This window comes from Geotrypetes seraphini, chromosome 12, assembly GCF_902459505.1.
Source record: "Geotrypetes seraphini chromosome 12, aGeoSer1.1, whole genome shotgun sequence".
Taxonomy (NCBI): domain Eukaryota; kingdom Metazoa; phylum Chordata; class Amphibia; order Gymnophiona; family Dermophiidae; genus Geotrypetes; species Geotrypetes seraphini.
Genome location: NC_047095.1, coordinates 104,741,599 through 104,805,421, shown reverse-complemented (window position 1 = coordinate 104,805,421; position 63,823 = coordinate 104,741,599). Strand labels below are relative to the sequence as shown.

Here is a 63,823-nt window from a genome sequence, read left to right as displayed (position 1 = left end):
TCAGTGAAGCCACCAGAACTTCCATAAGTTTCTTTAGTACCCTTGGATATACACCATCCAGCCCTATTATTTTGTTCACCTTTATTTTAGCTTGCTCCTCACAAACACAACCCTCTGAAAATTGATCAGGGTCTACCACAGTACTGCTTGTTATTGGAGCCAATTAAACCAATTAAAAAATTAAGTTGGGTAGAGGAGTAGCCTAGTGGATAGAGCAACTGCCTCAGCACCCTAAGGTTGCGAGTTAAATTCCCACTGCAGAGCCTTTGACTCTGTATAAATCACGTAACATTTCATTGCCCCAGGTACAAAATAAGCACCTATCTAAAATATACAGTATAAACCACTTTGATTGTAACCACATAAAGTCCATATATCAAGTCATTTACCCTTTACAATCAAGCTCCTGTGACATCACTGATGAGGTTGGCTCTTATTGGTGGAATGTGGCATTATGACATCACAATATCATCTCTAGTTATTGGAAAGTTATCAGTATGGGCTACCTTAAGATGGGCTATTTGACCACTAACTACTGCAGTAATACCTAGGTATGAATAACTGATGTTATTAGTAAAACTAATCTTAATGGGAACCCACATTGATAATTCCCCCTCTTTAAGAAAAGAGAAATGACTCTAGAAATTGAAATCACTCATCTATGTAATAAAAGTGAGCCAAGCATAGGTCAATCAAGCTATGGCCTAGTGGTTAGAGCATCTGTGAGTTTGATTCCTAATATAACTGGGTAAGTCATTGCCCCAGGCACAAAATAAGTACCTGTCTAAAATATGCAAATTGCTTTGATTGTAGCCACACAAAGAATAAAAGCAGTATATCAAGCCCTCTTCCCTTTACCTAGATCAGCTGGGTGCCTAAAAATGCATCTTTTAGGGAATCTGGCCCTTTGTTCAGTTAACATGGGGATACTTAGGAGAAAATTCTATAAATAGTAACCAAACGTAGGCACCAGGAAGATCTGTGCTAAGCACCAGTTCTCTAAAAGGTCACATAGCATTAAGAAAGCCTGCTGAAACCTGGTAAAAATACTGGCACATAGCCAACTATATCCCCAAAACATTACTATGGAGTGTTGTGTAGTTTCAGAATTTTTCTTTTGAAGAAGTAGACCTGGAAACATTGATGTTTCTGAACCTGCAGTTGGACTGCCACAGTCTTCATTGTAAGGTCACGACACGAGGAAGAACTTTGTGTGTTTCATGATGGCAGATGGGGAAGTTGTGTTCAAGAGAGTACACAGCATGGCTAATTGTTTCACCACTGTATACTTGCTGTAACATTTCAAGAGTTTCATTACTGCTTTTTCCAAGTTTAACACAAAATTCAATCACTCATCTCTGGCATACTCTCACAGGCACAAATAAAGTTAGACATTTTGATGGCCAAGATGTCCAAGTACATATAATGGGGAGCAAAAGTTTGTGAACACCCATTCAGAAGTTATAGATCTAGCAAGTGTGCTAAGAAACTAAGGCTATAATGGTCTATTTTGCTTCCCAGTGTTCTTCAGTAAATGTGTGTTTACTTGAAAGCATGTTTCACTATAAACATTGTGATGTTCAGTGTTTTGTTTTGTTTTTATTCGGACTAAACCCATCAGAACACAGGTGAGTGAATTTAAATCTTACATATAATATGTGTGTTGATGCTAGAATTTCTGAAAAATTCATACTACAAAAATTACTGTTTACATTTGTAGGTGTTTGCCTCTATTGCTTATATATGTAACTACTAATATTTTGTGGTATTTACTAATAATTTCTCTAATACTTTTATTTCTAATAATTAATTATTAAATAACTGTGAACTGTAACCAAACACACAGTAATTGTATTTCCTGTCAATCTTATTTGAGATTTCTGATGTTTTTGGATACAAATGTGTTTTATTTTTAAATTTATTATATTATAGTTTGTTTTATTTGCAGAAATAGGAGCAGAACTCAGTCCTGAAACCTGGGCACAGGTTACTGCATTATGATAATGAAGGTCTCTCATATCGCAAATTTGCATTGTCTTGGAAAATTTCACTTGGAATGGTACATGTTACACTTGAACGTGTGAAAGATACTGTATCCTTTGGTTCCAGGCAATGGAGTGGTCATCCTCATGCATCAACTAGCCAGGAAATTGTAAAGACTGCAAAGTTATCACCTCGTAACAAAGCCACCTGACTCCATTCTCACTTACCATCTCACCTTCAGAACCTGAGCAGATGGAGAATTCATCACAGATTGTTTGAAGGTGGTCTGAAATCATGTCATCCAGCAAAAAAACCTTCTTTGTCTGCCAAGAACATTGATGATCGTCTTCAGTTTTGCAACAAATGCAGAAGTTGGAAGCCTGCAGATTGGGAGAAATTGATGTTTAGTGATGAAGCCACCTTCGCTCAGTTTAAGAATTACAGTGGGAGGGTTTGGAGACCTGCAAAACAAAGGTACAATGCAAAATATGTGGTGCCTACAGTAAAGCAGTGTGGAAAAGAGATGGTTTGTGGTGCAATTTTGGCACATGGATGAGCTGGAATCTGGATGATGCCTAGAAACATGACCATGACAGGACCAGTTTACTTGCAGGTTCTGAAAGACAAGTTACCAGTATTCATGCCCATACATGATACCATGGCAAAATATCAGCTGGAGAGTCTAAAATAACTTCAGTTTGTATTGTTTTCTTACAGACCTCAGTGGTACAATCTGTATGCCACTAAACTTTGAGATCATACAGAACACTGGTACCCCTAATCGTCATCGGTCTCTTATAGATTAGTTTTTCTTATACTCATGATTTTAAATACTTTAAATAAATCAATAAATATACTCATCTTATGCTACGCGGGTGGGGGTAAGCACTCCGACGTAGACCTACTGTAACCCGCAGGCTCCGGGCAATGTGTCCAGGACTGCAGGAACAAGGATTTTCCCTTTTGTGAGCCGCGAAAGGCCACACAAGGAAGGAAAAAGCAAACCAGTTTAGAATAAGGATTTTTCCCACAAGTCAGGTAAGTTGTTCATGAAAACCAGGACTGGATTTATTTTGTTGCATAGCAGTAAAACCAAAATGAAAAACAAACTTTTGTCAGGATTTTCAATCAAACAATCCAGTCTTCAAAACCTCGAGCTTCAATATCAAACACAATAAAGTTTCAAATTCAAATAAAAAAAGGGCTCTGTATTTATCAACGAGCCTCAGCTTCCTCTGGAGGATAAGGGGATAGAGGGGTACAGATAGAACTTGAGGTAGGTTATAGAAGTGGTCAGAAACCACTTCACAGGTCGCGGACCTGATGGGCTGCCACGGGAGCGGAAGGCTGGGCGAGATGGACCTCTGTTCTGACCCAGTGGAGGCAACTTCTTATGTTCTTATGTTCAAAGTTCTTTCAAAAAGAAAAACTAACAAAAAGAAAACAGTCTCTTCCCTTTGATAGTACTGTTAGTGACACAGCACTGCACTCCTTCAGCAATATAAATTATGCTGACCAGGTGGTGTGCTCCACGTGTTGTAATACTGCTACAAAATAGAGCCCTCTATCCCACCTGAAAACGTGGGGCTAAATCCCCCACCACACTGGCTGGATAAAGTGTAAAACAAAGGATTAACAAATGTCAGTTTTACAGTCTCACACTTCTGTGCTGCTCTGCTTCAGTTTCAGCAGGGCAAAAACACATCCTCAAAAGAAAAATAAACCAAAACAGTTCACTGTCCAAAGCATAAGTAATTGAGATACTCTTTAGGCAGATTTTGTACTTGCCTTGGAGAGACACACTTCCATGGGTTGATAATCTGATTGAACCTCTGTGCCTGGTTCTAATCCCAATTCCATAGCTTGTGAAACTTCAGAGAGGTCAGGAGTCATCTCAGTCCCAGCTTCAACAATCTCCATGCATTCTGGGGTTTGTTGGTCCTGCAGAGCTCTTAGTCCTGAGCTAGGCTGCCAGTACTTTTCTTGTGACTGTTCTCCACCTCTCCAATTCTCCCTCTGCCTTTCCAACTGCTCAGACCTGAGATTAAGGAACTTGTAACCCCGCCCAACCTTCCCAGGTGCAAAGCATTTCCGGTCACAAGACCTGAGAAGTTGAGGGGGAGGGGAAGTCTGTAGCTCAACCCCCAAGCTCCCTCTGCTGGCCTTAGTGAAAATAGCAGGCGAAAAGGGAAACTGTTCTTTAGCTTGAGCAGAATGGTCACTAACTGCTCTAGGCATAGGCCTTATACTAGGGCCAGTCCTAGCAGGCCTACCTCACATACCACATACCCCCCCCCCCTAAAACCACTGCTAGGGGTGGGCCTATGCTTATCCGGGTCCTTTTCTCCCACCCGGGATAAAGCATCAGCATTAGTGTTTCCTATTTTTACCCCCCTTTCTAGCAGGAGGGTTAATGGGACCAGCAGTATAGAAATCTCCGTCCCAATGTAACTCCTGTGACTGAGATAATTCTGCTGGTGCCGTTATTACTGGAAGATAATCTACCTCTAAGGATCCTAGGCGGGCATCAAACCCAGCGATTAATTCGCACATTTCCTTAAGATCTTTTTTCCCCATTAGTTTTACTTGGATCTGCACCTTTTTCACTTCCTCCCGTACCTCACTAACAGCGCATGCAATGTTTTTTACTTCATCTATGTGGTCCGGTTGTTCCTCAACATGGCATTCAATATGCCCTATCTGTTCTTTGAGGCCCTGGGTACTAGACTTCAGTTCTTGCAAGTCTCTCTGACATTGTTGCAGATTTTCCTACAGGGTAGTTCTGAGCAACTGATCAGTCTGGGAAATTGTTTCATTCAATCTGTTGCCTAAGCTACCCTGTATTTCTTGTACCGCCCTTTCCCACTGTTGCTGCTGACCTTCCTGCCTTTGAGCCAGTTCTTGATGTAATTTACTGAACTGTTGCTCTACGGCTTTCTCTATCTCAGCCAGTTGGTCAGAGCTAGACTGTGGTATAACATTAGTCGGAGGACTTGTCTCCCCCTCTAGCGGAACCACAGAGGATCCAAATCCCTTGAGTCTTCTACAAGTGGGTAACAATTGCTTCCACTGCTCTAGCTTAGGGTGCCAGATTCACTCGCATATCAGCGGTCACCCTTCTTCACTTGGAACTCCTCCCCAGCATTATTTATCATTAAGATGAGCACGTTACCCTGATAGTCAGGGTCAATCACGCCCGCCCCTATATCAATAGCGTTTGCTGGCTCCATGGTCTGGAAACATTCCCAATCTCAATCCATGGGTAATAATGCATAGGTAATTATGAAGATAGCTGTGGCTGGCATGCATCCACCATCACTAGAAGATCTAGAGAACAAAATAAAACAGGTGTGGACAACTCAGATCACACCAGAATACTGCCAGTAATTGCCATTTGATGCCTGACTAAATCCAAGCTGTACTTGACATCAAAGGAGGACACTCAAGATAATGAAAAAGGCTTTAACAACCACAAACCTTCCTTATTTGTATTAATTTTGAACTAGTCAACAACTGCAGCATTTTTGTGGATGTACTTCATTAAAATTTGCACAAAATAGTGGCACTGAAATTTGCACAAAATAGTGGCATTCATAAACTTTTGCTCCTCACTGTATATATTAGGACGTCTCATTTGAAAATGGACATTTCTGTGCTTCCAAATTTGGACATTTAGAAAACATCTGTTGGACTTAGACATCCTTTCAAAAACGGCCCTCCACACTGAATTGGCTTGCCTCTTTTTTGACCAGAAACCCATGCTCGGTTTTAACTATTAACTCAACTTCCCACTCTTACCTGTTGGTGTATCACTCTATACTCTGATGTCCACCACTTCACCTTGTCTGCAAACCCAAAATTTTAAATATGTGAGCTGGTGGGGATCTCCAAACCCCACCAACTGAAGATTTCCTCCTCCTTGGGCAGCCAGCACTCTTCTAAACAGCAGCCAGCTAGTACAGGTGGGAAAGCTAAGAGTGTCACCTTGAGGCAAGTACTGCCAGCTGCTATTGGAAGAGAGCTGGCTGCATGAGAGGGAAAAAGTCTTCAGATGTTTAGGGACCCCCCAGAAAGAGTGCCAACATTTTAGGTGGGCTTCAGTTCAAATTGGGTGGATCCTGGCTCACTGAGAAATGCCACAGTCTTCAGGAAGATGCTGTAATGATGTCCACTTCTGCTGGCCTCTGCAGCACCATCTTCAAAAACTGTAATTCCTGAACCCATGCAGTGCATATTAGGATGCACTGTAAGTGGTCAGTTTCCCAAAGAAGGGAACTGTTTCCTTGTTAGGTCTTTCATCTGTTGTCTGCTCCTACATGTGACTCTTTCTTCCTCCTATCACTGGAATACTATTGAATGTTTATTTTGGTGCCATCGGTATTAAATCAGTGTACCTCAGTTTCAGGCACAGTCCATGTTAGTCCTGATGATTGCCCCATGGCCTTCTGGATTATCCTCTTCCCTCCTTCCTGTGACTCGTTGAATAAACTCTGAGGTTTGTCTCAAATGCTTTGTATCTAGACTTTGTTCTTATAACTCATGCTAAAATTGTCAAGGCACACACCCACACATGGTCCAGCATTTTACCTTCTTCCCCCAACCCTCCCAAATAATCCAGCATTTTGCTTCACTTTCCCCCAGCTCCTCCCTCACAAATTATCCAACACCTCTTCCTCCTGTCCCCTATCCAGCCAGTGACCAGACATATCTTAGTCTCTCTACTGGACCCAACTCCTGTAATTTTTTTAAAAAAAGTTTAATTGCCTCTATCAGTCATTGGCAGCAAACAACCTTCTCTCTGATGCTTCCCAACTATTCAGAAGCTGGACGTCATGTCAGAGAGAAGGCTCTGGGACAACTTTTGAAAGGTAAATGACCCTGAAATCCAGATGCACACCTGTAGACTAACTGCAACACAAATACTGGATGAAAAATGCTGATCTCTAGCAAGTGAAATGAAAATAGTGATTCTATTGAAAAGGGAAGTGAGTTTAGCTAACGGGGCATGTTGTGACTGAGACCATATTGTGACCCTTACTTTAGAAGTGGGTAAAACCTGATTTCAGAATACCTGTATTTATATGTATAAATTCTCACCAGTGGTATAGTAAGGAGGGCGAGGGGGTGGCCCACACCAGGCATCATGTTGTTAGGGCAGCAGCATCCCTTCTCCTCTCTGCCCTTCCACCTCCTCTGCCTTTTGCATATGCTGCAATTCTTCTAAGAATAAACTTTTCCGGCTTTCATAGTTGTATGACACAGGTTCATGTTTATTTCTATTGCGGTTCTCCTTGACACCTTTACAAATTAGGGACCCTTGGTGAAGGTGTGTTAACTAAAACACAGACTGTGTTGGGTCCTCTGCTTTGTATAAAGGTTGTGACACTAACTGCAACAAATAATTGTTTTGATAAACCTAGACAAAAAAACAAAGGAATTGTGGAGAGTTGATGTCCAAGATGAAGGCTTTATTATAACAAATAGATAATGCACATAAAAATGTCATATGGACTCAACATGGTCCATGTTTTGACACTATAACCTTCTTCAGGGGACCCTATTGGTCCTAAATGCAGGCTTGTGGACCCCTGAAGAAGACTTTGCTTTTTGGTCATATCTCCTTTGTGGAAGAATCAGGGTCAACTTTCTTGTTGTTTTGATAAACCTAGCCCACATCTTGTACTGCTGTTTGCAGTTTTTCTTTGTTTGTTTTGATTGTGCTTCACTGCAGACCAGTTGGATTGTACTTTTGTTTTTGGTCAATCGATGATCTGAAATAATGTCAAAAACAGAGAATTTTGTTTCTGCAAATTAGAACGTTACAAAATAAGATAACCCTCTTTTCAGCTCAGAATTAGGAAGCTGGTTGTTTGGGATAAGAACTCTTTAGCACCTGCTCAGCATATATTTAACACCACTTATAGACAGTTATCTTTATCTTTATTTTTATTGGAAGCTTCTACACTGCAACTAATGACTGAGGAGTCAATTCAGAGCAGTTTTCACAGACATCTATAATGGATTCTAAATACAGATTCAGATGGATTTCACTGTGTTGCCAGCCTCTTAGCTGCTCAAAATTGCAATTTTATCAAAAGTTTATTAAACTTGAAACTTGCCTAGGGTATCATGTTTAAATTTGCATTATTACACTATTATATAATGTATGCAATGTTTACACAAGATTACAGTTAAACATAATAACTAAGTATGCTATATTTATACCCTTAAGCATTACAACTAAGTCATGCATCCAAAAAAGCTCCAGCAATGTATACTATGGGCTAGATTCACTAAGCAAACCATCGTGTACTGATCGGTTTGTGAGCCCTCTACGACCAGATTTCCCTCCTTCACTGTTCACTAACGCCTGTAGCGATCCGATCCCAATCCTCCCATGCAAATTAGTAAAGCCCCATGCAAAATAGCCAAGCGACTAATTCACTAACAATTGCTTGGCTATTTTGAATTGGGATTTACTACTGATAAACCTGACTGCTGCAGACCTGTCGGTAACTGTATTACAGACAGGTCTCTAGGTTTTTTTGACAGGCCTGCCTGTCTTTTTTATTTATTTTTTTCCATAGCACAGATATTTTGCGTGTGTTACACATGCAAAATATCTGCCCTATAAAAAAATAAATAAAAGACAGGCAGGCCTGTCCAAAGAATGTGTGCCCCCCCAAACGTGGCTTCCCTGCTGATGCTGCTTCCCATCCCACCCAAATCAGGCACAATCCAAACACGCCCCCAACCTGTACATACCACCTATGTCACGGCTCAGCCCACCTCAACACAGCACGGACCGACACCCTGCCTGTTAGGAGGAAGTTTATAAATGAGCTGATGCATACGCTAGAAGCGCTTAAATCTTTGAGCCTCTCTCGCCCATACATTGAGAAATTACACATTCCGTTGGTTCCCTGAGGCAGGAACAAAACATGTCACGTCGGAACCTGCAAACTATAAGTTTGCTGTTCTGTTTTATAATATAAAGCTTCTAAGAGCAAAAGTGTAGCCTTGGAGCACAAATGAAAATATTTTAAATAGTTGCACAACTGACAACAAGTTTTTCAACGTGCGATGATTGGGTGATGAGGTGGTAATGTTGGTTTTTTTCCCCTGTTATCACCTCATTAACATTTGTAAACAGTTAAAACCAAGCTATTTGAGCGTTTGTGAGTGATTACTTTATTGCACACTGGATGTTCTTTTAATCACTCTATTCTCAGCAGTTTAGAGTCTTTTTGCCCTATTTTTGTCCTGTTAAAAGTTGGCAGCAGAAGGGGTGCTCAGTCCCTCCTGCTCCACACCTCCTCCGCCAATGAGTGTGGCCTTAGGCCATGCCCCGATGCATCATCTGTTGTGTGGGGAGGGGCCTAAGGCCCTGATTGGCTGAGGTACCCAGGGCCTGGGGCGCTTTAGCGGGCTCAGGAGAGAGGTAGGAATCGTTGAAGAAACTCCAATCATTGGATCTATAGTTAAAGTTCCACTTCCCAAGTCACCCTGAATTCCAAGTCCCCCTGTCGCTGGCAATTGATGTTGAAAATCCAGTGAGACTGGAACTGCCTCTGGGGTCAAGGGTGAGCTGAACAGTGCAAGCGGGGTTGTAATCATCCCTGTCACTTCCTGCAATGCTGTCGGCATCCCCAATATCCTTCCTGGGCATGGGGGAGCTCCTGGACCAACTGGGCTCAGTGAAACTTCGCTGTCCAAGATCGAGGTCATTCCCCCACAGTAAGCCAGAACGCCCTGAGCAACCGACACAGCATACGTTGTGATTGCTCTCTGGTGCGTTAGTGATGTGGCAGAGGAGGCAGGAAGACCACCCTCTGTTTCCCTCTATGCTTAGGCATGTTTAGAAGAACAGCAAAAAAGGTAATGAGTTTAAATTTTGCCAGTGTAGGGAGAGCCTCCAGTTAAACGACTAGATTTGTCGCCATCTTGAATCTCTCTCCCCAACAATTATTGTTTCTAAAGACCAATTGAATCTAATTAACACCACTTATAGTCAATTATTGGTTAAGACCAATTGATGCTTAATTAAGACTACTTAAAGACAATTATTGGTTCCTAGGACTAATTAACATCTATTTAATACCAATTATAGCCAATTATTGGATGTTAAGACCAACTGATATCTAATTAAGGCCCAAATATTCACTAAGCAAACCAATCGTGTACCGATCGGTTTGTGAGCCCTTTGCAACCAAATTTCCCTCCAACCCAATTCACTAAAGGCAGTAGCGATCCGATCCTGATCCTCTCATGCAAATTAGCAAAATCACATGCAAAATAGCCAAGCGATTGATTCACTAACACTTGCTTGGCTATTTTGAGTCGGGTTTTACTACTGACAAACCCGACTGCTTAGACCTGTCAGTAACTGAGTTACTGTCAGATCTGAAGGTTTTTAACAGGCCTGCCTGTCTTTTTTATTCATTTTTTCCATGGCACAGATATTTTGCGTGTGTGAATAAATGGCTTCATAGGTATATTGGTTAGATAACATAGATTCTTTTAGTCCTCATTGCATCTATGATTTGAATGTAACATTCTAATTGTACATTCTCCTTGCTTTTAATTTATTTATGCACATTTCTTATATTAAAATCTCAATAAAAATGCTTTAAGACCTGTAAATATATTAATTTTGGATACCCTAGAAACCTGACTTGAGAAGTACTGATCAAGCTGGACTGCACAATACAACGCAGTGCTGAAAATTTCTCAGTCCAACTAAGAAGAGAATGATGTGGATATGGTTCATTCGATGATCTGAAACAAAGTCAAAACATAGGGCTCCTTTAACTAAGATGTGCTAGGCATTTTAATGCGCGCTAAAGGCTCCGTACACTTATAATGGGTGTGTTAATGTTTAGCACATGTGTATATTTAGCGTACACTAAAACTTGTAGCGTACCTTAATAAAAGGAGCTCATATAATTTTGTTTCTGGAAATTGTCACATAATAAACTAAGATAACATTCTTTTTAGCTACGGTGGCAAAATAATGCTTAGAATTTAAGAAATTGGTTGGCTGCGCTGAGAACCTTTCAGCACCTCCTCATAATAGGATTATATTTTCAGCACCCCCTTGTAAAAAAGAGAATTCAAAACATCTCTTCTCCTTTTCTTTCTGCCTTTATCCTGCTTCTAAATTTATCTTCCTTTCTCTGTTTATTTTTAATTTCTAAAACATTTTTTCCCACTTGAAAGGTGCTATATAAAGCCCAATTAACTTTAAAAAGGAATATCAGAAACAAAGATTATGGTAATAATTTATTCATTTATCCTTATGCAGTAGCATGGATTTAAATATTTCCTCCAGTATTTTTTGTTAGGTACTTCTTGCTGTTCCTTTCAGGCTTCAGCAGAATAATATAGCATTTAGGGAAAAAGATACAACCCAACAGTCCAGCGCTGGAAGCCAGAATAGCAAATATTTCTACTGCAACCATGTACTTGCCCTTGGTGCTGAGATATGTTGGGATGAAGGAGATCCAGACACTACAGAAGACCAGCATGCTGAAGGTGATGTACTTGGCCTCATTGAAACTGTCAGGTAGATTTCTTGCTAGGAAAGCTATGATGAAGCTGATAACTGCCAGAAATCCCAGGTAACCCAGAACACAGTAAAATGCAATTACTGACCCTTCATTACATTCAATTAGTATTGTTCCAATTTCTGATCTCATATTAAGATATGCAAATGGGGGAGCAGTGAACAACCAGGCAAGACACAGAACTGTCTGAATAAGGGAAAAGGAAAGGACTATAGAAACTGAGACCCTGGAACCCATCCATTTCTGGAGCTTGCTTCCAGGTTTGGTGGCATGAAAGACCATGACTACAGTAATGGTTTTGGCTAGTATAGATGAGACAGCGATGGAGAAAATGATCCCAAAGACTGTCTGTCTGAGAATGCAAGTCACCTTGTTTGGACGTCCGATGAATACCAAGGAGCACAGGAAGCAGAACAGGAGGGAGATGATGAGAATGTAGCTGAGGTCCTGGTTGTTGGCTCTCACTATGGGAGTGTCTCGGTAATTAAAAAAGATGCCCAAGATGGCAGCAGTGGTGAGAAAGAAGAAAATGCTCATGGAAGTCAGCACTATCCCCAAAGGCTCTTCATAGGAGAGGAAGGTTATCACTTTTGGAATGCAGGCATCTCTTTTGTGATTGGGCCACTGGTCTTCTGGGCACTTCCAACAGGTGTCAGCATCTACGAATGAAGAATATTGTCTATGTATCATATAAACAGTATTAGTTTCAGGACAGTAGAAATTGTTCTTTTATATTATGTAGCATCAGACTATAGCAGAGTGTCTCAATATTTTATGTCCTTTGGGTTATTGTGTGCTTTGCCTGGTTAAATCACTCTGAGCACCTTTGCAGATGCTATTATGTGGCTTTTAGCAGGGAATTGACAGAAGCCCTGTGTATCAGGGATGGGCTGCCATTTGGAAAAAAAAGAGGAAATGTTGCATATTATCAAACACAAATGAACAGAAAAATCATGACTTTTTTTGTTTTCTGATAAGAGTGTGCAGAATTTGCAGATCATGTGTATTATTTAAAAAATACTGCACTTAGCACCTTTTTTTGTTTGAAGTCCACTGCAGTGACCCCTGAGGTGCCTCACTGCTCTTCTGGGATGTCTGTGTGGCCTGTCATCTAGTGAGGAAAGGGACCATGGCTGATAATGTCCCTCTTCTCCACCCCCCTCTCCTTCTTTTTCCCTCCCCCATGCCATGCCACCTTCCTCCCCTGTACCACTTTAACTTCCCCAGCATGAGCAGCATTTCCAACTTGCTGTCCATGCCAGCCATGGCTCTCACCTCTGATATCACTTCCTAGTCACAGGACCCGGAAGTGACATCAAAGGAAGAGCTGAGGCCATCATGAATTGTATCCTTGTTGTCTTTCCAATTTTGGTGGGTTTCAGTGTGTTTAGTTGGGAAATATGAGGCAGTCTTAATGGAGAAGAGAGGTAAAAGGACCAAATTTAGATCATTATGGGCACCCATACAAGATTTTGTAGATAGTAATTGAATTATAGTGAAAGAATGGAGATCTATGCATGTAAATGTGGATGGATGTTGGTTTTTCACCCTCTGAAAATGAGATGGGTGAGGGGGTGGGGATGGAGTTTCATTTCAAGGATTTCATCTTTTAATATCCTAAGTTTTGTGTTAATAGTGTTATGATCAATTTGTATAATATGTTTCTCCTGCTTTATTGTATGTTACTATATAAAATTTCAATAGAATTTTGGAACTAGAAGGTTACAACATAACAAAAATTAGTAGCAGGTTGGAGTTATTGCTCTTACTTGCAAAGAGCTAGAGGTACAGTGGGAGGACTGAAGGCACATGTGAGTGGGAAGGAGCAGGGGCAAAGAGGAGGAGAGGTGCCGGCACTCCCATCAAGATTTGGGCAGTCTACCCCCTACCCCCTACATCATGGTTTCCTATTATTTTCCAAAGCAAAACAATGCCAACCAAGCTGTGGATTAGACATGGAGGGACATTCTCAATAGTGCATCTAAGTCTGAGTTTGGACATTCTGAGAAGGACACCCAAAATCCTAATGTTGAAAACATCCATTTTCAAAACCACTAGATGCCCTTTTTCTATAAAAATTGCCTATTTTTACATCTTGGCCATGAGGACATCCAACCTTAGGATGCCTAACGTTTTGGCCATTTTTGACCACAAAAGCATCCAAGTTCAAAATGTTCAAATTTAGACCATTTGGAAATGGGAGGGGACAGCATTGCAATGGACAGGCCACACAAACATATCAACCTAGCAGTGGAATATTTTAGAGGGCTCTGCTGTGAACATCACATAAAGGATGCCATAACCATAATCTCTTTATAATAAGAACATAAGAACATAAGCCGTGCCTCTACTGGGTCAGACCTGAGGTTCATCATGCCCAGCAGTCCAGTCACGTGGCGGCCCATCAGGTCCAGGACCTGTATAGTAGCCCTCTATCTATACCCTTTTATCCCCTTTTCCTTCAGAAAATTGTCCAATCCCTTTTTGAACTCCAATACCGTACCCTGTCCTATTACTCCCTCTGGAAGCACGTTCCAGGTGTCCACCACCAATTGGGTGAAGAAGAACTCCCCTTTCAATTTTTTCGAATGCCCTCTCGTTCTTGTAGTTGTCGAAAGTTTGAAGAATCTGTCCCTCTCCACTTTCTCTATGCCCTTCGTGATCTTGTAAGTCTCTATCATATCCCCTGTTCAAAACTTCCCCAAAACCTACTATATCTACCTGTCTACCACTCCAATAGCCACTTATATGACAGTATAATAGAAATTTGGTGGCCTCACACTTTCTACCATAAAAGTAATAGTAAGAGTGACTTATAGTCCTGGGTCCTCCTCTCTCTGTGGTTCACTAGCCCACCCTTCTACCTGTGTGATGTTCTATTAGTATTTACCATACCAGATGTTGCTGTTCTAGACACAGGTATGTACTGTTTCATTCAAAATATTTTTGGGGTGGAAAGCGGTCATTGACCACTGGGTTAGTATGTGGGGGTTCATTACCTAATCCCTCCAGTGGTCATCTGATTAATTTGGGTTCCTTAAAACACCACATCAAGAGCAACCTGAGCCTACTGAATGACAACTATTGAATATTACTGAGATTTGGGAGAAATCAGATAAGGAAGTAGTAACACCTGCAACATTAGTAGCTACTTTGGCTCTTTCTATTGATAAATCTTGGTTATTGAGACTATTTCTAAAGAATAAACAAAAGAAAATTCTTGGTTGTAAAATTCAAATGTTCCTTGATGTTACAAGGGAAACGCAAAAACGTAGACTTGATTTCCTTCTTTTGAAACCGGGGGTCATCTCATTAGGGGCTACATTTTATTTGAGACACCCCCGTAAGTGCATTTTCCATTACCATTCAATTAAATATGTATTCTTTGAACCCCAACATCTGACCAATTTTCTGGCAATGTTCCGTCTGGACAAGGAAAATATCTAAGATTGAGCTCTAAAGAAAATAGTAACTTCCTTCCCGATCTATAGGAACAGCATTACTTCTTTGATTGTTTTCTTTATGTTTTCTCACAATTAATTCTTGGATCCAATGAGGACTTGAACTAATTTTACCATAATAGTTTCTTTTGTATTTGCTTAACATTGTTAAGTATGGATTTATATGATTGTAATATGCTGTGGTTAAATTTGCTTTCTGTACAAGTTTACTTGATATAATATTGAAATCAATAAAAATACTTAAATATAGTTTGGGTTCCTTTTTGGCACTTAGATGCTTAAAAAACTGGCCTAGTTCCGGACACCTAAGTTCCATCCTGCATATCATGGGAAAGGTTTGATTATTGCCACAAGACATCTAAGACTAAGCACACAAAATTTCTGTCCATAACATACCTCCAACACAACTCCTTTGGATTTCTGTTGCATATCAACTAGGATTCCTAGCAATATGTCTAGAATGTTAGTTTCAAAAATCAGTATTTAGACATTTTGGTGGTTAAAATGTCCAAGTGCCAGTTTATGCCATTTTTTTGGGTGTCAATAAATGTCACTAAAGCACCAACTTCTGAAAATCCATCTTAGAATGAGAGCATTCAATATAATGTATTTGTAGAACAATCACTTTTTGTTCCACCTCCAGTTCTCATCCAAACAATTTCTTATATGAATGTTAGTTTTATGACCCTCAGAAACACCACCTTACATTCTTGTAATTCATTGTTTTAGGCTTTGAGTGTTGCTTCCTCACCAGATCTTATTTGTATTAACAATACTGTTTAAATATATAAATAAGTGGTTTAGCATTACTTCTTAATAAAGTGACTTCTCTTATGTGTGGTCTTCCTTTCAGGGATAACTTTACTAACATGTTTCACTAGGAACTTTTTTCAAGGCCTTTCATCCCTACAAACATACAGAACAACCATTCATGCTATTTACATATACTATTATAATAACTGTACTAAAACCCTCCTCTGATAATCCAAGGTACAAGTTCGCCCCGTTACCAGAGTGTAATATTATTTACCTTAAGAAAGCACCACTGGCAAAGTTACACTAGAAAATGGAGTAGAGTCTGTGCCATTTACGGAGGAGAGTGTTTATGAGCAACTTGAAAAACTGAAGGTGGACAAAATGATGGGACAAGATGGGATCCATCCCAGGATACTAAGGGAGCTCAGAGAGGTTCTGGTGAGTCCTATTAAAGACTTGTTCAACAAATCTCTGGAGACAGGAGTGGCTCCTGGGGATTGGAGGAGAGCGGATGTGGTCCCTATTCACAAAAGTGGTCACAGGGATAAAGCATGAAACTACAGGCCGGTGAGCTTCACTTCGGTTGTTGGAAAAATAATGGAAGTGTTGCTGAAAGAAAGGATAGTGTGCTTCCTTGAATCTAATGGGTTATAGGATCCAAGGCAACATGGCTTTACAAAAGGTAAATCGTGCTAAACGAACCTGATTGAATTTTTTGATTGGGTGACCAGAGAACTGGATAGAGGATATATGCTAGATGTTTTATACTTAGATTTCAGCAAAACCTTTGATACGTTTCCTCATAGGAGGCTGTTTAACAAACTTGAAGGGCTGAAGTTAGGACCCAAAGTGGTGATCTAGGTTAGAAACTGGCTGTCGGACAGACACCAGAGGGTGGTGGTTAATGGAAGTCGCTCGGAGGAAGGAAAGGTGAGTAGTGGAGTCCCTCAGGGTTCGGTGCTGGGGCTGATCCTGTTCAATATGTTTGTGAGTGACATTGCTGAAGGGTTAGAAGCAAAAGTGTGCCTTTTTGCAGATGACACCAAGATTTGTAACAGAGTAGACACCGAAGAGGGAGTGGAAAATATGAAAAAGGATCTGCAAAAGTTAGAGGAATGGTCTAATGCCTGGCAACTAAAATTCAATGCAAAGAAATGCAGAGTAATGCATTTGGGTATTAATAATCGGAAGGAACTGTATATGCTGGGCGGTGAGAAGCTGATATGTACGGACGGGGAGAGGGACCTTGGAGTGATAGTGTCCGAAGATCTAAAGGTGAAAAAACAGTGTGACAAGGTGGTGGCTGCTCACAGAAGGATGCTGGGCTGTATAAAGAGAGGCATAGCCTGTAGAAGGAAGAAGGTGTTGATGCCCTGTACAGGTCATTGGTAAAGCCCCACTTGGAGTATTGTGTTCAGTTTTGGAGACCGTATTTGGCGAAGGACGTAAGAAAACTTGAAGCAGTCCAGAGGAGGGCGACGAAAATGATAGGAGGCTTGCACCAGAAGACGGATGAGGAGAGACTGGAAGCCCTGAATATGTATACCCTACAGGAAAGGATGGACAGGGGAGATATGATTCAGACATTCAAATACTTGAAGGGTATTAACGTAGAACAAAATCTTTTCTAGAGAAAGGAAAATGGTAAAACCAGAGGACATAATTTGAGGCTAAGGGGTGGTAGATTCAAGAGCAATGTTAGGAAATTCTACTTTACGGAGAGGGTGGTGGATGCCTGGAATGCGCTCCCGAGAGAAGTGGTGGAGAGGAAAACAGTGACTGAGTTCAAAGAAGTGTGGGATGAACACAGAGGATCTATAATCAGAAAATAGTATTAAATATTGAACTAAGGCCAGTACTATGCAGACTTGCATGGTCTGTGTCTGTATATGGCCGTTTGGGGGAGGATGGGCTGGAGAGGGCTTAAATGGCTGGGAGGGTTTAGATGGGCTGGAGTAGGTTTTAATGGAGATTTTGGCAGTTGAAACCCAAGCACAGTACCGGGTAGAGCTTTGGATTCTTGCCTAGAAATAGCTAAGAAGAAAAAATTTTAAAAATTTAAATTGAATCAGATTGGGCAGACTGGATGGACCATTCGGGTCTTTATCTGCCATCATCTACTATGTTACTATGTTACTCCAACCAACCGCAGCATATAATAACATGGCTGCCACATCTTTGTACTCCCTTTAAAAAACTCTTTGATGGAGCGTCCCTACCAATGACATCATTTAGTTTTAATTATAGCTTGCACTAAAGGATTATTTCTAACATAAGGAGGTGGCTCATCCACATGTCCTTTAAATCAATGAGGCCCATTCTAATTCAAGGTTTAACCCTTTAGGGATGACTGTATTTAAGCAGTATATCCACCTCGGTTCCAGAAAATTTAATCTCTTCTCCCAATTACCTCCCTCCCTCTCCCTCCCTCCAAAGCTTCTAATACTCTTCACCTAATTTGTTCAATAGTATGTTGGTTTTGAGCCAATGCTGTGCTAATGGGGCTTGGAGAGTGACAGTAGTTATATGGGACTTGTGTTTGTTTAGCCATATTTGGATTGGCCTTTTGGTACGACCCACATATACTAGATTGCAAAGACATGTTATTATACATATTAATTTACTAGATTTACAATTTGTATTGCAATGACTTGTTACAATGACTTGTAATCATGTGTCCAGTCTATGGGTCATGCTATAAACGTCCCTCCAAAGAGTTCTAGCATCATTGGAAGTGCCCGCATCTCACATGTGCTCTATGTACCTCTGTGATACATCTATTATTTTGCTATCCCAAAGCCTGACTGATGGTTCTCCCTTTATTAAAGGCAAACATGGGCATAGTTTCAAAACCTTTCAAGATTTGTAAAATAGGCCAGTGTTCTTTAATGAGAGCTATTGTTTTGGCAGTGGCATCTGAATAAAGTAGAACACAGATTACTCTGCCTGCTTCCTCTGTTTCCCAAGTAAGCCCTATGGATAGCTCTCTCAGGGTATCTTCTCCTTTGAAAATGCTCTTGAAGTTCACTGGCTACTCTCTTGAATTCTTGAATGGTCAAACAGATTCTCCTCACTCTCAGGAACTGGCTTACTGGAAGACTGTATTTAAGTCGGTAGAGGTAGAAGCTAGTAAAATGCAGAAAAGTGTTACGAGATACCGCCTTTCTGAATAAGGTGGTATTGATGTTATTTCCTTCTTTACCAATTAGAATGTCCAAAAATTCTATGACTGTATGATGCTGTAAACTGTAGGTTTTCATTCCTAGTGTTGATCCACTGGATAAAACTTTCTAATTCTTGTCTAGTATCATTCCATAAGAAAAATATGACATCAAGAAAGCATTTCCATAATAATACATGGATCTTGTACTCCTTACACGGGAAGATTTCCTGATCTTCAAATGGTCCCACGTATAAGGTGGCTACTGAGGGGTGCCAAAGAGGTCCCCATGGCTACTCCCTGTACTTGTTGAAAAAATGTTCCTTCATATTCAAAATAGTTACGGGTGATCACCCATTCCCTCAACTGTAATAAGAATTCTGTAGAAATTCTTTGTTGTCCCTCTCTGGCTCTCAAAGCATCCTCAATTATTTGTAGAGCCCCTCTCTGGGGGATACGAGTGTAGAGAGATACTATATCCAATGTAACAAACCATGTGTTCTCTTGGAGCTGAATGTCATCCAGTAACAGCTGGAACAGATGGGAGGAGTCCTTTAAAAAAGAAGATACAGTGGTACCTTGGATTAAGAGCATAATTCGTTCCAGAAGCATGCTCTTAAACCAAAACACTCATATATCAAAGCAACTTTCCCCATAGAAGATAATGGAAACTTGAACAATTTGTTCCACCAACCCCCCCGAGGCTACCGGAGCTGCTCCATCACCCCCTCCCCCAGCTCTAACTGGCATCGCACCCCCCCAAACCGGCATCGCACCCCCCCCCTCGTGAACGCCCCCCCCCCCGCGATAACCGCAAAGCACCCCCGTGCTGAAAGTGACATCCACCTGCCCTTCCTCCCAAGCACGGTCCCTTCTGCTCATTGTAAGAGTGAATGCGAGCTCCCGCCTCTTGCTTGGGCTGGGCCTTGAGCATCTGCGCATGCTCAAGGCCTTCTGGCTCTTGTTCTCTCGGAAATCTCGTTCTCTCCGAGAGAACGAGAGCCAGAAGGCCTTGAGCATGTGCAGATGCTCAAGACCCAGCCCAGGCAAGAGGCGGGACTCGGGAGCTCGCATTCACCCTTACAATGAGCAGAAGGGGTAAGGACCGTGCTTGGGAGGAAGGGCGGGTGGATGCCGCTTTCAGCACGGGGGTGCTTTGCGGTTCTCGGGGGGGGGGCGTTGGCGGGGGGGGTTGCGATGCCGGTTCGGGTGGGGGGTGCGATGCCGGTTAGAGTGGGGGGAAGGTGCTCGTACATCAGAACATGCTCGGTTTGCGAGGCAAAAGTTTGCTGAGTGTTTTGCTCGTCTTGCAAAACACTCGCAAACCGGGTTACTCGCAAACCGAGGTTCCACTGTACTTTCATAGCTTCCTTCTTCAAAAAGATATCTAAAAATTTTAATAAGGGCTCCAATAGACTATCTCTACTATTCACAATTGGTCTCCCGGGGAGTAACTAGACTTTTATGAACTTAGGAACAAATTGGATTTTAGGAGTCTAGGGATATTTCTCCAAAAGAAACCAAAGAGACTTGGGAGTTATGATTGACAAGTCGATGAAGCCATTCACACAATGTGCATTGGTGGGAAAAGGGCAAACAGAATGCTAGAAATGATAAAGAAGGGGATCTCAAACAGATCGGAGAAGGTTATCATGCCGCTGTACCATGCCATGGTGCGCCCTCACCTGGAGTACTGCATCCAGCACTGGTCGCCGTACATGAAGAAGGACATGGTACTACTCAAAAGGGTCCAGAGAAGAGCGACTAATATGGTAAAGGGGCTGGAAGAGTTGCCGTATAGTGAGAGATTAGAGAAACTGGGCTTTTTCTTCCTTGAACAGAGGAGATTGAGAGGGGACATGATCGAAACATTCATGGTACTGAAGGGAATAGACTTAGCAGATAAGGACAGGTTGTTCACCCTTTCCAAGGTAGGGAGAACGAGAGGGCACTCTTTAAAATTGAAACGGGATAGATTCAATATGAACAGGAGGAAGTTCTTCACCCAGAGAGTGGTAAAAATCTGGAATGCTCTTCTGGAGTCTATTATAGGGGGAAACACCATCCAGGGATTCAAGACAAAGTTAGACAAGTTTACAAGGATGTACGCTGGTACAACTAGTCTCAGATAGGATGCTGGTCTTTGACCAGAGGGCCGTCGCATGAGCAGACTGCTGGGCATGATGGACCACTGGTCTGACCTAGCAGCGGCAATTCTTATGTTCTTATGTTCCCTGTTTGTAATAGTGAATGATATAATCAAATATCTCTTTCAACACTATCTCCCAAAACAATAGCTCTTATTAAAGAACACTGGCCTATTTTACAAATCTTGAAAGATTTTGAAACTATGCCCATGTTTGCCTTTAATAAAGGGAGAACCATCAGTCAGGCTTTGGGTCAGAAAAATAATAGACGTATCACAGAGGCACATGGAGCACATGTTAGATGTAGGCACTGCCAATGGTGCGAGAACACATTGGAGGGATGTTTATGGCAAGACCCACAGACTAGACACACGATTACATATCATTGCAATACAAATTGTAAATCAAGTAAAGTAATATATATAATAACATTTCCTTGCAATCTAGTATATGTGGGTCGTACCAAAAGGCCAATCCAAATATGGCTAAAGAATACAAGTCCCGTATTACTACTGGCACTCTCCAAGCACCATTGGTACAGCATTGGGCTCAAAACCAACATACTATTGAACAGATTATGTGGAGAGTAATAGAAGCTTTGAAGGTAGAGAGGTAATTGGGAGGAGAGATTAAATTTTCTGGAACAAAGGTGAATATACAACCTAAATACAGTCATCCCTATAGGGTTAAACCTTAAGAACATAAGAATTGCCGCTGCTGGGTAAGATCAGTGGTCCATCATACCTAGCAGACCACTCATGCGGCGGCCCTCTGGTCAAAGACCAATGCCTTGACTGAGACTATCCCTATCAGGGTACGTTCTTGTTCAGCAGGAACTTGACTAACTTCATCTTGAATCCCTGGAGGGTGTTTTCCCCTATGACAGACTTCGGAAGAGCATACAGTTTTCCACCATTCTCTGGGTGAAGAAGAACTTCCTTCTGTTTGTACGGAATCTATCCCTTTTCAACTTTAGAGAGTGCCCTCTCGTTCTTCCTACCTTGGAGAGAGTGAACAACTTGTATTTTTCTACTAAGTCTATCCCTTTCAGTACCTTGAATGTTTCGATCATGTTCCCTCTCAATCTCCTCTGTTCGAGGGAGAAGAGGCCCAGTTTCTCTAATCTTTTGCTGTACGGCAGCTTATCCAAACCCTTAACCATCTTAGTCGCTCTTCTCTGGATCCTGTCGAGTAGTACTGTGTCCTTCTTCATGTACGACAACCTGTGCTGGACGCAGTACTCCAGGTGAGGACGCACCATGGCCCAGTACAGCGGCATGATAACCTTCTCTGATCTGTTCGTGATCCCCTTCTTTATCATTCCTAGCATTCTGTTTAACCTTTTCGCCTCCGCCGCACATTGTATGGACAACTTCATCGACTTGTCAATCATAACTCCCAAGTCCCTTTCCTGGGAGGTCTCTCCAAGTACTGCCCCAGACATCCTGTTTTCGTGCATGAGATTTTTGTTACCGACATGCATCACTTTACACTTATCCACATTGAATCTCATCTGCCATGTTAATGCCCATTCCTCGAGCCTGATTATGTCACGTTGCAGATCTTCGCAATCCCCCCGCATCTTCAGTACTATGAATAATTTCGTATCGTCTGCAAATTTAATCACCTCGCTCATCGTATCTATGTCCAGATCGCTTATAAAGATGTTGAAGAGCATGGGTCCAAGATCCGAGCCCTGTGGTACCCCATTGGTGACGCTTTTCCAGTCAGAGTATTGTCCATTTATCCCACTCTCTGTTTCCTATGCTCCAGCCAGTTTTTAATCCTCTTGAGTATTTCACTCTCGATTCCATGGCTTGCAATTTTCCGAAGTAGTCGTTCATGTGGAACCTTGTTGAACGCCTTCTAAAAGTCCAGATATACAATGTCGACCGGGTTGCCTTTGTCTCTCTGCCTGTTCACTCCCTCGAAGAAGTGCAGCAAGTTTGTCAAACAAGATCTGCCTTTGCTGAAACTGTGCTGGCTGGTCCTCATCAGATCGTGTCCATCGACGTGATGATGTCATCAGTAGGGACACTCCTTCGGAGGGTTTTTTCAAGGGAGTACAAAGATGCAGTGGCCATGCTATTATACGCTGTGGTCGGTTGGAGTAGCATGGAGATTTCTTAAAATAAATAATATTACACTCTGGTAACGGGGCGAGCTTGTACCTTGGATTATTGGAGGAGGGTTTTAGTAGGGTTATTATAATAGTATATGTAAATGGCATGAATGGTTGTTCTGTATGTTTGTAGGGATGAACGGCCTTGAAAAAAGTTCCTAGTGAAACATATTGGCAAAGTTATCCCTGAAAGGAAGACCACACATAAAATAAGTCACTTTATTAAGAAGTAATGTTAAACTACTTATTTATATGTTTAAACAGTATTGTTAATACAAATAAGATCTGGTGAGGAAGCAACACTTAAAGCCTATAGGAGTCTAAGGTGTTGTTTCTGAGGGTCGTAAAAACTAACATTCATATAAGAAATTGTTTGGATGAGAACTGGAGGTGGAACAAAAAGCAATTTTTTTGGTGTATGCATTTTTTTAAAGAGCTCTTGGCCTCTATAAATTTATTACCAATGATTAATTTCAGAGATCAGTGACTATGATGTAGAATCACATGGTCCATATCACCCACCAGTTTGGTTGGAGACCTCGCCCTCTGCACATGGAATACAGTCATAGCAGCAGACCTGCTCTCCTTCCCTGGTTAATTTCCTGTAACCAGGATGACAACTTGAGCTGCATCTAGACTGTGGAGGTATCTGAGGAGGAAGAAAACAAGTTATACAACATTATTTGACAGTCAGATGTTATTTAGTAAATACAGAATTTCTTTACTGACCAGTAAATTCAAAGGATTGTCTAAAAATCAAATGCACCGTATATAGGTTAGTTTACAAAGATCCACATATTGTACATAACTGTACCTCAGTCATACTTTCTGAAAATAGTCATGTCTGTTATCATCAATTTTTATATTTAAAGTAGGAGTTTCAGTTCTCACCCATTATGATTTAAAATTAGCTAATTTTAAGTACACAAACCACAGTCAGAACTTTGGTTGATATTATCAATGGCTAGTCTCTGTAAATTTTCAACCTTAACATAACCAGCCCACTTATGGTTAGAAATTCAATGAATTCTGTCTGATAGAGTTGAACAGTGAAATAGGGTTTTTTCGGTTGTGTTGGTTAAATTTAGATTAAAAAAAAAACAAAAGTTCAAGACCTTTATTTTCGGTCATGTAAAATATTTATGTTAATAAGTTTTATGGATTTTCAGAAGGCGTTCGACAAGGTTCCACATGAACAACTACTTTGGAAAATTGCGAACCATGGAATCGAGGGTGAAATACTCATGTGGATTAAAAACTGGCTGGCGGGTACGAAACAGAAAGTGGGGGTGAATGGACAATATTAGGACTGGAAAAATGTCACGAGTGGAGTGCCACCTGGTTCGGTGCTTGGAATGGTGCTCTTCAATATATTTATAAATGACCTGGAAATTGGTACGACGAGTGAGGTGATTAAATTTGCAGATGATACGAAGTTATTCAGAGTAGTAAAGATGCAGGGGAATTGCAAAGACCTGCAATGTGGCATAAACACACTTGAGATATGGGCTGCAACATGGCAAATGAGGTTTAACGTGGATAAGTGTAAGGTGAAGCATGTCGGTAACAAAAATCTTATACACGCCTATAGGATGCTTGGTGCGGTACTTGGAGAGACCTCCCAGGAAAGAGACTTGGAAGTACTGGTCAACAAGTTGATGAAGTCATCTGCACAATGTGTGGCAGCGGCGAAAAGGGCAAACAGAATGCTAGGAATGATTAAGAAGGGGATCACAAACAGATCAGAGAAGGTTATCATGCCACTGTACCAGGCCATGGTAGGCCCTCACCTGGAATACTGTGTCCATCACTGGTCGCTGTACATGAATAAGGACATGAAGAAGGATATGGTACTACTCAAAAGGGTCCAGAGAAGAGCGACTAAAATGGTTAAGTGGGTGGAGGAGTTTCTGTACAGTGAGAGATTAGAGAAACTGGGCCTCTTCTCCCTTAAACAGAGGAGATTGAGAGGGGACATGATCGAAACATTCAAGATAATGAAGGGAATAGACTTAGTAGATAAGGACAGGTTGTTCACTCTCTCCAAGGTAGAAAGAACTAGAGGACACTCTCTAAAGTTAAAAGGGGATATATTCCATACAAACTTAAGGAAGTTCTTATTCACCCAGAGAATTGTGGAAAACTGGAATGCTCTTCCTGAGGCTGTTATTGGGGAAAATACCCTCCAGGGATTCAAGACAAAGTTAGACAAGTTCCTGCTAAACCAGAATGTACGCAGGTAGGACTAGTCTCAGTTAGGGCACTGGTCTTTGACCTTGGGGCTGCCGCGTGAGCAGACTGCTGGGCATGATGGACCACTGGTCTGACTCAGCAGCAGCAATTGTTATGTTCTTATATTCTTAATAAGTTTCATAATCTGTGTTAATAGGTTTTGTAACATAGCTCAGAACTTTCTAACATGTACAATTTGATTTTACATGAGGACATTTAAAGGTCAACTTGTATTAAATTGATTTAGTAAAAGGGTAATCTAAACACATAAGTGACCAGAATACTGGAATATATGTACACATTTATTTATTTGGAGTTATTCATCATCTTGTTGCAGAAGTTCACCCAAGGTGGTCAATAGCAATTACATATGAACAGATGCCTATAAACACCAAAACTCCACCTTCAAACTATTCTGTTATTATAAGCATCTCTTCAACAGTGTATATTTTACAGGTGGGTCTGTAAAGGGGTAGATTCTGGGCATATATCTCTTGAATCTAGATCAGAATATTTATTGGTGGCTTATGTAAGGTTCTTCATGTTATAGACCAGCTCGATGTAAATTTTGACTATAAATCAAATACACTAATCCACAAACTTTACTATATTAGTAACCTGTTAGGTTCACAACTAGACTTTTTCCTCCTTTGTATATAGATGTGCTGCTATAACTGCTTTTAAAGTACGTTGGGATACATTAACTGATGTTATAACCCACCTTGAATCCAATCATGTAGGAAGCCATGTCCCCGTTATTATAGTCACAGCTATAACTGACTTGGATGCACTAATTGATGTTTTAATGATGTAAGTGATAATGTTGTCATAATGCGTAGATGTTGTGATACTTATGATGTATTAATAGAAGCAATAACCCACCTTGAACTTCACCTTGAAATATTTGGTGGGGGATAAGACCAATAACCTCATAAAATAACAATTGATTCTGACCTCAGTGAAGTCACTCTTCCACATAATGGCCTTCTCTTCAATGTTGAAATCCTGTCCCGTAGGAGCATAAGGGCTATAACTACCAACAACTTCATTCTTCTGTGTCCCATTAGGTAGGTAGACAATGTTTATGATATCGTATCCAGTGGTGATGTCTCCATTCTCATCAAAAAAGATCTCTTCACCAAGACTGTTCTTAAAGTGAACATTCTTCAGATAATGATGTAGCTATAAAAGGAAGATCACATTTTCAATACTGCAAAATTACTCATGTGATCTCAGCTTAAAAGCAGAACAATTTTCCTTTGTCAAGATATTTTATCCTTTGTTTTCTTCATCTCTTTTGCTACTTCACTGACCTATAGCTTTCCTTCTCCCTCATTCCAGTCCTCCCATTCCCCATCTCTATCCTCACTCAGTATCTCTCTGGCTTCCCCTCTTTCTGTGTCTTCTTGTATGCTTCATGCCCAGCATCTCCCCTATTTTCTGTGTGCAGAATTTGTTTCTTTTACCCACTTCTCCCTGTAGAGTAGCCCCTTACTTTCTCTATCCCAGCATAGTTCAACATGTCTCCTTCTCTTCCAGCTCCAATGGTTTATATCCAGCATTTGCTTTCCTCATCCCTATCCCTGATTTGTATCAAACATTTCCCCTTTCCTTCCCCCTCAAAGTGTCCATCATGTCACTTTCCTTTTTGCCATGACCAATTACACCTTCTCATAAAATCTGATTTACAACTTGGGATTTTGACAAGTACTGAGGAAGAGGTGAAAGCCGACAGTCGATCTGACACATCGGACAAAAGTATCAAGTAGGGATACTGAGCAGGGACATTGTAAAAGAGGGCTGGGGACTGAGTGGGAACTTTTGGGAAAAGGACCTAAGGATACAACACAGGGGCCCAGGGCCATGGACATAGAGCAAGGACATTGTAAAAAAGGGATCGGGACTGAGAGGGAACTTTTGGAAAAATAATTTAAGGACGCAATGCAGGGGACCCAGGCCAAAGATATTGAGCAAGAACACTGTAAAAGAGGGCTCAGGTCTGAGTGGGAACTTTTTGAAAAAGGACCTAAGGGAGAATTGCAAGGGTCTAGTGCACGAACAAAACTGGCAAGCAGCACTAATAGAGAACAACGGAATCCAGAGGGACAACCAAAAACAGGGGAACAGGCTGAGGACGAAACACCACAGGAGGAGGATGACCGAGATGAGGCTTGGGGTCTGGCAACTCACGAGGGGGCCAGGAGCGCCAAACCACGAGGAAAAACAGCAAAAAAGGCGAACAAACGGGACTTACTTTGCCTTTACACTAATGCTAGGAGCCTAAGGGCTAAAATGGGAGAGCTGGAAATTCTAGCCAGCAAAAAGGGCCTAGACATAATTGGAGTCACAGAAACGTGGTGGACTGATGACAATGAATGGGATGTGGCTTTACCAGGATTCAAACTCTACAGGAGAGATAGGTCACACAAAAAGGGTGGAGGAATAGTGCTATAAATAAAAGATTCCATACCTTCAACCAGGATGGAAACAACAGTAAGGGCGGATGACTTGGAATCACTATGGGTTAAGCTACCAGGAGGAACTGGAGCAGACATAAAATTAGGTCTGTACTATCTCCCACCTGGAAAAACGGAAAAAATCGACCAGGATCTGGAGGCTTAACTAAGGCAGGTATGCAAAAGCGGAAGTGTGATGGTGATGGGAGACTTCAACTACCCGGGAATAAACTGGAGTATTGGGCACTCACACTGTATGAGGGAGACCAAATTCCTGGAGGTCACGAGGGATTGTTTCATGGAACAGCTGGTCACGTAACCAACACGGGGTGATGCCACTCTTGACCTAATCCTCAACGGACTAGGGGGACCCGCTAAGGAGGTGGCGGTACTAGCCCCACTAGGAAACAGCAATCACAACACGATCCAGTACAGCCTAGAAATTGGATCATCAAAGGTGAAAAGAACTACAACGACTGCACTTAACTTCAAAAAAGGGAATTTTGATGCCATGAGGAAAATGGTGGGAAAGAAACTCAACGACAGTGCAAGGAAGATGGAGTCCGTAGAAAATGCCTGGACCATACTCAAGGGCACAGTGCACGAAGCACAGAACCTGTGCATCCCCAAGTACAGGAAAGGGTGCAAAAAAAAAAAAATAGAACAAAAAACCCAGTGTGGATAACAAATGCAGTGAAAAAGGCGATAAGTGACAAGAAAGCATCATTCAAAAAATGGAAAAAGGACAAAACAGAGGAGAACCAAAAGGAACACAAAAACTACAAAAGGAGTGTCATCAAGTGGTTAGGAAAGCAAAAAAAGAATATGAAGAGAGACTGGCAGGGGAAGCAACAAACTTCAAATCATTCTTCAGGTACGTTAAGGGGAGGCAACCAGCAAGGGAGGAAGTGGGACCCTTGGATGATGGGGACAGAAAGGGAGTGGTAAAAGAGGAAAAGGAGATAGCTGACAGACTAAATAAGTTCTTCATGTCAGTTTTCATGAGGGAGGACACAACCAACATTCCGGAGCCCGAGGAGATCGTAAAAGGAGAGCAGGATGAAAATCTGGTCCAGCTAGAGGTGAGCAAGGTGGATGTCCTCCGGCAGATAGACAGGCTAAAGAGCGACAAATCACAAGGTCCGGACGGCATTCACCCAAGGGTACTCAAGGAACTAAGGAACGAAATAGCTGAGCCACTTCGACAAATATGCAACCTATCCCTAAAAACTGGAGAGATTCCGGAGGACTGGAAAATAGCAAATGTCACGCCCATCTTCAAGAAAGGCTCAAGGGGAGACCCAGGAAACTACAGGCTGGTGAGCTTGACCTCGGTCCCGGGAAAGATGATGGAAGCACTGATTAAAGACAGCATCTGGGAACACATCGACAACTATGGGCAGCTAAAGTCGAGCCAGCATGGCTTCTGCAAGGGCAGGTCATGCCTCACGAACTTATTATACTTCTTTGAGGGGGTAACCAGCCAGGTGGATAAAGAGGAATCCATAGATATCATTTACCTTGACTTCCAAAAAGCCTTCGACAAGGTGCCACACGAAAGACTACTAAGGAAGCTATGGAACCATGGGGTGCAAGGGGAGGTCCACCAATGGATCAAAAACTGGCTGGCGGACAGGAAACAGAGGGTTGGAGTAAAGGGACATTACTCAGACTGGCAATGGGTCACGAGCGGAGTTCCACAGGGGTCAGTGCTGGGACCGCTCCTATTCAATATATTCATTAACGACAGGAACAAAATGTGAGGTTATTAAATTTGCGGATGACACCAAACTATATCGCAAGGTCAATAACATGGAGGACTGCGAAGATCTCCAAAAAGATCTGACAACACTGGAAAAATGGGCCAAAAAGTGGCAAATGAGTTTCAACATAGGAAAATGCAAGGTCATGCATATAGGGGAAAAAAACACGATGTTCACTTACAAAATGGGGGGATCAGCGTTAGGGGTGAGCGACCTTGAAAGAGACCTGGGAGTGATGGTAGACACAACATTGAAGGCGTCGGCGCAGTGTGCCATGGCCTCAAGGAAAGCAAACAGAATGTTGGGTATCATTAAGAAGGGTATCACGATCAGGACAAAGGAAGTCATCCTGCCATTGTATCGTGCTATGGTGCGCCTGCACCTGGAGTACTGTGTTCAGTTCTGGTCGCCGTACCTCAAGAAGGACATGGAGGTACTTGAGAGGGTCCAGAGAATAGCAACTAAGCTAATAAAGGGTATGGAGGACCTCTCATATACTGACAGACTGAAAAAGCTAGGGCATTTCTCCCTGGAAAAGCGGAGACTTAGAGGAGACATGATAGAAACCTTCAAGATCATGAAAGGCATAGAAAAAATAGACAGGGACAGATTTTTCAAATTAAGGGGATCAATAAGTACAAGGGGGCACTCAGAGAAATTGAAAGGAGAGAGGTTTAGAACAAACGCCAGGAAGTTCTTTTTCACACAGAGGGTGGTGGATACATGGAACGCGCTACCAGAGGATGTGATAAACAGGAGCACGCTACAGGGGTTCAAAGAAGCTTTGGATAGGTACTTGGAAGACAAAGGGATTGAGGGGTACAGATAAGAGTAGAGGTAGATTATAGGGATGGGATTAGAGGTAAGTTACAAAATTAATCAGGGACCACTGTTCAGGCACTAGGCCTGATGGGCCGCCGCGGGAGCGGACCGCTGAGCAAGATGGACCTCTGGTCTGACTCAGCGGGGGCAACTTCTTATGTTCTTTAGTTGGCCTTTGTTGGAAACAGGATACTAGGCTTGATGGACCATTGGTTTGACCCAGTATAGTAACTCTTATGCTCTTGTGTTTCTTACTCAACCCACCTTGGGTATCTGGTGGCATCTTGCTGATTGCTTTCTCTAAGCTGAGTGGGAGTCCTCCAATTGCATTGCTGCCAGTGGGTGGCAGTGCTTCAGTACTGTATTTCCAATTTCTAGGGATAATCTGTTTCCCCAGAGTCCTGCAGAGCTCACCTGTCCCTGACTATTGAAAAGGAGATAGTGAAATAGCGCACCCCAGTGCCAGGACTGTAGGTGGAAAATTCCTGCTCAGCTTAGAGGAAACAGTGATCACTCCCTCTCTATATTCTCAGGTCCCACATTTCCCCTTTTCTACTATTTACTTCCCACTGCCACTCCTCTTCTCTTCTTGCTATCTCTGATGCTTCTACTGTCACCAGAGAAGGAAGCTAAACTATTCTTTGCACCTTTCTGCACATCCACATTATCAAGGTATGTTTGCATTTTTATCATTTCATTAAAGCCACTATTTTCTCTAAACCCCATCAAACTTAATTTCCCTTGAGGTAAAATGTCCTGTGACTACTGGGATTTACACATAGTAAAAGTCTATTAAAGAAAGGAATTTAAGCACTTGATTTAAAGAGTATATACGAAATTTGGGGCAAGAACATACACCAGGAGCAGAGCTAGTATACATTAATAAAAGAAGTTAAACAAATATATATAATTTTAAAAAATTTGACAAAGCCTATTTTTCTGATGGTTTGGAAAAACTGGACACTCACTGGATTAAGTATACAGCCTTCGATGGACACTATGGGCTCCTTTAACTAAGCTGCGCTAGCAATTTTAGCGCGTGTGCTAGATGCTAATGCCTCCATTGAGCTGGCGTTAGTTTTTCTGCATAGCGCAGGGGTTAGCACGTGCTAATCTGCAGCGCGTGCTTAAAAATCTACCGCAGCTTAGTAAAAGGAGCCCCATGTTGATAATAATATAAATATAAATAATTGTTTAACTTCTTGTTGTTGTTGCTGTTTTTTTAACAAATTTTTCAAACTACCCTTGCAAATGGTTACATTTCCTTGTGAGAGAGATCCACAAAACTTACAGTATTCTGTATGTTACATACATCACTGTGTGCCATACCCAGCTCCTGATAATACGGACTTACCAAGTCTCCTGCTTTTGAGGGCCATCTCCCATGTGCCTGCTGAGGAGTTGGGACCCCTGCTGAGGAGTTGGGACCCCTTCCAGCAGCAGGGGATGTTTAAGTAAGACCTCTTCTGTTGCCACTGGAAGGGAAGGCTACCACTGTGCTACTGTGGGCGGGGCTGAGTGGAATTGTAGGCTGGATTGGGTGGTGTTGTAGGTGGGGCAGGATTATGGGTGGAGTAATGGGCAGAATGATCAGTTCTCTAACAAGGATCTTACCTTCCAGCGCAAAGAGTCCAAAAATCTCCTTTCTCTACTCCACATAGTACCATTTCCAAAACTAGCTGTGACCAAGTCATGCAGTGCATATGCCAGGGCGTACACAGCATTGTACACACTATAGCTGCTCCCCAAATACTTGGTGTTACAAAATGGCACAAACGTCAAAGCTTCATTTGTATCACAAGACCTTCTGATGCTCTTTGGGCACTCGCTGTTACACAGTAACATCCACCATAACCATATATGTAGATCACTAGGAAGCAAAGTATAATTTACTTCACGGACAAATTTTGAAAAACTTGGGATATTCTTCTTTGCAACTGTAAATGCCAAGGAATTGTTATTCACATTCAAACCCAGTATATAACTCAAGGTGAAATCCTGTTCATATGTGCTGATCCAGACCTTATTAGACATCTGTACATAATCATCGTTCTGAAATAAATTTGCGACATAATCCCTACTACAACAGAAAATGATTACATTAGTTGATGATGCATTGATTCTCTGAAAAGTTTTATAAAAATCAGTTGACCTAATTATTTCATTATTTATAATTTCTAAGAATTCGATGCAGCCTCCATTCTTCTCAATCCCTTCCCTAAGGATCTGGACAGATCTAAAGATCTTGTCTTCATAACATGCAACGATACCAACCCAACTCCAGTCAAAATGTTTCAGTAACTTTACTATCCCAGTGAAGAGGTGATGCTCACTGGGAACAGTCCGGTAAAAATAAGGAAACTTAGCAGTGTCACTCATCAGAAGATTCTGTGAGGTGAAACTTATCTGTTGAGAAAAGGATGAGAAAGCATTGTCATCTCTGACATTGTACTTAGCACAATTCTATGAGGTGCATGTACCTTTTATTCCAAGTTTCCAAGTTTATTTCAAATTTGATATACTATTACCATGAAATAGCTGAATGGTTTACAATGAGTATCAAGTAAAAATATACATAATAAAATAAAACAATGTCAATCAAAACTAGATATAGGGAGGGCAGACAAGACTGACAAGACATGAGGAAAAGGATATAAGGGAGTAATAAATACTGTACATTGAGATAAAAATAAATGCAAAAGGGGGAAAGTGGGTAGTAGAGAGTACAGGAGGGAGGGGGGTCACTTCTAAGGAAGTGTTTTATTATTCTATGCAGAAAGGATGACCTTGTTTGGAAAGGAGAGGGGGTCCTTAGGTCTTAAAGGTACCCTTAAAGAGGAAAGTTATGATTTTGAATCTGAATTTTTATAGCAAGGGTTCAAGCTTGAGGTGGAGGGGGGAGGGTGTTCCAAAGTATAGGAACAGTGACTGAGAAAAAGGCCTTTTGGGTGGAGTCATAGAATATTTTGTGAGTGGAAGTAATTACTAGTAGATTCTGATTTTTGGAGCGTAGTGGTTTGGTTGAAGAGTAAGGGATCAGAAATTTATCTACAAACTCTGGAATGTTAGATTGTTATATTACGTAAGTGAGGAGCAGAATTTTGAAGATGATGCAGTGCAAAACAGGAAGTGCTTGTGCATCATATAACTTTTAGTTGCACTCACTCAGGCCAGTGAAAACCAGGCCTAAATACTTGTGTCTAAGTTGAGCATGGCTCAGGTATATTTTGGGACAATATGCCTAACGTTTATGAATGCCCACAATCCCCTCATGCCCCTCCCCTGACCATGACCCCTTTTCAAATTCATATAGTAGAACTGGTGCATACTTTTTATATAAGTGTGGTTTCAACACAGCAGCAAAGAAGGGCCACTCTAACGCTGTCCTCCAGTGCCAAGACACTTGTGAAAAAGCACACCAGGCTCTGAGGGAATTGTATTTTCTTTCATCTCCAACTGCTGCTCTTCCTGAGGATTCTATCAGCTGGTTTCAACACAGCAGCAAAGAGGGGCCACTCTAACGCTGTCCTCTAGTGCCAAGTCACTTGTGAAAAAGCACACCAGGCTCTGAGGGAATTGTATTTTCTTTCATCTCCAACTGCTGCTCTTCCTGAGGATTCTATCAGCTGGTTTCAACACAGCAGCAAAGAGGGGCCACTCTAACGCTGTCCTCTAGTGCCAAGTCACTTGTGAAAAAGCACACCAGGCTCTGAGGGAATTGTGTTTTCTTTCATCTCTCCTAACTGCTGCTCTTCCTGGGGATTCTATCAGCTGATTCAACACAGCTTTCCCTGTCCCTATATAACCTGTATAGCTTGTATAGCCTGCTTATTTAACTTGTACAAACTGCATGTCCAGCAAGTCATAGATTGTTATAAACTGCACCTATAGCCTGTTACTGCATGTAAAACCACATGTATAGCCAATATACGCCTGACACTGACCCTGTTCTAAGTTCTCCTATAGGACACTATTCAGTTGCTAAGTGCTTAACCTTGTTCAAAGTTTCTTATTTGACACTATTCAGTTGCTAAGTGCCTGTCCTTGTCCACAGCTTCTTATAGGACACCATCCAGTTGCTAAGTGCTTTCAATGTTAAGGGACGAACGCAATATTTAAGCCCTCTCCTTTACCTCTATACTAGTTCCATCAAGGTATGCTAAGTCTGTCTAGTCCTCTCTCTACCTAGTTGTCTAGATCCTCTTCTTGCTTAGATACCAAGTTGCCTAGCTTTTCCCCCCCCAAAAAAAAAAAAAAAAAAAAAATATATATATATATATATATTCACAACCCAAAAGCTCACCAAAGGCTCACCAACTTCTCACCATGAAGCCACCCTCGTGGCCCTTTCTCCTCCTACTTTGCTTTTCCCTCAACTCCACCCTCTGCGTAATACCTCCTTTTCCCGATCTTCTCAATTCCGCAAATACCAATAATATCTGACCTGGCCTAAAAATCCCCATGCTGATTCGCACCAGACCACATCCTCCCAAAAAAAAACCCCGAAGAATCAACCATGCTTCTTTAAAGTCTGTTTCCCCTGCCAATCTCCCCAACCTTGCCTCTGACTCGCTCACCCCAGTCCCAATGCTTTATTGCAACGCAAGATCCGCTTGCAACAAGATTCAAATTCTGAAGGACCTACTTGAAGATTCTGACCCTGGTTTCCTATGCATTACGGAATCATGGATTAAAAAAGATGACCTTTTTACACAAAATGAACTCTGCTCCCATGGCTACCAAGGTCTCTTTTCACCTAGATCTAACCATAAAGGAGGTGGCATGGCAATTCTCTACAAATCCTTTTTCGATGTTCAGCTCCTCGAAAGGGGTTGCCACACCTCACTAGAATACATGCTTGCTTCCATCAATGATGAACTTCACCCTCACCCACTGGGCATCCTGCTCCTATACCGCCCACCTACCCCTTGGAACAACTCCTCCGAACTCGTCCTTGAGACTATAACAAACGCCTTCCTCAAGTTCCAAAGATTATTGATCATCGGAGACATCAATCTCCACCTAGATGACATCACCAGCAAGGATACGATTGAACTTATTAGCTTCCTCACCTCCCTTGGCCTCACTCCCCCTGCACCATCCCCAACCCACGAAAATGGGCACACACTAGACCTCATTAGCTTCCTCGACCTTACCGCTCACAAGACGTCAATTGACGACACTCGCTGGGAACATGTCCCCTGGTCTGACCACTTCCTAGGGGCTTTCTGTCTCCCCATCTTTATGTCGCACCTTGAGGCTCCACCCTGTAATTCCAATCCCATTACCTTCCGCAAAAAAATCACAAGCGACCTGTTCTGGTCTAAATTTCTCAATCTATTCTCCTCTGCCCCTAAGCCTGCAGATTCAGGTACTAATTGGCATAACTGGGTCACTCTCTCCAAATCCACCTATCTTTCCCTCGCCCCCCTTTCCACTAAATCCATCTCCTATCCCCACAAGGCCCCTTGGTTCCTCCCATATCACAGAGAGCTAAAACAGAAATGTCGAGCTCTGGAGTGCATATGGAAAAAATCAAAATGTCCTATAGACAGACAGTCCTGGAGAGTCAATATCAAGCTGTACAATACAGCACTAAAAAAAGGAAGAAAGAACTTCTATGGTGACAAAATTTCCAGGTCCAACAATCAAAGCAGTACTATATTCAACATCTGGAGCTCCCTAACCTCCAAAAGAGACCCCACCTTGCTCCCCTCCTCTCCCTCAGCCGATGTTCTAGCAAAATTCTTCAAGAGATGCTCTTTCCCTTCTTTAGTCTCTTACAACTCCCTAGTGCCCACTGATTCCACTCCCACCCTAATGGTCTCCAACCCTATCCCAGCTGACAGATCCTGGACCACCTTTGAGCGCGTATCTGAATCCCTGGTCCTCAATCTCTGCCTCAAACTGAAATCCTGTAATTGCTCCTTGGACCCATTCCCCTCCTACCTATACGAGAACATTCCCGCTCAGGCTATTTCTTCTATCACCATTCTCATAAACTCTGCCCTTCAGTCGGGCCATTTCTCCCCAGAAATGGGTCATATCGCCTTGACCCCACTACTGAAAAAATCTGACCTTGACCCTTCCATACCATCCAGCTATCGCCCAATTGCAAATATCCCTCTCCTAACCAAGATGCTAGAGTCCATCATTTCTTCCCAACTCTCATCATACTTAGAGAGATTCTCTATTCTTTTACCTTATCAATATGGCTTTCGTCCTAACTTCAGCATCAAATCCCTACTGTCTTCCCTGATTTCAAGGGTTCAACAACTTCATTCTCGAAACAAGTTCACCATCCTCCTACAATTTGACCTTTCCACTGCTTTCAATGTTGTTCACCATGATATTCTTGTTTACCAACTCTCTGAGATAGGTATCAACTTCGCTCATCACAACAAGAGTTACTTTTGGTTCCCTCACTTAAAATTGTGGGAACAAGGAGAAACGATATGTTCTCTGTTTTAGCTCCCCCAACTCTGGAACACTCTGCCTCTTTTTATTAGAAAGGATAGAGATATTATCTCTTTTAAAAAACTCTTAAAAACTTTTTTATTTAATGATGCTTTTAATGAATAATTTCTTCTCTTTTTGTTTTTATCCCTACTTTATGTTTTTTCCTAATATATTTTTTTTCCTTCACCATTAGAAAAATATGTAACTTTTCCCCCCTTTCCCCCTTTTCATGTCTGTTTAATGTATTATTTAATTATTTAACAAATATTTGTTTTGTGGTTTTTAATGTTTTACTAATATGATTGAATGTTCTCTTATAATCTGTTTTTAAATGTACATCGCTTAGAATGTTTTAAATAGGCGATTCATCAAAAATAAAGTGAACTTGAACTTGAACTTGAACTTGAACACAGTCCTAGATTGGTTCTCTAAATTCCTCCGCTCTCGTTCTTACATTGTTAACATGAATGGCACCTCATCCTCCCCTTGGAAACCGAATTGTGGAGTCCCGCAAAGCTCTCCACTATCCCCTATCCTTTTCAACATCTATATGTCCTCCCTAAAACTCCTCCACCTATCCCCCCTTGAAACAATTTATACTTATGCAGACGACATCCTCGTCCTCCTCAAGACCGATTCGAACCTCACCAACCTGTCTAAGAACATATCCCCTTGTATAATGAACCTACAATCCTGGGTCCACACTGTGCAAATGAAATTGAATGAGTCCAAAACAAGACTTCTTTGGCTCGGTCCAAAACTAGATCACATACCCACCTCCATCCCACTACCCTCTGGCTCCTCTCTGCAGCTTGAGTTCTCGAGCAAGGTCTTGGGCATCATCATTGATTCCACATTGTCCTTCAATGACCACCTCCAATCCTTGATAAAAAAATGTTTTTTCAGCCTTCACATGCTGCTTCCATCAAAAACATTTTACCCTCCTTGTCCAATCCATCATCCTCTCCAGATTGGACTATTGCAACTCTATCTACTTAAGCCTAACTAAGAAAAACCTCCACAGACTCCAACGAATTCAGAATGCCGCGGCCAAGCTTATCTTCGCTAAAAGTAAATTTGACCATGTCTCCCCGCTCCTGGCCAAGCTCCACTGGCTTCCGATAATTGCCAGGGTCCACTATAAATGCGCCTGTTTAACTTTCAAAATCCTATATGGTATCCTCCCTCCCTTTATCCCTTTTTCTTGGAATTCCTCAAACCCTAATACCACCAGATCCTCCCACAAATTAAAACTATCCTTCCCCTCGCTAAAAGGCATTTCCCACACAGGAAAGCTAGGGACCTCCCTCCACTTCAAAATCACTGCGCTCTGGAACAACCTTACCTCCCCTCTTCGGAACTTGAGCTCTCTCCAAGTTTTCCGCAAACATCTGAAAACCTGGCTTTTCTCAAAAAATGTAAGTCTCCCTCCAACTTAGGAATCAAGGAAACTCTTATATCTTGGCATCCCAAGTCCTCTAAATGTTCTTCACACTTCTACCTCTAACCCTCTGTTGTAGTTCCTTCCTATTTCTCCTACTGTAAACCGCGTCGAGCTCTACGAACGTGGAGATGATGCGGTATACAAACCTAAGGATTAGATTAAATTAGATTAGATAATCATGTTTCCTCAAGTTGTGCATATAACTTTTAATTAGCTACAATTGGTGTCAATTACAAGGTGTTAATTGCCAATTATTGACACCAATTAGAAAAATTAAGTAAGTCAATGCACCAATTAGCACACACAATATGACACCATATACAAAATTTAGAGGCTTGTGCATATAATCCTATTGATTCTATAAATGTCACCCAAATTAGGATGCAGATCACAGATCCATGTAGAAATTAATAAATTACATGATAATCAATTATTGCAGTTAAATGGCAATAATTATGAGTTATGTATGCATCTTCCTTTTGTCCTAGAACATGGTTGCCTACATTCTATATCATTCACTCAATAAGGGGTGTGGCCATGAAAGGAGGACAGATGAGTCAGTGACATTCCTAGGAATTAAATATAATGTTATAGATATACTTGGATTTCCTCATTCAACTGGGCATTGAGATATACAGCAGGTTTCAGCAGGGCGTAAACCTTGAGACAAAGTTGGGTATCAGAATCTGAGGGTAAATCAAAAAGTAAAGGCAAAATACATTTAAGGCACTGGACATGACACATTTGTTGTATTGTTCAACTAGCTTCTGGATTTCTGCAGATATGTTTATCAGCTGCTCCTGAAGCCAGATGAGCACCACTTCCTTTACTTCATCATGCTTTGTCTTTAGCTCTCCAGGTTGCAGTGATGCACCCATGTCTCATTGCCGGTGATAATTTTCTCTAGAATACTTGGATCTTTCTCATACAATCTCAGGAACTGGGTCACACCTCCACAAACTTTCCTGTATCCCATGTCATCATGCATTATGGCAAATGCAGATCCATAGCTGCAGCCAATTGAGACACTGTTATCCATTGGTCTTCTCTAATCAAGACATCCACCCTTTCAATGTTCTTTTGTATGCATGATGTTGATAGGCAACCAGAATGTCTTTCATCGGTTATACCTTTTCTTCCCGCTTCATAACTTTTTACCCACTCATAAACCTTCCATTGATTCATGGTGCTATGTCTATACTGAGTCAATATCCGATGGTGAATTTCCACAGGTTTCACTCCCACTGGCCAAAGAAAGCACACTACTGCACATTGTTCTTTGATGGTGCAATCTTGCAATGGAACATCCATGTTTCTGACTTTGTGGCTAATACAACAAACAAAAAGGGATCAAAATACACAACAAAAGACAATACCATCCACAAAGAAGAGTAAATGCCTACAGAACTGGACCAATAATTTATCATTTGAGTCAAAGACCTGACACTGGCAGTGTTTGAGCACTTGACCTGCCTCAGGGGTCTGGAATAACCTTTTTAGTTTTCTGTCATTCAATTCTCTTGTTTGAAATGGTTTGTCCCAAACTTGAAATTAGACCATTATTTATGGAGTGTATGTGACAGAAGTTTTCCTTAGTCTGCTTTAGACTCTGTGAATAATGGTCTAATTTTGAGTACATATGTACACATGTTGCATTTCTCTAGCTCCATTCTCGTTACCATGTAATTTAACAATTGCCTTTAATTCTTGATTCACCCTTGTAGAATACTAATTTGGCATGGATCTTTCCAGGGCCAAACTTTGCCACCGTTTGCTGAATTCTGACCAGTATGGAATTTAGAATTTGCACCTTGAAAATGTTCTTGTCCCACCAATAAATGCTGGTTGCTCTCAAATATTCTCATTTCTGCCATGAATTATCACATCCAATAGCACCTATATTAATCTCGGACCACCACAGACCACAAGGTAGTAGGGATGAGCAATTGGGAAAGTATTATTTCATAGCAATTCCCATATCATTTCTGGGAATTTACATTTTATTTTGACCATTTTTTTATTATGTGAGCGAGCTTGTGTACCATTTGCACATGGGTGATGGTTCACATATTTCATTTGATTTAATACATTCAATATACTGCCTTTTATACAGTTTTATAGGGGTTTAGTAAAAAAGATACATAACACACAATAGAAGACAAATATAATGCAGCTGCATTTAAAAAAGTAAATAAATAAATCATCCAACATGAAATCTCCACTGGAAATGTAACCTGTCAGGAAAGCCCAAAGCGTTTGTAAAATAAACATTAGTAACATAGTAGATGATGGCAGATAAAAATCTGAACGGTCCATCTAGTCTGCCCATAAGTTATACTCATGAAAAAATACATGATTAGATTAACTTGTCTTTTCTTTGATATTTCTGGTCCATAGACTGTAAAGTCTGGTATTGTCCTAGGTTCCAAATGCTGAAATTGCCATCTAAGTCCAGCCTATCCAACTTTCCCGATGTGCGTAGGATATCTACCATAAAGTCTGTCCAGTACCATCCTCCTGTTCCATATTAGTGGAGTTCACATTGATGCCCACCCCATCCCATCCTACACTGAATCACCATATATGGAACACAGACCATGCAGGTCTGTCCTATACCGGCCTTAGTTCTTTACTTTACATCCTTCAATTTCTAATTAGAAATCCTCTATTTTTATCAAGGATTTTTTGAAAGCAAAGATACCTCTGGAGATCACTAACAATATCAGGAAAAGAATTTCACAAAAGTGGACCTACATACTGTAATTGTAAGCCCAGTTTCTAGTTGAAGAAAGTTTAGCCATCTATAAAGGTGGACTGAAACAAAGCACGTTGGGAAGACCTTAGATATTTTGAATGTGCTTGAGATACCAAGTTACAAGACAGGTATTATGGAGCATCCATTCCAAAAGCCTTTAAAACAAGGCAAATCAGTTGCAAGTTTTGCTTTAGGGGACCAAGGGCAGTAAGCATTGCTGGACTGAAGGTGAAGGTGTGAACACCATTAATACTTCCAATGGAGCTCTGGTCAATTCACTCTATCTTTTCTATCTCTGCACTTTTCTAACACCTAGATGTTTAGGAAGCAGGTGTGAATGTCAACATTTTTTGTACATAGGTGTCCATTTTGCTTTGGAAAACGTGATGATAAGAAGGCTTAAAATACATAGAATGATCAGACAATATATGGAAAATCAAACAGCCTCCTATAATGATGGTCTGCATCTTCCTATAGTAGAAAAGATGATCTTAGGCAGGCAAGATATTCAAGCAACATGTTCCAAAACATTTAGAGAGTGTGAGTGGCATACAGAAGCACGAGCATGACAGAAGTGAGAAGAATAATACAAAGATAACTCACTTATCAACAGCAACATAGAAGGCGAGATTAGGCAAAAAGATAAGTCTAAGAAACAAAGTTCATGAGCTCCAAGCTCTGATATTAGAGACAGACTTAGATATCATTGTTATCAAAAAGACATGGTTCAATAACTTCCATGAATGGGACAAAACCACATTGAGGTTTAATCTGTATAGGAAAGTTAGAGAATCCTGAAAATGTGGAGGATAGCTCTGTGTGTGAAAAAACCTCCTAATGTTAATCTGGCTGAAATGCAGGGGTCTGGGGAAAGGAGGAAGCAATATGGATAGTCCAAGAAAGAAAAAATATAACCTCTATCCATACAAGTATCATCAATGGCATATGACTGATATGTAGAAACATAGAAACAGGGCAGATAAAAGCCAATTTTCCATCCATCCAGTCTTTCCATCCATAGAACTCCTTTCCATCTATGTACTCCTTTACCTATAAGCTAAGGCTCTTAACACTTGCATTGTGAGGTCATAGAACTTTATGGTTATAGGAACATAGAAACATCATAGCATCACTCCATCTAGTCTGTCCTTCTGCAGCATCCAATATCTCCTCCTCTCCCTATTGACTAAAGCTCTTTACACCTGTATTGTAAAGTCATAGAGCTTTATGGTTATAAGCTTACGGGCTCATAATAAAAAAAAACATCTACAAACCCACCTAAATTGGCACCTAGACAATCTAAAAGACAAGTCGTCCAAGTGCCGATAATCGAAACAGGTTTTAGATGCACCTAAAATCAGCTTAGGCCTTTTCAGTGCTGTTGTACATCCAGAGCTAAAAGGGGAATTTTAGAAGGAGTGGTGAGGATGGAATTTGGGTGGGACATGGGCCAACCTAGACCTAGTCAAACTGCAGGTATAACCAAACGTTTAATAAGGCTGTCTGGACGGAACTTGTACATTGTGACTTAGGCCATGTAAAAACAGGTCTAAGTGGCAAAATGGTATCCAAGTACAGATCCATACACACTGCCCCAGTGATCACTGCCCCCCCATAAAACCATAAAAATCTGAATAAAACATACATACCTGCCTCTTGAACATCAGGATTTTATGGTTATAGGAAAATAGCACACACTTCAGCACCAGCACATTGAATCACTTTATTGATTGCTGTGGTTGTATTTTAACATCTACTATCAACCTCTCATCATATAAGATAAGTGAACTTGCTATATTAGTAGAGATGTATCACAGTATGAGAGGTTTGGGACCGTAAAGAGCTATGATGGTCCCATTACAACCATAGTCTGTTGTTATCACAGATTATTTTGGTTACAGGTCTGAGCACTTTATAAACATTTATATAAGTTAAATGATTTATTAGAGATGTGATTAAATAGTGTGTATAGGAAAATAGAAACATTACAGCAGATAAAAGCCAAATGGTCCATCTAGTCTGCCCTTCTGCAGCATCCACTATCTTCTTTTCTCTCTATTGGCTAAGGCTCTTTAAACCTGCATTGTGAGGTCATAGAGTTTTATGGTTATAGAAACAGAAAAACATGATGGCAGATAAAGATCAAATGGCCCAACCAATCTGCCCATCTGCAACATCCGCTGTCTCTTCCTCTCCCTGAGAGATCCCACATGCCTGCCCCATGCTTTCTTGAATTCAGATACAGTTTTGTCTCCATCACTTCTACCATAAGACTATTCCATGCATCTACCACCCTCTCTGGAGTGGAGGAACTGATTATGTCTCAAGCCATTGTCAAATGATTATGTCTCAAGCCATTCTATTTTATAAAGGCTTAAAACTGGATTTACTATAGATTTACCCTCATAGTGTCCTGTGTGCTCTTGATCTAAAGTACCCTATATAGGAACCTACTTGAGAAGCATACAGTGATATGGGGACTAAAACTATGCCAGTGTACACCTGACGGGGCGTCTGCGTGTGCGGATCACTGGACTTGATGGACCCAGGGTCTAATCCGGAGATGGCAATTCTTATGTTCTTATGTTCCTACCTAGGGAAATTAATCTAAAATTGTTCTCTAAACTGACATCCATTGGAACTTTGAATTTACCATTTTCCTGCTTCATGTATAATAATTTGTGTTGCAAGGAGATGGGGTTTCTAGCAGGGGGTAATGGAAAACTGAGATTCACCCTTACCTGTGGGTAGTGATATATTTTAAATATATTGGCTATCTGAATTGATTCCTCAGATGGAAGACCTTCAATGATCGCAGCCAGTGTCCCGGATGTTTCACAGGTATAATTAGGGATCCAGATTTCCATTCCTGAAAATATTTTCATGCCAGTCACAAATGCTAGGGTGGGATTAGTATAAGACTCATCTAGAAGGAACCCCAGAGTGAGGTTGGGTAAGAGGTTAGAGTTGTTGATCTCCTCCACTGCATGAATAAAGGCTAGAAAACTGTAGTAGTTCAGTGGAATAAAACTGAAATGACAATAAATGTCAGACAATATAAAATATAATTCTAAGAAAAGAAGAACATAATGATAGTTATACTGAGCAAGATCCAACAGGGACCAAACCAGGTTAATATCTGGCTGAATCCCCAATAAATAGTGAAATTTGATACTACTGACTTCTGAAATATGCAGTGGTTTTATACAGACCTACTTTAATAATAGTTTATGGACTTTCCCTGCAAGAGCTTATCCAAACCTTTTTTCAAGTCCATAAGCTTTTATGAAAAGGGCTTGAATTAATCTACTGCTTATTCCTAGAATAAGCAGCATAAAATCTGTTTTACTACTTGAGATCTAGCTAGGTACTTGGGACCTGGTTGGAAGCAGGATACTAGGCTTGATGAGTTGAGTCTTTTTCATTTGAAAGGAAGCTCTGGAATGAAAGGGTGAAGATGAAGTTAAGAGGGAGAGGATGAAGTTAAGAGATGATAGGCTCAGGAGTAATCTAAGGAAATACCATTTTACAGAAAGGGTGGTAGATGAATGGAACAGTCTGCTGGAAGAGATAGTGGAGACCGAGACTGTGTCTGAGTTAAAGAATGCATGGGATAGGCATGTGGGATCTCTTGGAGAGAGGAAGAGATAATGGTTACTGTGCATGGGCAAACAGGCTGGGTCATTTGGCCTTTATCTTCCATCATGTTTCTATGGGCTCCTTTTACAAAGGTGCGTTAGGGCCTTAACACACAGAATAGTGCGCACTAAAATTCCGTGCATGCTAGCCGCTACCACCTCCTTTTAAGCAGGCAGTAGAATTTTGGCTACCGTGCGCTATAGCACATGATAATCCTGTGCGTGCAATAAAAACGCTAGCACAACTTTGTAAAAGGAGCCCTATGTCTCTATGATAATACTTTTAAAAAGGAGAACATATTTTTTTTCACTCAATACCTCATCAAGCCTAGTATCCTGCTTCCAACCAGGTCCCAAGTACCTAGCTAGATCTCAAGTAGTAAAACAGATTTTATGCTGCTTATTCTAGGAATAAGCAGTAGATTAATTCAAGCCCTTTTCATAAAAGCTTATGGATCTTAGCCAAACCTTTTTTAAACCCTATTAAGCTAACTGCTTTTACCACATTCTCTAGTAATGAATTCCGGAATTTAACTACATATTTGAAGAAACATTTTATCTAGTTCATTTTAAATTTACTCCTTAGTAGCTTCTTTGCATGCACCCTAATACTAGCATTTTTGAAAAGAGTAAACAAGCAATTTACATCTACCCTTCCTGCTCTACTCAGTATTTTATAGACCTCTATAATATCCCCCCTGAACCATCTCTTCTCCAGGCTGAAGAGCCCTAACCACTTTAGCCTTTCCTTATAGGGAAGTTTTCCCATCTCTTTTATCATCCCCGCTCAGAAATTCTAGCTCCTTCCAATCCTTCCGTTAAACGCTTGAAAACTTGGCTCTTCTCAAAAATCTAATCTCCTCCCGTTCTCTAGTACCCTGCCCCTCTCTATCTTCTCAGTCCCTCTCCTATATCCCTTCTTTGTAATTCCTTTCCTCTTAACCTCTGTAAACCGTACCGAGCTCTGCGCATGCGGAGATGGTGCGGTATACAAACCTAAGGTTTAGTTTAGTTTATCATTTTCATCACGCTTTTCTGTAATTTTTCTAATTCTGCTGTATCTTTTATTGAGTAAACAATCAATTCACATTTACCCATTCCATTCCACTATTATATATCTCCCTTCAGCTGTCTAAGCTGAGGATCTGTAACCTTTTTAGCATTTCCTCATATGAGGAGTTCCATTCCCTTAATCATTTTGTTTGACCATCTTTGTATTTTCTCTATTTTTGCTGTATCTTTTTTGAGATGCAGTGCAGAAAATATTCAAGGTACAGTCACATCATGGGGCATTAAAATATTCTTTGTTTTATTATCTAGTCCTTTCTTAATAATTTCTAACATTATGCTTGAACGGTGGCAAACTATGCACTTGCAAGGGTGCCTCAGATAGAATGTAGCCACCACTGAAATGACGCCGGGTCTCAAAAGAAGAAATTCTCGTCAACGTTTTTGCATCTCCCTTCAAAGATTGGAGAACATTATCAAATTTAATAACCTCACTAGGGGATCCTTTTACTAAGCTGTGCTAGCGGTTTTAGCACACGCTTAGCTCGCACTAAATTACCATGTGCGCTAGATGCTAATGCCTCCATTGAGCTGGTGTTAGTTTCTCCGTGTGGCATGGGGATTAGCGTGGCCTAATCTGTAGCACACGCTAAAAACGCTACCGCAGCTTAGTAAAATGAGCCCTAGTTATTCCTATCTCTAGACCTTTGATAAATATGTTAAAAAGCAGTTGACCCAGCACAGACCCTTGGGGAAACCCTACTATTTTCCCTTCTCCATCAAGAATTTAACCCTACACTCTAGGTTTTTTTCTCATTTAAGCAGTTCCCAATTCACAACATAAGAACATAAGAATTGCCGCTGCTGGGTCAGACCAGTGTTCCATCATGCCCAGTAGTCCGCTCACACGGCGGCCCTCTGGTCAAAGACCAGTGCCCTAACTGAGACTAGCCCTACCAGTGCACGTTCTTGTTCAGCAGGAACTTGTCTAACTTTGCCTTGAATCCCAGGAGGGTATTTTCCCCTATGACAGACTCTGGAAGAGCGCTACAATTTTCTACCACTCTCTGGGTGAAGAAGAACTTCCTTACATTTGTACGGAATCTCTCCCTTTTCACCAGAAACAATTATGTACGCATACAAAACAAGGTATCACAGCCAACAAGGTTTGCTGTGGTACCCCAATGAGGACCCACCCAAATCATATATTTGGGAGGATAAAATCATTCATGGCCTCTCCATTAGAGGCTGTGACACCCCCAGGAATTCACTAGTTCCCCAGGATCAGTCTACCTGAGCCCCAGGCTAAAGGAAAAATAAGAAATATAAAATTCCATCAAGTGTGGTTCAGCTCGCCCAATCGTATTCCACAGGCCTGTGTACCGCTTCTCTGCCTTCTTGGAAGCTGCTTGCATTCCCATGAGAGACTTTTTCAAAAGTTTCCTGAAAATCTAATTCTGGTGTATTAAAAAGTTTCAAGTTTTATTGAAAATGTGCTAAATCGTCTATACAAAGTTTCAAGGCTGTGTATATAAAAAAATAGGTTTTTCACAATGACCTAAACATAAAGTATCACAAATAGGACATATAAGCATACAGATACAATAGGAGAAAAAAGGGGAAGAAATACAATAATAATAATAATTTTTATTCTTATATACCGCCAATGCCATGAAGTTTGAGGCGGTTTACAAGAAGCGCTGGACAATCAGCGAAGAGGTCACATTTCAAAGTCATCAATACAATCTTACATAATGAAAGAAGTGGAAAACTATATAGTTCATAAGGTTACTGGTTGGATTAGCAGAGCTATAAAAATTCTTAGTTTACAAATCGATTGAACAAACTCATTTTTACCAATTTTCTAAAATTGAAGTAGGTTGAGGAGTGCATGATAATGTTATTCAGACAATCATTCCATTTGCCTGCCTGGAAGGCAAGGGTTCTGTCCAAGAATCTTTTGTAGTGGCAGGTCTTTATTGTCGGATATGTGAACAGATGTATTCTTTGTGTGGGCCTAATAGAACTTGCCAGGTTAAATTGGGAAACTAGGTAAGGGGGGGCCAGACCAAATATAAGCAGAAAGATGCTGCATCAAAGTATTTTCTGATGGTTCTGGGTTTCCATAGTAACGAGAAGCATTTTTTAACCAATAAATCTGTGTGAGCATTTAGAGTAAGTTGGCGGTCCAGAGTCACTCCTAGAATTTTTATGGAATGGTCAATAGGGAAGACCTGACCATTCAAGGAGATCAATGAGTCTTTGGTTTTGAAGTTAGGACTTGCCAGGAAAAATTTAGTTTTATCTGTGTTGAGCTTCAATTTGAATTTGGCCATCCATAGTTCAATTTGCTTTAGAATGGATAATAGATTAATCTTTGTCTCGGAGATCAGAGTAGTAAGGGGTATAACTATAGTGACATCATCAGCATAGATATAAAATTTAACTTTTAAGTAGTGTAGTAAATTCCCCATTGAGACCAGGTAGATGTTGAACAATGTAGGGGACAGAGGAGAGCCCTGCGGGACTCCACAAGAGTTTACCCAACTACAGGATTTTTTATTGTCACTATAGACTTGATATGACCGTTTACTCAAAAAACCCCGAAAACATTCTAACACGTTACCTGAAAGACCAATTGACTCCAAACAGTCAATCAGAATGGCATGGTCAACCAGATCGAAGGCACTACTTAGGTCTAGTTGCAGAATTAGAGCACCGGTACCCTGACTGAATAAGGTATGAAGGAAATCCAGAAGTGATGCAATGACAGTTTCAGTGATGAACCCAGAACGAAAACCTGACTGATTGTGTTGCAGTACGCTAAATTTGTCCAAATACATTACTAGTTCCTGGTTGACCAAGCCTTCCATCAGCTTAACGAACAAGGGAGTGTTCACAATCGGTCTGTAATTAGATGTCAGTTTGGTAGATTCTCTAAGATTTTTGATGATTGGGGTGATCAGAATCTGGCCTAAATCCTCAGAAAAAGTACCAGTTAGTAAAAGAGAGGAGATCCAGTTGTATAACTTGGCTTTAAGTGTGACTGGAGCAACTTTCATTATATTTGGGGGGCAGCAGTCTAATCTGCAATAGGAAAGAAACATAAAAGGTACGTACAGAAGGAGAGGTGGTTTTAAATTTCTTAGCAGTATTAAAATCCTATTAAAATTGCAAATCATCCCGATAAGGATGGTCAAACATTGAATGCATCTTTATTTATTTATTTAGTCAATTTTCTAGCCCATCCTCCCAGATGAACCCAGAACGGGTTACAATTTTACATACATAGGGGTCCTTTTACAAAGGCATGCTAAGCGTTTTAGTGTGCTCTAACAACTAATGCATGCATGTTAGTCTATGGACACATTAGCGTGCACATAGATTTAGCATGTGCTAAAAAACACTTAGCGCACCTTTGTAAAGGAGGGGGATAGTGAAAGGATAGCAACAAAGTATACAAATTTACACATAGCAGATATGCAGAACAATGTACTGATAGGATGAACGGTAACAGTGAGATAATTCCTATGTACTGTGTGTAGGACTGAATACATGTTAAGGGAGATGACCATAGTAGCAAGGCAATACAAGTATAGTAGCTAGTGATACAATACATTTGTTGCATAGGGCAAATACATTTACTCCCTCTTTTACAAAGGTGTGCTAAGCGTTTTTAGCATGTGCTAAATCTACGCATGTGCTAAACGCTAACACGTCCATAGACTAACATGCACTAAGTATTTTAGCGTGTGCTAACCACGCACTAACTGCTAACACATGCATGTTAGTCTTTAATTTAGATTTAAACTGTCTGAATGACTTTTCTTCTAAGTTAATAGGTGCAGAATGTCATAGCGATGGGGCAGTATCTGGAAAGAAATGGATGTACGGAATGTATAGATATGATTAATTGAGAGAACAGATAGAAGATGATGAGAAGCAGATCATAGAGAACTAGAAGGATTGCAAGGAATTAATAATCAGTTTATAAATTCAGGACAATTGGTACAGGTTTTAAGGGTCAAAGGGAGAATTTTATAAGTGATCCTATGACCAATTGGTAACCAATGAGCTTTTATCAACAACAGGGTTACTCGGTCATATTTTTTAAAGTTGGTAATGATCTTGATTTAAGTATTTTGAATTATTTGGAGGCGGTGCAGCTAATGCCTTTGTGTAGAGCATTACAGTAATCGAGATAAGAAATTACTGATGAATGAATTAGAATGTTAATAGATGTGGCATCCAGAATTAAACTTATAATTCTAACACACGACCAGTTGTTATGCTCTATTTTCTTAACAGAAATTTCACTCTGCCATAAAACACAAAATTTTATGTTTCTCTGTTAACCCAGTTTTTCCACTTTGAAAGATTTTTTTGTGATCCAGAATTAAACTACATCAGCTGGTTTATCTTTATCCACTTCTTTATTCAAGCTTTCAAAATGTATAGCAAATCAGTCAGTGAAGGCAGTGAAAGATTAGACCTGATTGCAAGCATGACTATGTCATTTTAAAATGACACTGGACAGCACTTTATCACACAAGCACTTTATATGGATTAATTTTATACAGTTTGTGATACATGATAGTTAAACGCTGGACAGGAGGGCAACAAGAACAACAAGGTAAGTATAGGTAGTTCTAAACATGTTTTTGATATAGGCAATTGGAATACCAGTGATTTCTTTGAGTAACATCCAAGCCATTGCACACTATGCTTTATGGAAGGCAGGGAACCAGTGTAATGATGGTTCCCACATCCTAGCTATTTAATAGATTCCTTTACTTTTGTTAATATAAAGCGTTCAAGACGATTAATTACATTCTTCTCATTCCCTTTGGTCAAAGGATGTAAATACAAGAAATACCACCAGCATCTTTTAGTTTATCAAGCTGCTTCTTGGGATAAAGATTTAAATTCCCTGATGTCTAATGCTGGTTCATATCAACAGTTCAGGAAACACTTAAAAACCTATTTGTTCACTAAATTTTTGGGTAACTGAAATGTCTCCTTACTTTTGTAAACCTCATGGATCTTTACTGTTATGTGGTATAGAAAAACATAGAAACATAGAAATAGACGGCAGATAAGGGCCCACGGCCCATCCAGTCTGCCCACCTTAATGTCCCTCCCCTACCTTTGCCCTGTGAATAGATCCCATGTGCCGATCCCATTTGGCCTTAAAATCAGGCACGCTGCTGGCCTCAATCACCTGTAGTGGAAGACTATTCCAGCGATCAACCACTCTTTCAGTGAAAAAGAATTTCCTGGTGTCACCTCGTAGTTTCCCGCCCCTGATTTTCAACGGATGCCCTCTTGTTGTCGTGGGACCCTTGAAAAAGAAGATATCTTCCTCCGCCTCGATGCGGCCCGTAAGATACTTGAACGTCTCGATCATGTCCCCCCTCTCTCTGCGCTCCTCGAGCGAGTATAGCTGTAATTTGTCAAGCCGTTTTTCGTATGGTAGATCCTTGAGTCCCGAGACCATCCGGGTGGCCATTCTTTGAAGAAGGCTTTTATGTTATGTTATGTTGTCCAATAAAAAAGATTTAGATTTTTAATTGAATTTTACATTTTAAGCCCTGTCCCTGCTATATGCTTTTAAGGTGAATGAAACAATAGGATTCCGTATTTCAACATTTCCTGTAAAACTACAAAGGGCTCCTTTTATCAAGTCGCACTGGCGGTTTAAACGCATGTAATAGTGCGCGTTAAAACACTGGCCGCACTAGCCGCTACCGCCTCCTCTTGAGCAGGCGGTAGTTTTTGGCCAGCGCTGGGGTTAGCGCGTGATGAAAAGTCAATCTCGTTAACCTCACTAGTGTGGCTTGATAAAAGGAGGCCAAAATGTACATCAAGAGGTAAAATTCAATGGAAGCTAATCATTAACATAACATTTGAAAACATAAAAATATCAATACACTGCCATTGGTGGTGAGTGTTTCTGCTCACTGCTATTATTCCTGGATATTCAAAGCTGGAGCCTGTGCGGACACCAGCTTTGAATATTGTTATTTTTAAACCTGTTAATACATAGCCACTTAAATTGATATTCAGCACCATGGGTCACCAAATAAAGGCCTTTGTTTACTAAGCTATGGTAGAGGACGAACTTGTAGTGCATTTCAGAGATTCACTGGTGTGCTACCAAACGCTATCTTTCCAGGCTTCTTTTTTGTGATATATTTCTTTTTACCTTTATTACCATGGACCCCTGATGAAGGTTGTCCGAAACACGGACCGTGTTGGGTCCCCTGTCTGGTAAAAGGTTTTTAGTTAAGATTTATTTGTCAAAATAAAATTTGCCTGCACCGTGTACAAGTCTGCAGTTTTGGTTTGTTTGCAGAGGTTTCTACCGTGGCATGGCACATGAAGTGCTCCAATGCTCATAGGTATACTATGAACATATAAGCTATGTTGGAGCACTTATGAGGTAAGAATTAAAGTGTTTACTCAAATCCCAGTAAGTCTCCAGAAGAGTTGGCTTTGAGATTTTATTTATTTGTGGCTCTATCCACGATATTCAGTGACACGTGAGCCACCTAAGTGCCTCTGAATATGAACTCCTAGTCCCGGCAAAATGATTTAACTGGTCAGCAGCCACCAAAATCACTTTGAATATTCCCCCCCCAACATGGTCTACTAACATTGTCAATGTTTCCACAGTATTCTTGTGGGTGTGATTGACAAGTATGATTTGAATAGGAGCTAAATGTTGATGGTACTTACGAGTAGATTCCTTTAATGAGGGGAGATGTAAAGGACAAAAGTTCAGTTTGCTGATAACGTTTCACAGTTAAAATTGCCCCGATCATAATGTCCCCATCCTTGTAGTAACCTGGAAAAAACTTCCAGTCGTGTTCCAGTGTGCATCGGTGCCCAGAGGTCTTCCACAGCACATTGTAAAACATCAAGAAACCTTTCAAGATGTGATATAGCATTTTCTTTGGTAAATCCTTTCCTTCCTGCTCTTCAGATTTGTCTTGGGCTTGGCGGAGGATGCTCTGCAGGTCTTGGTGATCTCATTCAATTGTAACTTTGAATTCAAGATGTTGAATGAAATCATATACTGAATGCTCACAAAACAGAATGTCAGGAAGGCATGGAAGTCCAACTCTATTTCTAGCTGAGATCCAAAGTCTATAGAGACAGCATATGGTCATTATTTGGCCCTATTGCTCAGAGGTTCAGCCTTGAGGGATATCTGCTCTTGATCTGTGCATTTAATATTAAATATCAGTTATTGGTCTTATTAAAAAAAAGTATAACCTTGCAGAAGTGACCCTTTCATTAATAAAGAGACAAATATTAATTTGACTGAAATACTTGGTGAAATAGATAATGATACCCTAAAAAAGTATTTTGTGTATCTGGATTGTAGGAAGATGAAAATAGCTGTGGAAAAAATGGTTAGAATCTGCCAAGTATTTGATTCCCTGTTGGTCCAGCAGAGGTCACTGTGTATAGAACTGTATCTGCAATCTTAGGACTGACTTATTGAGTTTGTTCTAATGTCCAAATGCCAATGGACACAGTTACACCAGCTCAGAAGTTGGTTTCAATACATATTTATTCATTTAATTCATTTTCTAACCCATTGTTCCCAAAGTGCTCAGAATGGTTTACAGGTTAAACATTCATAGTATATAGTTAACAGGATTGCACTGGATTTTGCCATAATTTCAGTACAAGTTTACGATACAATTTTTTTCCTAACTAGACAAATATTAAGGGTCTAATACTAATATACAGTTTACCGGTTACAATTAACCCTGGTTTTTCTTACAGTGCAAGTTTTCCAGTAGAAGTCTTATCCTAGATTTGCCATAGTTATAGTACAAGATTTTACCTTATAAGCTTTCCTTATGTGACACATACCAGGTTCTGGTACCAATGTAAAATTATTTGTAATCCATTGGTCAAGCACAGGGGGTTAGGTGAAGAGGTATGTTTTTATTGCTTTCCTAACGTTGAGGAGTCTTTCAAGGGATCTGATCTATGGGGTAATCAAGTTCAGTGGCTCAGTATGAAGTGGGAGTAGGATTATTGTTTGGCAATTTGCAGTTGCAGGGCAAAACCAGGGGGTGTTTTGAGGTGTATTCCACCCTGGGAGCAGAGAAACTGGTTCGGTATGTATGGAAGAAGCTTAGTCATTGCATAACCTGGTGCCATGTCATGCAAGGATTTGAACACTAGAAGCAGGCCCTTGAAGACACAACATTTGGCTTTGGGCAGCCAGTGAGATGATGCTAGAGCCTGGATGACAGGGTCATGGGCACAAAGGTTTTTTAGAAGACTGGTCACCACATTTTGAACACACTGGAGATGATGTACATTCTTCACTGTGAGACTGTTGAATAGCGCAGTACAGTAATCCATGCGGGGGAGTACTAAGGCATAGAGTAGTTGGGAGAAGTCAGACTCTGAAAAGTAGTTCCTTATTTTTTGGAGTTGTTGTAGGTAGTAATATAAGGAAGATAACACCTGGGAGATATGGTTGGAAAGTGACAGGTTGTCATCAAGGTGTATTCCTAGGCTGCACAGTTGCTATCCCTTTTATTAAACTGCGCTAGCAGTTTTTAGCATGGGGAGCCACACTGAATGCCCTGCACTGCTCTCGACACTCATAGAGTTCCTATGAGTGTTGGGAGCAGCATGAGGCATTCAGCGCAGCTCCCAGTGCTAAAAACTGTCAGCACAGTTTAATAAAAGGAGGCCTTGGTCTTTTGCAGTTATAGTAGTTGAGTCCCAGCACCTTGAGGGACAGGCAGGGTTGCAGCATTCTTTGTGGATCCAAAGGAGTTCTTGGAGGTGTTTAGTTGTATTTTGTTGGTGGACATCCAGTTTTTGATTTCCGAGAGGCAGTATAGGAGTTTCACAATCTGGGTGTCACAGGCTTCTTCTAGCGATAGATACAGTTGGATGTTATCCATGAAGGAGCGAATCTGTATTTGATATTTGCTGGCTATGTCTAAGACAGGTCTAATATAGAGATTGAATAGTAGAGGGATAACAGAACCCCCTGTTGAATACCATATTTGATTGGTTTCAATTTCAGTAGCATATCATTGAGCAGAACGCTTTGGGATCTGTTATTCAGAAAAGAGGTGAACCATTGTAGCGCAATATCTCAGATTCCAATTTCAGAGAGCTGTTCAATGAGGCGAGGATAGTCAATAGTGTCAAATGCTGCACTGAGATCCAGCAACACCAGAAGAACACCATTACCCTTATCCATGAGTTTCCAGCCGCCATCAATGATGTCAAGAAGGACAGTTTCAGTACTGTGGAATTTCCTGGATCCAATTGGAAGGCAGATAGGGATCCTTCTTTATCAATAAATGTGTGCAATTGGTTTAATACTGTTTTTTACCATGATTTTGGAGATGAAGGGTAGGTTAGAGACAGGTCTAAAGATGCTAGACATATTAGGGTCGAGTGTGGTTTTTTTTCAGGATTGGACTTGATGTAGTTGAGTTACTTGTTGTAGTTTGTTTTATTGTGAAGATTATGTGAAATATCCTGTGTTTGTTTTATTGTAATCCACCTAGGTTGTAGGAGGAAAATAATTTTTTTTTTAATAAAATAAATTATCCAAGGATGTACCTAGCAAATTTGATAATGAAGATATCCACACTGAATGTGAATGAGATAAATATGCATGAATAATTTGCATACAGTATAAACAAATGCTATTATTACCTCTGATACTGCTTTCTGTCATTTCTACAGTGCTACTAGAAGTGTGTAATTAATTATAGATGACTTAAAAATCTGAATGACTAGGGGCTCCTTTTACGAAGGCACGTTAGCAATTTAACGTGCATAATAGCGCACGCTAAAACGCCGGACACGCTAGTCGCTACCACCTCCTCTTGAGCAGGAGGTAGTTTTTCGGCCCGCACGGGGGTTAGCGCGTGATGAAAAGTCACGCGCGTTAAACCCGCTAGCAACGGCTTCGTAAAAGGAGCCCTACGTGTGTCCCAAACACTGTGTGCTGTCTAACTCCTTCTATACAGATACAGCTCTCTGCATAGTCTTCAGGTTTTTGTGTTGAAACAAGGACTTCTCTAAGTTACTGGCCACTGTAAGAGTTTCCTGTTCAGCCAACCCCTAATTCTGTAATCTTTGATGTCACCAGCCAGATTCTGAATCAATTGAACAGTTCTTTAATAATGTTAGCTAAAATTTTGGCAAATAGGTTGGCCACTGCTCAGGTGGGATTTGTGAAGGGACGAACAATTGCTAAAAATGTTAGGAAATTGTTGCTGTCTTTGGAGCAGCGAATGATTCACAATTTCCCTTCAGTGATGCATGCAGGCTGGTTTCTCCCCGGGCTCCTTTTCAATTCGCTGCTCCCTCATTGCTGGGGGGTGTGGCTTAATGCTGGATCAGCTTGTGGAGGAGCAGGGAGATGGCGTCGCTTCCGGTCCACACTTGGGGGTGTGTGCGAGACCGGGAGGCGCCCCCAGCGATGTGCCCGCTTGGGCAGAAGCCGATGGTGCTCCCGATGTCTTCAGGAGGGGGGGTGGAGGGTGAACTCCGATCGGCTTCCTGTAGAGGCTGGCAGTAAGCGGCAGTATGCAGGAGCTCCGGGAGAGATTTCTCGACTGGGCCAGTTGCAGGCAGGGGGGTTAACTGAGCCAGGATGTCCTGGAGGATCCTTACTGGATTCGTCTGTGGATCCCCCGCTGCTACACTCCGATGAGGATGGCTGCTGGAGGAAGATTCTCGGGTCTCACTTCTCTTCAAGAAGTCTCTTAGTGCCCTCTTCCTTAGCTTGCGTGCCCGTGGAGACAGACGGACACAGTGCACACAACACTGTTCCTCGTGCGCTGTGCCCAAGTAGTGAATGCACAGGTCGTGAGGGTCCAGTGTACTCATCCTTTTCCTGCATCCCAGACATTTCTTTGATGTTTCTGGCATCTTCAAGATGGTAAGTAGAACAAGTTTTGATTGTAGAAAAAGTGGAGAGCTGTGGAAAAATCCGACTGATGGGAACGGGCGGAAACTAAAGACTGGGGATTAGGGGGAAGCAGGGGGGAAATGAGTAGGGCTCGGGCATGCCCAGTGGTGCCCGGGCACTGTACGTGCTCAGAGAGAAAAAAAAAATCTCTCTCAGCTATTGGAGAGCTTATCCGTAAATTGGGAGCTGTTGGGACAACACCCATATGTGGCTGACTATCCTGCTGTCCATGGAGAACCTACGTTACAGGTAAGTAACTACACTTTACTGGCCACTGTAAGAGTTTCCTGTTCAGCCAACCCCTAATTCTGTAATTTTTGATGTCACCAGCCAGATTCTGAATCAATTGAACAATTCTTTAATAATGTTAGCTAAAATTTTGGCAAATAGGTTGGCCACTGTACTACCCTCCCTTATACATGATGCTCAGGTGGGATTTGTGAAGGGACGAACAATTGCTAAAAATGTTAGGAAATTGTTGCTGTCTTTGGAGCAGCGAATGATTCACAATTTCCCTTCAGTAATGGTTAGCTTTGATGCTGAAAAGGCATTTGATAGAGTAAGGTGGGACTTCCCTTATGATATCTTAACAGCTTATGGTTTTGATGGGTTTTTTTGTTTCTGCGGTGTGAGCTTTATATTCTTTTCCACAAGCAAAATTGGTGTTGAAGGATTTTGAAACAGAAAATTTATAATTGATTTATAGGGGGATGAGACAGGGATGTCCCTTATCGCCATTATTATTTGTGCTTACTTTAGACCCTCTTATTAGGGACATATATGCAATGCCATCTATAAGAGGGATTGATATTGGAAATGCTACTTTAGTGCACCTTACGGATCCTTTCCCTTCCTTACAGGCTTTATTGAAATTGAATAAAGAATATGGTGATTATTCTGGTTTCCAATTAAATTTGGATAAATCGTAGGCATTGGCATCCTCTGTGGAAGTTCAGGCCTTATGGGGGACGGAGTTTCCTTTGATTTGGGCCAAAAGGCAGTTTATGTATTTAGGGATTGTGATGACTATGTTGACTTCTCAATTATATTGTCTTAATGTGGATAAACTTCAACAAAAGATGGACCTCTTGCTGAACACTTGGAAGCTTTACCCCTTTTCTTGATGGGACGCATCTGCTTGGTTAAGTTGTTTATCTTTCCCAAATGGTTGTATGTGTTACAGACTTTGACATTTTGCTTGCTAAAGAAGGATTTACACATTTTTTATAAAAAAAAGTTTCTCGTTTTTGTTGGATGGTCAAGAAACCTAAATTACAGTTGACACAATTGTTGAGATTTTGGAATAGGGGGGATTAGGATTACCTGATTTGCGAATCTATAATTATGCATGTCTGCTTCGCCATTTTGGAGATTGGATAAATATGACCAACACTTACACCCCACCTCATATGGAACAGGAGTTTTTTGCTCCTTTCAATATATTTGCAAAGGACATTGAGCTAGGACATTGTAAAAAAGGGATCAAGACTGAGTGGGAATTTTTTTGGGAAAAGGACCTAAGGACGCAATGCAGAGGACCAGGGCCAAGGATATTGAACAAGGGCACTGTAAAAGAGGGCTCAGGTCTGAGTTGGAATTTTTTGAAAAAGGACCTAAGGATGAATCGCAGGGGTCTAGGGCACAAATGAAATAGGTAAGCAGGACTAACAGAGAACAACAGAATCAAGAGAGACAACCAAAAATGGGGAAACAGGCAGAGGACGAACAGATACACCACAGGAGGAGGATGACCGAGACGAGGCTTGGGGACTAGCAACTCACGAGGGGGTCGCCAGGAGTGCCAAATCACGAGGAAAACCAGCAAGAAAGGTGAACAACCGGGACTTACATTGCCTGTACACTAATGCTAGGAGCCTAAGGACTAAAATGGGAGAGCTGGAAGTCTTAGCCAGCAAAAAGGGCCTAGACATAATTGGAGTCACAGAAATGTGGTGGACTGATGACAATAAATGGGATGTGACTTTACCAGGGTTCAAACTCTACAGGAGAGATAGGTCACACAAAAAGGGTGGAGGAATAGCGCTATATATAAAAGATTCCATACCTTCAACCAGGATGGAAACAAGAGTAAGGGCGGATGACTTGGAATCACTATGGGTTAAGCTACCAGGAGGAGCAGGAGCAGACATAAAATTGGGTCTGTACTATCGCCCACCTGGACAATCAGAAGAAATCGACCAGGACCTGGAGGCTGAACTGAGGCAGTTAGGCAAAAGCGGAAGTGTGGTGGTGATGGGGGACTTCAACTACCCGGGAATAGACCGGAGCATCGGGCACTCAAACTGCATGAGGGAGACCAAATTCCTGGAGGTCACGAGGGACTGTTTCATGGAACAGCTGGTCACGGAATCAACACGGGGAGATGCCACTCTTGACCTAAACTTCAACGGACTAGGGGGACCCGCTAAGGAGGTGGCGGTACTAGCCCCACTAGGAAACAGCGATCACAACACGATCCATTACAGGCTAGAAATTGGATCATCAAAGTTGAAAAGAACTACAACGACAGCACTCAACTTCAAAAAAGGGAATTATGATGCCATGAGGAAAATGGTGGTAAAGAAACTCAACGACACCGCAAGGAAGATGGGGTCCGTAGAAAAAGCCTGGACCCTACTCAAGGGCACGGTGCACGAAGCATAGAACCTGTGCGTCCCCAAGTTCAGGAAAGGGTGAAAAAAAAAATAGAACAAAAAACCCAGTGTGGATAACAAATGCAGTGAAAAAGGCGATAAGTGATAAGAAGGCATCATTCAAAAAATGGAAAAAGGACCAGATAGAGGACAACTAAAAGGAGCATAAAATACACCAAAAGGAGTGTCACCGAGTGGTTAGGAAAGCAAAAAGAGAATATGAAGAAAGACTGGCAGGGGAAGCATCAAACTTCAAATCATTCTTCAGGTACGTCAAGGGGAAGAAACCAGAAAGGGAGGAAGTGGGACCCTTGAATGATGGAGACAGAAAGGGAGTGGTAAAAGAGGAAAAGGAGATAGCTGACAGATTAAATGAGTTCTTCACGTCAGTTTTCACAAGGGAGAACACAACCAACATTCCGGAACCCAAGGAGATCGTAAAAGGAGATCAGGATGAAAATCTGGTCCAACTAGAGGTGAGCAAGGTGGATGTCCTCAGGCAGATAGACAGGCTAAAGAGCGACAAATTGCCAGGTCCGGACAGCATTCACCCAAGGGTACTCAAGGAACTAAGGAACGAAATAGCTGAGCCACTTCGACAAATATGCAACCTATCCTTAAAAACTGGAGAGATTCCGGAGGACTGGAAAATAGCAAATGTCACGCCCATCTTCAAGAAAGGCTCAAGGGGAGACCCAGGAAACTACAGGCTGGTGAGCTTGACCTCGGTCCCGGGTAAGATGATTGAAGCGCTGATTAAAGACAGCATCTGGGAACACATCGAAAACAATGGGCAGCTAATTCGAGCCAGCATGGCTTCTGCAAGGGCAGGTCATGCCTTACAAACTTATTATACTTCTTTGAGGAGGTAAACAGCCAGGTGGATAAAGGGGAATCCATAGACATCATTTACCTTGACTTCCAAAAAGCCTTCAACCAGGTACCACACAAAAGATTGCTAAGGAAGCTATGGAACCACGGGGTGCAAGGGGTGGTCCACCTATGGATCAAAAACTGGCTGGCAGACAGGAAACATAGGGTTGGAGTAAAGGGCCATTAATCAGATTGGCAATGGGTCACGATCGGAGTTCCACAGGGGTCGGTGCTGGGACCGCTCCTGTTCAATATATTTATTAACGACCTGGAGGCAGGAAGAAAATGTGAGGTTATTAAATTTGCGGATGACACTACATTATACAGCAGGGTCAAAAACATGGAGGACTGTGAAGATCTCCAAAAAGATCTGACAACGCTGGAAGAGTGGGCCAAAAAGTGGCAAATGAGCTTCAATATAGGGAAATGCAAGGTCATGCATGTAGGAAAAAAGAACCCGATGTTCACTTACAAGATGGGGGGATCACTGCTAGGGGTGAGCAACCTTGAAAGAGACCTGGGAGTGATGGTAGACACAACATTGAAGGCGTCGGCGCAGTGCGCCACAGCCTCAAGGAAAGCGAACAAAATGTTTGGTATCATTAAGAAAGGTATCACGACCAGGATGAAGGAAGTCATCCTGCCACTGTATCGTGCAATGGTGCACCCGCACCTGGAGTACTGTGTCCAGTACTGGTCACCGTACCTCAAGAAGGACATGGTGGAACTTGAGAGAGTCCAGAGAAGAGCAACTAAGCTAATAAAGGGTATAGGGGACCTCTCATATACTGACAGACTGAAAAAGCTAGGGCTTTTCTCCCTGGAAAAGCGGCGACTTAGAGGAGACATGATAGAAACCTTCAAGATCATGAAGGGCATAGAAAAAGTGGACAGGGACAGATTTTTCAAATTATGGGGAACCACAAGTATAAGGGGGCACTCAGAGAAATTGAAAGGGGAAAGGTTTAGAACAAACGCCAGGAAGTTCTTTTTCACTCAGAGGGTGATGGATATATGGAACGCGCTACTGGAGGATGTAATAAGCAGAAGCACGCTACAGGGCTTCAAAGAAGGTCTAGACAGGTATCTGGATGACAAAGGGATTGAGGGGTACAGATAGGAGTAGAGGTAGGTTATAGGGATAGGATTAGAGGTAATTTATAAAATTAGTCAGATACCACTGTTCAGGCAATAGGCCTGATGGGCCGCCGCGGGAGCGGACCGCTGGGCAAGATGGACCTCTGGTCTGCCTCAGCGGAGGCAACTTCTTATGTTCTTATGTTCTTATGTCCATAGTTCCTGTAGGGCATTGCCCTCTTCGTTTTGTTCAAGTTTATTATTTAATACCCTACAAGCGGCTTGGCGTTGGCTTGTGCATGGCTTGGGAGATGATCAGTTGGTCACTGATTTTTTGCCTTTGCAGGATAATCTGGCCTTTCCTCCTGGAAGGTAATCTAGAGAGTACCGATTATGGGGAGCTAGAGGAGTTTTATGTTTAGAACATATATTGGGAGATGAAGGAGAGCTGTTGACTCGTGCAGAATTGTTAGCTAAGGTAGGAAATACTTGGGATGCACAGTTTGCGTGTTTTCAAGTGGAGCACTATGTGAGATCGCTTGACAGAGCACAATTGAGATTGCATATGGGGGCTACATTACGACAGTTGTTTACTCAGGAAAAGGGGGTGTCTCTTTCGGTATCTTGTATATATGCTAGATTGCAAAAGTTTCTATCCGAGAAGAACTACAGGTACATTAGAGGTAAATGGGAAAGAGATCTAAAGCTTAATTTGGGACATTGGGATATATAGCTCAAACTCTGAGGTCGACACCGGGGGTGACCCCGTGTGCATGGTTAAGAGAAACATACTATAGGGTGACATTACGTGCTTATTACACTCGTACACAGTTATATTATAGTGGCAGTCTCCCTACACCATTGTGTCATAAATGTGTGATTGGGAGTCATACTTTGAGACATGCATTTTAGAATTGTACCATTATTCAAAATTTTTGGAAAAGAATAATATCCTATGGGGTTCATAATTTAAAAAAAAAATGTCTAAAAAGTGTCCTAAATGGCTACTTGGACGATCAAAAAGCCTGATCGTCCAAGTACCTATAACCAAAGCTGGTTTTTAGACATATCTAAAAACAGCTTAGGCCTTTCCCCTGCCACTAAACGCACACAGAGAAAAGAGGTGTGTTTAGAGGAGGGGAAAGGGCGGGCAGTGGGCGAGAGGTGGGCCGACCTACACCTAGGCGTACAACAGGTATAACCAAAACATTAACAGGTTGCCTAGTCGGCACTTAGACCTTTTTGACTTAGACGAAGTCAAACCAGGTCTAAGTGCCAAAAAAGGGGCCGCTGAGCTGATGGCTGCTGGCGCCACCAGTTCAGTGGCCGGCAACCTACCCACTGCAAGCATCACGGCAGGAGAGATGCCTCATCTCCCCTACCAGGATGCCATCACTCCTCTACCCGAACTGCCGCGACCCACGGCAGGAGAGATGCTCTATCTCTCCTGCCGTGGGTCGCGGCTGCTCGGGTAGAGGAGTGATGGCATCGCGGTAGGGGAGATGAGGCATCTCTCCTGCCGCGATGCATCACCCCCCACACACACACAACATCGGGGCAAGAGGGAGCTCAAGCCCTCTTGACCCAGCGATCGTGCCCCCCCGACTCGATCTGGCCAGGAGGGAGCCTAAGCCCTCCTGGCCCCGGTGACCCCCCTTCCGATTTAACGGGCCAGGAGGCCCCACCTGTGAGCGGGGCTTTGGGATGGCTGGGCCAATCCGGGCCCATTCTTGAGTCAGCTGCCTGTCGGACGGGCGGGTTTGGCACCCAGTCCATTCAGCCAACTTTAAGAGGTACGGGGAAGGGGGTGGGGGGGTCTTGGGGTCGGCCGGGGGGGTTGCGGGTCAGCAGGGGGGGTGATCAGGGGTTCTAGGGGTGGCAGTCATTGGGGGGAGGGGGTTTGCGTCAAGGGCAGGAGGGCCTGGGATCCCTCCTGCCCGTAATGTAGTGGGGGGTGGGGGGTAGGGGATCGCTGGGGCCAGGAGAGCTTGGGCTCTCTCCTGGCCCGTTAAATCAGAGGGGGGTTGCCGGGGCCAGGAGGGCTTGGGCTTTCTCCTGGCCAGATCGAGTTGGGGGAGCATGATCGCCGGGGCAAGAGGGCTTGGGCTCCCTCTTACCCCAATATCATCGGGGAGTCGGGGAGTCGGCGGGACAAGAGGGTTTGGGCTCCCTCTTGCCCCGATGTTGTCGGGGGGGGTCGCGGTTGGACGGGGCAAGAGGGCTTGAGTTCCCTCTTGCCCCAATGTTGTCAGGGGGATCGTGTTTCGACATGGCAGGAGGGCTTGGGCACCCTCCTGCCTGGATCGTTGTGTGTGTGTGTGTGTTGGGGGGGGGGGGGTTCTGTAACCAGTGCTGTGTTTGACAAACACCGGTTACAGAATCCAGCTTTAAGCGAAGGACTGGCTCCTCCTTGGCCTAAAAGCCCTTCTGTTCGACATAGGCGTTTTTTTTGTTTATTATGGCCAAAAAGTA

General features: G+C 41.8%; 1 protein-coding gene across 1 annotated transcript; it reads right to left on the bottom strand.

Moving 5' to 3' along the window:
- Positions 1-11,297: 11,297 nt before the first annotated feature.
- LOC117346220 (vomeronasal type-2 receptor 26-like) lies at positions 11,298-56,687 on the bottom strand. The gene is made up of 6 exons (XM_033915623.1): positions 56,524-56,687; positions 43,868-44,156; positions 32,083-32,874; positions 26,382-26,609; positions 23,718-23,844; positions 11,298-12,208 (listed from the first exon to the last, which is right to left on the bottom strand). Exons 1-6 carry the CDS (start codon positions 56,685-56,687, stop codon positions 11,298-11,300), a joined length of 2,511 nt encoding a protein of 836 aa, XP_033771514.1.
- Positions 56,688-63,823: the final 7,136 nt, after the last annotated feature.

Excerpts from the sequence above, each read along its gene's own strand:
- LOC117346220 (XM_033915623.1), bottom strand. The coding sequence starts at position 56,687 with ATGTCTGGGATGCAGGAAAAGGATGAGTACACTGGACCCTCACGACCT. Across the intron at positions 32,875-43,867 it reads AAATATATCACTACCCACAG|ATAAGTTTCACCTCACAGAA; the intron begins GTAAGGGTGAAT and ends TTTTCTCAACAG. Across the intron at positions 23,845-26,381 it reads GGAAGAGTGACTTCACTGAG|ATACCTCCACAGTCTAGATG; the intron begins GTCAGAATCAAT and ends CTTCCTCCTCAG.